This window comes from Cinclus cinclus, chromosome 1 (assembly GCF_963662255.1).
Source record: "Cinclus cinclus chromosome 1, bCinCin1.1, whole genome shotgun sequence".
In the NCBI taxonomy this organism is placed as follows: Eukaryota; Metazoa; Chordata; class Aves; order Passeriformes; family Cinclidae; genus Cinclus; species Cinclus cinclus.
This window is the reverse complement of record NC_085046.1, coordinates 150,243,669-150,305,775: the sequence shown is the minus strand read 5'-3', so window position 1 is coordinate 150,305,775 and position 62,107 is coordinate 150,243,669. Positions and strand designations below refer to the sequence as shown.

At 47.8% G+C, this 62,107-nt stretch overlaps 3 protein-coding genes across 3 annotated transcripts; 2 read left to right on the top strand and 1 right to left on the bottom strand.

The window, feature by feature from the left end:
• Positions 1-9,300: 9,300 nt before the first annotated feature.
• LOC134050907 (lymphocyte antigen 6E) lies at positions 9,301-15,348 on the top strand. Its single transcript, XM_062504325.1, has 3 exons — positions 9,301-9,352; positions 13,544-13,663; positions 14,731-15,348. Exons 1-3 carry the CDS (start codon positions 9,301-9,303, stop codon positions 14,937-14,939), a joined length of 381 nt encoding a protein of 126 aa, XP_062360309.1. The 3' UTR covers positions 14,940-15,348.
• A 13,872-nt stretch (positions 15,349-29,220) lies between these two features.
• Positions 29,221-33,926, top strand: LOC134050897 (ly6/PLAUR domain-containing protein 2-like). The gene is made up of 3 exons (XM_062504313.1): positions 29,221-29,272; positions 32,768-32,887; positions 33,497-33,926. Exons 1-3 carry the CDS (start codon positions 29,221-29,223, stop codon positions 33,706-33,708), a joined length of 384 nt encoding a protein of 127 aa, XP_062360297.1. The 3' UTR covers positions 33,709-33,926.
• Positions 33,927-54,396: 20,470 nt separating this feature from the next.
• Positions 54,397-58,703, bottom strand: LOC134050889 (secreted Ly-6/uPAR-related protein 1-like). The gene is made up of 3 exons (XM_062504301.1): positions 58,652-58,703; positions 55,595-55,714; positions 54,397-54,608 (listed from the first exon to the last, which is right to left on the bottom strand). The coding sequence occupies exons 1-3, from the start codon at positions 58,701-58,703 to the stop codon at positions 54,397-54,399; spliced, it is 384 nt and encodes a 127-aa protein (XP_062360285.1).
• Positions 58,704-62,107: the final 3,404 nt, after the last annotated feature.

Genomic DNA, 62,107 nt, shown 5'->3' with positions numbered 1-62,107 from the left:
GTTTGATAGTTAAATGAGATCTTTGCTTTTTCTGAAGCATTGCCCTGGAACTCTGCTGGGTTTTGGTTGCACATGTGGAAGGATGTGGATTTTTGAAGCATTGCACTGTGCCTGGATTTCAGAGCCACAGGTTTTCCAGGAGGATGAAAGATTCCACATCAACTTCATGTTCTGCACTGTGAGCTCTGGATCTGCTGACTGGTTTAAAATTTTTTTATTTAATGGATGGAGGGGAAATGAAGGAAATGGAAGAGGTGACACCACAGTGGTAGGCAGGGGACAAGAGGACACTGACACGCCACGGAGCAGATTGGTGAGCTGTGCCTGGAGATGACAGATGTCAAAAGACCAAATCAACAGCAGAACCTCCTGCTAATTTTCTCTTGCCAAAGACAACCTCAAAAGGGAAGGAAAATTAGGATGGAGAAGGGGACGAACAAGTTTTTAAATCAAAAAGAAGGAAGAGATGCCCAGCTGCTCAGGGCAGGCACTGCTAGGGCTGTGGTGGCTGTGCTGCATCCCAATTCCAGGAGCAAATCCTCCAGGAGAAGTCCTCCAGGAGCAAGTCCTCCATACCCTGCACACCTTTTCCCTGCAGGACCTCAGATGCCTTAAAAAAACTCCAAGAAAGTTGGGCTCCAGGCCAAACCTGTTACTGTTTTACCACCTGTCATATTGGCAGGAGAAAGAGGAAGTAGAATGAGCAATTTGTATCTCAACCAGTTTTGCTGAACATGAGAAAGCAAAAACTTGGTGGGAGACATCTGGAGAGGAAGGAACGAGTGGAGTGGAGGGTTGAGATAAGTCCAGTGAGGGTGTGGGGAACCAGGATGGACACAGTTCAGGAGGGAGAACAAATCTTGCCCAGATCTTTTGCAGACCCTTATTCCCAGCTCTTGCCCCACTTTTCACTCTAAGTGCTGCCAGAAGGTCAAATGAGAGTGGTTTCCTGGAATTGTCTACAAATTTAGAGGAACCTTTTATTTTCCTGAAATTTCTGGATGCCAAAGCAGCTGAATTGGCCAGGATTATCCCAACTGATTCTTTGGAGGTGAAAGGATTGTGTTTAACAAGATTTACTTGTCTTGTCCACCCACCTAGTTCCTGGACTGAAAGCTCCCGATTGTAGGAGCTGAAGGTCATGGAAAAGTAAATCTGGAGGTGGAAATTCTGGATGGACTTCATCAATGCTGATCCTCTGAGTGGAAAATCGTTGGAAGTCTTTCAAATAAAGAAGGAAGAGAGACAATTTAAAACTCTCCTTCTTGACTGGAGGTGAGGAATGGCCTGATTATGAGGTTACAGCTCCTTTTCCACACTTGTTCCTCCCTTCCCTGGGCTGGAGGAAGGTGCAGGTAGAAGATCAAGGCTTCTGTGGCTCAGCTCTAGGCAAAGCCTAAATCTCCATTTCCCCCATGGATTGAACCAGTCCCATTTCCCTTTTCCAGTGTGAGGTTTGGGTTCTGGTGCTCTCCAGGCTGAGCTGTCTGGGAGAAGAATTCCAGGTGACTCTTGGAGCTTCAGTGTAGGATTTGCTTTCCTATCCCACAACTTGGAGCTGCGCTTGCGGAGTTAGGAGTGGTGTTTGTGCTTCCACGTGTGGAGCAAGAGGGAAAACAGGTGTGGAGACACAACCACATCAAACACAAGAGCAAGAACCACGTTGCTGCCACAGATATTAATGAGATGAACTAATTAACACATCAAAAGTGAATAAAATTAATGTTTTTGACATAAATATGCAAATCAGTGAGGGTTGTCAGCCAAAGTGGTGTCCAGGAAAATCAGGAAAAGAAATCCATCACAGCTACCAAAGCCAGCCTGTTTCTCCTGCTCCTGTTTCTGTGCAACAGGGAAATCTGGGTGTTTGGGGAAGCTGGGTATCAAAAAATCACAGACTCATTTAGGTTGGAAAAGACCTCCAAGATCACTGAGTCCAACCTGTGACCAATCCCCACCTTGTCCAACCAGACCAGAACACTGAGTGCCACATCCAAAGCCTTTTTCCATGAAGAAGTGTGGAAATAATCCATTATTATAAAGGGCATTGGGTACTCTCTAGGGACACACAAAGCAGCTAACCCAGACTGGGAAAAAAGCTCTGAAATAGATCTATTAAGGAGGCAGGGATGATGGGCAAGAATTTTGTGACAGGTGGGTGATATCCCTCCCTGTGACATGATAACAAAATCTGTGAGGGTAAAGGTGGTACCTGTCACACAGCTCAGCCTCAATAAAGCTTTTGGCATGGTGTCACGTGATGGGCTCAGAAGCAAAACCAAGAAAACTTAGTTGGGCTGAAATCACAAGCCAACAATTTGCTGTCAGGCTGGAATGATCCATTAAAAGGCTCCTCTTGGCTCTGGGATGATGCAAACTTTTAATTGCTGGTTTGGATGATGCATTAGACAATAAATTCACTGAGCTCACGGGTGATGAGCTGAGAAAATCTGCAAAACAGGAGAATTCTGGGTGATTCCAGTTAATTTAAGTGGTAGGTTGAGAAAAGAGGGTGTAATTTAGGAAGGACAAGCACAAAGCTCTCCAGTTAATGTGGCACAAATATGGGATGAGGGAATCTCCCTTGCAGCAATCTGGCAGGAGAAGAAGATGTGCTGGATCACAAGTTTAACACGTGTCAAACTTTGGGAAAAAATGTGAAACAAAGCCTTGCTGTAATTCTGCACTCCATGGAAAAAATCTCGCATGCTGCACTGGGGTAAACTGGATGAGAACCTTCCAGATCCTCTAAATGGAAGGCTCAGGCTGCTTTGCTCTTCCCACTTTTTGTGGTGGGGTTCACACAGCAGCAAAGAGGATTTTAGACAGGATCAGAAGGATTCCTGGCATCTAACATAGGGTGAATAGCTGGAAAAGTGCCTCCAGAAGCAGCAGCTTCAGTACCATAATTAGGACTCACTAAAGCATGGGAAAAGTCTCGTCTCAGCATCTCCTTTGTGTCTCCACTGGGGCTGGGGAATGGACTCATTCCTGGTCACTCCCATTCCTGCTTCTCTCTGGCACCTTTCTGTCATTCCCATGTGGACCTGGTTCCCTGCACCACAGCAGAATTGGGGTGTCCAGGGCTGGCACTGCTTTATCACAGAATCATGGAGTGTTTTGGGTTGGAAAGGGACCTAAAATATCTCGTTCCAACCACTCTGGCCATGAGCAGGGACACCCTTCAGGAGATCAGGTTGCTCCAAGACAAAGATGGAACAGCAAAAGTGACCCAAAGCTCTTCCAGTGATGTGCAAAGAACTTCCAGGCAGGAGCTTTCACTCCAAAGGATGTTCAGCTCCAGGGGTCCCAGGATTTCAGTCAACATTAAAGCAGTGCTCAGGCAAAAGATGGAGAGAGCTCTGTCTAGGAATTATGGTTTTCCCATTTTCCAGCTGATTCCCTGCTCAGGCAAGTCCTTAAATTCCACACAAAGAATTGGGGGTGCCAGGGGTACAATTTTCCTTGGTCCAGGAGAGGCAGGAACAAGCCCTGGCTCTGCGCCCAGTGTTCACAACAGCTCATCTGGGACCTGCCTGCAGCTCCAGGATGCAGAATTAGATGTTAATCAGCAATTAGATAACGAGCAGGCCCCCGGCTCCTGGGAATGAGAAACTCCCTTCTGCAGTCAGGGGAAAATGGAGGAATAAAACTCCTGCGAGAGCTTTGGGGAAGAAGAGAGCGGTGTGATAAAATAAAAATCTTGGAGAAAGTGGATTTTGCCTTTCTCACTCTTCCTTATGGATTTCATTGGATCACAAGCACCAACCTGGGTGTACCCAGATAATCTGGCCCATGCCACTTCTGTGCCACCAGCAGGGAAGAGATGAAAGCCTTGCAATTCTCCTTGTGCCTTTAAGATTGAGCACAAGGTGAAGGTGAAAGGCAGAGCAAAATAGCCCTAATTCTGGACTTTTGTTTTTACAGCTGTTGAAGAAGGGATTCTGTCTCTGCTCACTTTCGTTTTCTCCCTTTTAGATGAAATTCCTGAATATTCCAGCACTTTTGTTTACTTTATCTGGTGTTTTATGGCTGTCACCCTGCTCTTAATCCTCTGGAGTTTTCTATCCAAGGTCAACTTGTTCTTTCTCTACTTTTGAATAAACACACGCACGGTGCTCCACGGCAATCAGCAAATGCTTTTCCTTTTACCCTTTGCTTTATTGGTTCTTGTGCTTCTTCCACACCCTGGCACATTCCCATTCCCACATTTTTTACACCAAGTTTAACATTTCCACTACAAACCTCCATAAATCTATCACCTTACCTACAGCTTCAGCATATTTTCGTGCTGCCTCCTTGGAGCCTGGTGAATTCCTTGTCCATAGAAAAGTGCATTTTTTGGTGGAAGAAATAAGGGAAAGGTCTGAAAAACCTCTTTCCTCCCCCCCAAAAAACAGAGATGAAGCCCCTCTTGTGGGAGAGGAGGTGCCCAGGAAATTTTGCAGGTGGTCCAGAACCTCTGCTGGCTCAAAAAAGGCCAGGACTGGGAAAAAAAAAAAGCTCTAAAACAAGTCCAGAGTTCACCCAGGAGATGGAATTAGGCCTGGAGACAGGGATAGACACTATATAGTGTTAGATTATATATAACTATGTACTTATGGTTTATATTTATTTATTTATATTTATATTTATATTTATATTTATATTTATATTTATATTTGAATTTATATTTATATTTATATTTATATTTATATTTATATTTATATTTATATTTATATTATAAATATATGTATAAATTTGTTTATATTTAACTACAGAGTTAAGGATTAGTGTTGGAGAAGAGAATCACAGATTATTCTGAGGCGGGAGAGCAAAAGGATCAGCAATTCTAACCCTAAAAATCACAACCTGAGGCCAGAAATAGATGGAGACACACCACAGCACAAGGCCAAGGTCCATCCAGGACACGGCTGGAGACACTTATGGGGCCTAAAGGGTTAGGCTTGAGCTTAAAGGGAGGTCCTGGAGCCATGGGCACAGTCTGAGGAGGGTCCTGCTGAGACTGCTCAGGGAAATTAAAGCTTTTGCCTGAGAAACATGCTCTTCTTATACAGTCACGGTTGTTTTCCTGTGAAAACCCTAAAACAGCATGGCTGAGGGTGAGTCATGCAGACTTTGGAAGGAGGAAGTATGAGAATTCCAACACCAGGCAGCAATCCACTTTCACCTTCGGCACGGGGAGAGAAGGGAGAAGGAAATGTGGGTGTCAGCCAGAAGTGAAAGTTGATTGATCTGACAGCCAGACACTGACTGCAGGTTGCAGTTAAAGGGGGCAGATTAAGGTTTTATTCCTTTATCTATGAAAAAATATAATAAATGGCATGGCCCAAAGACCTGGTTGGGCAACTTTATATCAGGGATTTTCAGGAATCTCAGTAGCTACCTCAGAGAAATCCCAGGTGTTTTCCCACGGGATGCAGCAGAAGTGGTAGAGGACAGTGACGTGCTTGTCACCCTAGACAGCAAAGAATAACCTGCAGCTTGGTTTGTCCACGGATAATCTATATCCAGAGCATCCTAGGATGCTCCAAATATGATCCTGAGGGTCTTATGGACAACTTTGATCTGGAGAGATCAGGAGGCACTTCAGAAGGAGGAACATCCAGGGTGGGATGATGAGGAAGGGCTGGGATATGGACTCGGGCCTCATTCAGCCAGGTGAGCAGGAATTCCAGGGATGGTGATTCCCAGCTCCAGCATTCCATGGAGTGTCAGGAGATGTGCCAGCATCTGGGCAAGGAGGATCTCCGTGCCCTGACTATGTTGCAGCAAAGTGCTCTGGGCAGAAGAGAATTTTGGGGATGAGAGGAAGCAGCAAGGATGGAGATCCTGGGTTCCTGCTCTCTCGTGTCCTCCCAGTCCTCTGCCAAACTGATTCCCCACATTTTGGCAGGTGAGACAGGACTGTCCCACAGAGCAGTTCCAACCAACTCTGGAAGAAATCTGAACAATTCCCAACTCCAGAGCATGATGTAAATTACTGGGAAAAAAAAAAAAAAGACTCTGTCCCCTTCCTGTGTCATCGGAGGAAAGCGGTTTGAGCAGTTCTGCTCCACTAACAGGGGAAACGTCTCATTTGCAAATTCCTCTGAGGTTTTGGTGGCTCACGTGCACGGCCAGGCCCAGGAAGTCTCACACAAACCCTGAAATAGAAGCGTGGTGGGGAAGGAACCTCTCTGTGACCCACCCGGCTCCATAGGAGCTGAGCAAGCTCTTTTACTGACCCCGAATTTCAAGCTTTAACTCGTCAAGTGCCTGTTCAACATCAAACCCTTGTAGGCCTAGTTAGTCTAGGTTTAATTTCTGCACTATCTCTGCTGCCCTGACCCATCAAAGACCCGTCACACTCATCATTTCCTGATTTTAACTGTACCCATTCCTCCCTGGTGTGCCACAACCATGAAATATTTACCTTAGTACCAGTTTGCCCTCTGATCCAGCCACTTCCTTATCTCCTTCTCCCTCGAGCGTGTTTTCGTAGCTGTCTCCACCTTTCCCCAGCACAGCCCACATTCCTGGTGCTGGACTCTATCCCTGCTGCCTCTCTTGCTTCACCTTCCTTTTTGTGAAGAAATATTTTTTGGCCTTGCACTCACGATATGAAGGCAGTGGTTCAATAAAGTCCTCCAGTGACCTCCAAACTTGCAAGAAGAGGCTGGAGCACTCAGAGCAGTGTTTTGTGGGCTGGACTAGAACAGAAATCTCTTCCAGCAGAGCTGTTGTGTTGAGCTCTACAGTCTGTCCCACACAACAACCTTGGGGTGGGAGGTGGGAGATGATCTTAGGCCATAGAATATAAAATATCCTGAGTTGGAAGGGACCCAAAAGGATCATCGGGTTCTCAGAATGGCTTCCTTCCTTACCTGGTATAATTCCCACCACAGAAAACTGTTCCCTGGTGGCTCTGGTCACCTCTTCCTTTTGCAGCATCCTGTCATTAGTGCTGTTCCCGCCCAGCCATTCCAGCAGTATCGGGATGACTCCGGATCCCGTGCTGGGTTGTGACCTCTGTGACTCTTAAGTCCTCTCTCTTCCTCCTTATCAGCGGACAGGCCATCTCCAGGTAAACAGTGGGGCTGATAATGTTAAATTTAAGTGTGGGAGAAATCCAGGAAGCTGTAGATACATGTACTCTTCTCTTGGGGAAGAGGAGGTATCATAAAATCCCAAATCTGGGTTGGAAAAGATCACCCAGTTCCAGCCCCCAGCCATGGTCAGGGACACCTTCCACTATCCCTGGTTGCTCCTGTTATAAATACATTTTATGGTATTGTTTTATTGCAAATGTTACGGTGGATACTATGTGTGTTTAAATGGTTTTTAAGATATAGTTTTCTTTAGGAGTAACATAGGGTGAAAAAGTGTCCTTGTAGTAAGTGAACTGCCTGTTTGGTTGGATAACACCCAGTGAAGACACCTGTTGCTGATACACCAGTCACCAGCACTGACCATCTGTAGAAACTGAAAACCATAGCCCAAATTAAGACTGATAAGAAAAATAAATTAAAACCACAGCCAAGAAACACACATGCTCTAAAAAGGTGGACTCAAGAAGTCCATGCAAAACAGATCCTGGAATATGGAAAATAGTTTATAGAAGAGTTTGAAAATGTGTGATAGGTCTATGAATATGCAACAGGCTGATGAATTTAAGGGGTGCCTACAAAACAGCAGCTGAGTGCCAAGCACCTGGCCATTATAACCTTTTGCTTTATTGTCTCTTACTGTCTTTTATTAAACTTCTTAAAATCTAGTAGGAAAGTGGACCCTGTTTTTGACACTCCAAACCTCATCCAACCTGGCCTTGGACACTTCCAGGGATGGGGTAAGCCAGAGCTTCTCTGGGCAACCTGGCCCAAGGTCTCCCCACAGCCACAGGGAAGAATTCCTTCTCCAATACGTAACCAAAATCTACTTCCTCGGCCTGTATGAAACAGGGGTTTTGTAAATGTGTCTGAATTATATTTTCTCAAGTTACCACAAAGCTGAAACTTCCCATTTTTTTAGTATTTGGTTTGTTCCAGCTGCCTGGGACAGTTCCAGTGGAAGATATGAGACCACAGAAACTGCTCAGAAGTCAGTTCCTGCTAGAATACCTGGCAGTGACAAACAAAACTTAACCACAGGAAAGAAAAGGGAAGCAGGGGTTTGCAGGCATAGGTTTGCTTCCCAAGCAGAGTGCTCTGAATGCCTCTGACAAGACAGGAGCTGGAATTCCTCCTGACAGAGGCATTCGCCAAGAAATGCTGACTCTGCAGAATTAAACCCATCTGTGGTACAGAGTTTGTCAAGCCTGCTTGTTTCCTGCTGGCTCACCAGCCTTATCCTCCATTCCCAGGCTTTCCTAAGAGCCAGTTTCACAGGGACCCTCCCTCACTGCCCCTCCTGCAGCTCTTTCCTAGAGGATTTAGTTATTTCCATGGGACCTACTGAATTTGGGACACTCTGATGTTGATCAGGGGACTTATTTACAGTCTGAAGACTCATCTTGCCAAGCAACCCAGGCTGTCCCATGCCACCCCAGCTGCTGGGCTCTTCAAGCTTCCCAATCCCGTATGTCTAATCCAATTTAGGCTCTGGTCAACAGATGGGGGAGTTAGTTCTTTATGAGTTTGGATCTTGAGTGGGGGCTGTGCATGCAGAGGGGGCAGACCTGGAGAGGGGGTGTTGCATGCAGAGACAGGTTCTCTATTGGGGGGAGTCTCGACTGCAGAAGATCCATGCAGGGAGCTCTGGATACAGGGAATATGTGTGTACAAGGGGGGCTGGAATGTGTGGAGGAGGATGTGTGTGCGCTCAAGGGATCTGAGAGGAGATGCACGGAGGAGGGAAGGGAGGCAGGAAATCAGCAGATCCTGTGGGTAGAGGGAGTCACAGAATCACAGAACCCCAGAATAACCTGAGTTGGAAGGACTGGACTTAGATGAGTGGGGTCCAGCATAGAGGCAGTCCCCTGCTCCCGTCTCTTCCTTCAGGAAAACAGAGGGGACCCGAAAAGGGGGCTGGAAAAAAACTCTTGGGGCACGGCTAGGGGAAAGCTGGCTCTGCTCCCCTTTGGCCAGCCGCTGCCACGCCGACACGCTCTTCTGAACGCCCCTTTCCCAGCCCTGGTTCTCCCTAGCGGGGAAACGAAACCAGGCGTGGCCGGGGAGGCGGAGGGGGGAGGCGGCGAGGGGGCCGGACTCGGCCCGCGGGGCGGAGCCGCCGCCCTTTCCCCACCCCCCGCGCCCGGCCCTGCCGCCAGCCCTGAGCTCTTCCAGCCGCCCTGCGCATCTCTCCGGCCACATCGCCCACACCATGAAGGCGCTCCTGTTCGCCGTGCTGGCCGCGGTGCTGTGCGTGGAGAGAGGTAAGGGAAGGGGATACCGCCGCCACCATCGTTTCTCTCGCCATCCCTGCGTTAGAGAGCAAATTGGGGGTTGGGGGAGTGATGCGTGTGGCAGGGTAGGCTGTGGAAGTTGGAGGTTTGTAGGGGTTGGAAGGGGCTTGGAGGCGCAGCGCTGAGCCGCGTTACGGTTCGAGCGGGATGCGGGGATGTCTTCCCAAGACCTGCCTCGCAGCAGTTCCTCCTGAACCAGGAACTTCGGGGCTTCCCCGCCTGTATGAATAGGTGAGCATCTCCAGCTGTGCGGGTGGATAGCCTGGAGCTTTTCCCAGTTTGCAGCTCGAACAAAGAGCAGGGCCGGCTCCGCTCCCCCTTTTTTATTTTATTTTATTTTTTTTTTTTGTTGGCGCAGCCAGCCGGGATAACGGCGCTGGGATGGGCTGAGATGCGGCCGAGAGGAAGGAAGGTGGAAGGGGGAGAGGCAGCCCAGCCCCGGCAATGGCTGATGGAGCAAAGTCAGGGCAGAGCCGCTCGTGGTTCTGCCCCTTCCGAGCATCTTTCGGTGGCCGGTGCGGAGCGCGATGACCCCTAAGGGACGATGCCCTATGGGGCGCATCCTGCGGCGAACGCTGTTGCTGTGTATTAAACTACCAAGTTGCCCAAGTCGCAGGGCCTGCCATCCCCCTCCTTCCCTATCGACTCCATTCCTCACTATCCAAAACTCCTCGGGGCCGTGCAAAACCACGCATTGTTCCCATATGTCGCTGCTTGGAGAAGCCAAACAAAGAGCAAACGGGAGAGTTCTGAGCTCTCCCAACCCTCGGGTCCCTGCTTGTTGTCGGAGACGAAACTATCTGTTTGCTGCCCTTTCCCATTTCCCCCTTCCCTGTGGGATTCGGGAAGCCACTGGCAATGGAAGCGTTGAGTCTCGGGCAGAGCCCAGCTGGGAGGATGGGCGGGCCAGGCCAAGGCAGTGAAGGGTTCCATTCCTCCCCCCACCCAAAAAAAAACCCAAAAAAACAAACCACCGAAAAACAACAAACCACAACCCTTGCAGCTTTAAAAGTAAGTTTTTATCCTGGCAAAAGGGTTTGTTGCAGATGGTTTTATCCCCAAACGCTTCCAGTATATCCTGGGGGGATTTCGCACGAGAGCTTTACCCCCTGCTGAAAGATCTTGCCTATGGATCTTGATAAGGATTTTGCCTAAGAGAATGGAAAAGCTGCAGAAGCAACAGCATTTTCCTGGTGCTGCCGAGCTCCAGAGTGGGCTTTTAAAGGCGTTTTTCTCCCTGTCTTTGCAAGAATGATTCAACCCCTTATCTGAAGGAATTCCCCTAAACGTCCTGCTCTGTTTTGTGAGGTCTTTGTTCCTCCGAGAAGCCAAGCAGCAAACAAATAAACATATAAATTCTTCCGTTGGTGAAAACAAGGCTTCTCTTTTGCATTGTTCAGTCTTGGGTGGTTTTTTTCTTTTTTTTTTTTTTTCTTTTCTTGTAACCTTGAGCTCCAACTCTTTGCTCCATCTACAGCTGCATGAAATTAATTCTTCCACCCCTCTTGTGCCTTTTGTCTAAGCCCCTTAGCCTGTTTGTGTTCTTACAACTCTGCAGTTGGTCTTTTTTGGGGGGGGGGCAGAAAGGGTCTGAATATTTCCTTTCTTAAACTCTGCCTCTCCTGGAAGGATTTTTTTCTGTTAAGACAAGGGGTAGGTGTGACAATGGAAAACATGGGGACAGGTAGGACATGCAGGAGCAGGGATTGAGTCACGTGGCAGAGAATTTCATGCCCAACAGCACTTTTATGTCATGCCCAAAGATTTCTGGTGTGTTTGTTCCTGGAGCCTTTAATGAACAGCATTGCACCACTCGTGCCTTCAGTGCAGTGACCAAACACATATGGGGACATCTGTCCTGCCAGAATGCCCACAGGAAGCCTGCAATCCACTTCATTCCTGATTGCTGAAGATTTCTGGGATGAGTCAATTTGCCCCCTCGGGGTGGTTGTGAGGTGAAGAGTTTGGGACAGGTCACCTGAGACTTGGGAGCAGAACTGGGCTTCACTTCGAGGTCCCGCATGGAGCTGTGGCCAACCCAGCCAGGGACAATGACTCAGTGGCTGGTCCCATCCTCCTCTCCCTCTCGTAAATGCAGAGATCCACTGAGGAATCTCTCCTGGAGGTTTTGACTCAGCTGGTCTCAGCCCTGTAATCCTGGTGCTGTGGGTTGTGGTGTGCTCAGGTAACCCGAGTTTGTTGTAGGGATCCTTGCCAGACTAAGGATCCTTGGAGGATGCATGAGCCAGTCCAGGAAATTCCTGCTTGGGGGGTTATGGTGTTGGCTTCTACTCCAAAACAGTGATTTGGCTGCTCTGCTGTGACATTCAGGATCTCCCACTAACCCACTTTAATCTGTTTCTCTGAGATTGTATTTTGTTTTTTTTCTCCTCCTCGGCTGTGGCTGCTCAAAAGTCATTCATCTGAGAGCAATTGTGTTTTTTTCTCATTTTTCTTGTAAGAACCTTTTATTTTCCTGAGAGAAACAGGAATGAGAAGAACCTTGAGATGTGCAGTGCTATGGCAGAGTGGGACAGATGCTGAGCAATATTTGTCAAAATAATAATTCTTCAAAATATCCACATCAGGGTCTGCTGAGTCTTAGGAAGCTCTCCCAGGGCTTCCCCTACTTCACTTCCTTAGGAAAGTATTCCAAGTGGGTCTACAGAAAGCTGGAGAGGGATTTTTTTTTACAGGGATAGGACAAGCAGGAATGGCTTCAAACTGAAAGAGAGTAGGTTTAGACTGGATATTGGGAAGAAATTCTTCCCTGTGAGGGTGGTGAGGCCCAGAGAAGCTGTGGCTGCCCGATCCCTGGAAATGTCCGAGGCCAGGTTGGATGGGGCTTGGAGCAACTTGGGATAGTGGAACTGACTGGTCCTGAAGCTCCCTTCCAACCCAAACCATTCCATGATTCTTTGATAATCCATTTGTGGTGGGGCTGAAGGAGGTAAGAGCAGGGAGGGGGCTGCCTTGCATTTCGCACCCCGAATCAGCTCCCACTCTGATATATCTAAAGTAAATACAGAAGGGGAAAGGCAGTGCCTCGTGGAAGGGCTGCCTGGGAGCTCCAGAATCCCGAGTCCATGGAACACTGGGAACAGACCTGATCTGTCTGCATATGTAGGTCAACAATTGCAGCGTGGATGTGATGCTCTTGTATGCAAAATATAGAGATCAAAGTGCCCATGGTCCTGCTGAGTCTCTGGCCCAGGCTGTCTCCACAAACATTTCACACCCCAAATGCTGTTTTCCAATCATTCCTCTTTGTGAGGGATGAGAGCCAGCTAGTCCATCCTGCTGCTGTAGGATAAGCTATAAATGGCCTCAAGTTGCTTCGGGGGAGGTTTAGTTTGGCAATGAGGAAAAGTTTCTTTACTGGTCAAATTTTGGAACAGTGGTAGAATCACTATCCCTGGAAGTGTTAAAAAAATTGCGCAGCTGTGTTACCTAAAGTCTTGGTTCAGTGGTGAATTTGGCAGTGCTGGGTTAATGGTTGGATTCAAATATCTTAGCGGTCTTTTCTTGAAATGATTCCAAGATTCTATAATTTTAGAATTATATCAAGACCAGTCTTGCATGTCTTGAGTGTTCTGCAGCTGAAAACTAATTTCCATTTACAAATGCCTGATCTTGGTGCCCAAAGCTGGGTCATAGAAGGTGTGAACTTGTGGTGACACCTGGAGCATTTCCCATCAGTGTCACAGAATCATAAAATCAGAATGGTTTCCCTTGGAAGGGACCTAAAGATCATCCAGTTCCAACCTCTGTGCCCCAGGCAGGGACACTGTGTTTGTGGTGGCTGAGCTGAACAAGCCCAAATCTCAAAAATTCATCTCTGGAGTTTGGTTTCAAGTTGGCAGCTGTATCTTGGACACATTGCTGGTGCAAACAGGGAGGTGACAGAAAGTGCCAGGCTGTGGTTGTATCAGCTTTAGCTGATAAGAGCTTGAAATGCCTCCCTGAGGCTTGAACCCTTCCCTTGGCCAATTTTTTTGGGGGGCAGAAAAAAAAAAATCCCCTGTTGCAGGTTGATAAAACTGAAACAGAAAGTATGGCTGTGGGGCAAATGCGAGACGTCCCGTGGGACAGAGGTGGGGACCTCCAAGGTGAGGACATCTTCCCACCAGCCCCTAAATGAGGTTTGCCTTTCTCTTGCAGCCCACACGCTCATCTGCTTTTCCTGCTCGGATGCCTCCTCCAACTGGGCCTGCCTGACGCCTGTCAAGTGTGGAGAGAATGAAAACCACTGCGTGACGACCTACGTCGGAGTGGGACTCGGTGAGTGGTGACAGAACCTCCTCCTGCCCCTCCTGGCTTCTCTCCTGGGTCACCTGCTGAGCTGCAGTGAGGCTTTGCCTTCTTCTGGCTGGGGTGGGGAGGGGGGGAAAAGGGAAAGTTCTGCTTAGCAACTGAGTGTCGGACCATCCCACGGGAATTCTTGGGAGGGACGCGCTGCCAGGAGGAGTCACGTTAAAGCCCACGTGCCTGCACCGATGCCCGCGAGTCTGGGGGGAATTTCGGGCTGGGGGCGGGGAGTTTGCTGATGAATAAGTGAAAGCGTGGAGGATGCTGCAGGCTCCCTGTGTGGGAAGCTGCAGGGTTGCTATTCTTGCTGATTTTTTGCCTCGTGTTTGGGTTCTTCATTCCTGAATCCTACCTTTGCCTCACTTTTTGTGGATGAGAAGGGAAGGGAGGGTTGCGGATTTCCTTCCTGAGTGCATGGAGAAATTTGGGGGATTCTGTCTTTCCCAGCTGCTGTTCCAAGGGAGGCAGGATGCTCTGGCAGATCTCCTGGTGCCTTTGCAGGAACCAGAGCCCATCCTGGCTCTCCCTGGCAGGAGGAGAGGGAATTTCATGCCCAACTCTGCAGTGTGGGTGGGTCAGATGTGCGCAAACAGAGACTAGGAGCTTTTTTAAACTTCCTTTGTAGCCCAGTGCTAATGGTTTCCTCTTTCCTGCCTCTTAACATGTGCTGTGCCTCTCTGGAAATGCAGACATGGCTCCCGAGTATCTCCCCAGTGCTCCCTGTCTCCCTAGAGGAGCCCCAGAGTGAACCTCAAGAGGGATTTTTGGGATTCCTCACCAGAGCTGTTGCGGCTGAACATTGGCCAATCCAAAGGGGTGTTGTGTGGTCTCTGGGGTGTTTGTGGGAGCTTATCACAGGTGATCCTTGATAAGATGGGCTGGCTGGGATTCCTGTCTCCAAGAACCACTTCATCCTCTCTGTGCCAGCCTGGCTATTGCAGTGCTGTAATTCCTTTGCGGAGCAGGTGGTCAGAAACCCCCAAGAAAACCCATTCTAAACCTGTCTCTTTTCCTTCCTCTCTACCCCTCCCCAAATCCAGGCGGCAAATCCGGCCAGTCCATCTCCAAGGGATGCTCTCCCATCTGCCCCAGCGCTGGGATCAACCTGGGAATAGCGGCCGCCTCCGTTTACTGCTGCGACTCCTTCCTCTGCAACATCAGCGGTTCCAGCAGCGTCCGAGCCAGTTCCACGATCCTGGCCTTGGGAATTCTCATCAGCCTCCTCTACGTCCTCCAGGCTCGCCAGTGATGGGGCTGCCTGAGGAAGAGCCACCTCCCACGGGTCTCGTTAGCCAATATCTTCTCTGTTGCTGTCTGCAAGGAGATCCTCTACTTCTCAGCAGGCTTCCAAGGTGATTGTTTCCCAGACTTTTTGCTCTTCCAAGTGTTGGAGACCTGGGCGATTTGGCCGAGCTGTTCTCCTCCTGTGGACCTCTCCCGCTGCACTCTCGCTCCTCCTTTGCCAAGGTGGATAATTTTGGAAGGGTTTCTGCTTTTTCTACCTATTAATAACACCTCCTCACCTCCCCCCTCATTTCTAAGGTTGGTTAAACCAGGCTGGGACTCGCTGAGAACAGAATCACCCCAAGCACCGCCAGGTCTGCTCCAGCACATGGGTGGCACAGGCAGTGGGAATGCAGGATCCAAAAGGAGACACATTCCAGGCCCCTCGCAGCTGCAGTCTCTTTTTATAAAATAATCTCGTTTCTTCTGCTCCTGGGATGACTTTTCTGGAAAACCAATGCCATGTACCTTGTCCTTCCAAGTTCTGTAAGTGCCAGACCTGAATAAACTTGCTCCTGTTGTTACCTGAGATGGGACGTGTGTGTGTTTCCTTGCTCCAGGGATTAGGAACTCTTTTATGGAAAATCCCAATATTGTACCCAGCATGAGGGTCCCCCACCCTCTCAAGCAGCTTTTGGGTGCTTCATCTCCACATCCTTTCCAGTTGTGAGCATCAAATCCATCTCCTCCCTGTTGCTGTCCTTCCTCATAGAAACCTCTGGGCCAGCTTGTTCCACCTCCTTTGGGAATGACTTTTTTTCCAGGTGCATTTTAGTGCTAAATGCCAGGTTTTGGGGTCTGAGTCAAGTCTAAATGGCAGAGTTACCCTGGCAGCAGGACTCTGAAGCGAATCTGCATTTTACTAAGACTTGGTGCCTCAGTTTCCCCACTTTGGACTTGTCATGGTGACCACCACAATGGTGATACCTGAATGACCATGGGCAACAGGTCTGAAAAATTTGGTGAAGTCCGAGGAGAAGATGTCAACACCCAGATCTTTAGGTCCAGCCTTCAATGCCTGATGGTGCCCATGGACTGCTAGAGGTGACTCTGCCACCCAACCTTCCACATCTGCTGTCTCTCAGCTCCCAGGATCTTCCCAGGTGTTTTGTCAAGGTTTTTGCCAGAAGTTCTCAGCTGTCCCATGGGAGATGTGTCCTCCTGCCCTCTCTGTGTCATCTGTCCTGCCTACTCTGCTTGCCTGTGGACCTGCTCGACACAAACCAAGCCAAAATTCAGCCTTAAACTGCCAAGTTCAAGCTTTTTTGTCACTTCCATTGATTGTTCAGAGGTGCACTGGGCTTTTTTTCTCTATTTATGACAGCAAAACCCAGGTGTTGGCACATTTTAGCCATGCCTTGTACCTGCTTCTCCTATTCTGTGTCAAAACCCAAACAAAAGCTCCACAAACCTTCAAGTTCCACCTTTGTCCCCTCTTCAAGGCGTGATAAATGAAAGGTGGATGCAGTTGTACAGAAATACTGGTAACAAAAGTGGTTTTATGGCTTTTCTCCCCCCCCTCCCTTTTCCCCCTCTTTTAATTAAACTGACACAGATGTTAATGACAGCTTTTCCAGCAGGAGGGATGGGTCAGTGGGATATGATCTGCAATTTATTGGTTAATTTGGGAAGAATGCATCACTTGTGTTGGTCCTTGGATGTGCCTTCCTTTGGATAATGCATCCTCCTGGGACCTTGGGCCTAAGGTGCCCCACAAACCTTTGCTATGCACGTGGAGCACAGGGAAAACTGGGGGAAAACTCCTTAAACTGAGATGAATATTCCCCAGCTTCCCTGTGCCTCAGCCTTCCTCCCAAAGTGGTTCAAAACCTCATTTTTTTGGGTTCATTTGTCCCTCAGCACTTGCTGTGACACCGAGGTGGCACCCAGAGCACTCCACATTGAATTTTGGGGGCTCTGTCTTTTCTGGCCATCTGGAAAAAGGTTTTGGGGTTGGTTTGGGACTCAATTACCTTTAGCAAAGAGCTGAACTTCAAAGCCATCAGCTGTGTCCTGATGTCCATCCATGCTTTTATGAGGATCCTGATGATGCCACACTGGACAGCCCCATGGGCTGAAGACCTGGTTGTCTCCTCCAAGGGCCCTGGTTGTCTCCTCCAGGCACCATCTCCTTCCTTTCTGGGGGTTCCTTGGCCATTGCCAAGGACTTGGTTGTGCCAAGGAGCAAGGCTCACAGGAAGAGCATCCAGAGGCTGCTTATCCCAATAAATAACAAATTATATTCATGGAATTGCCAGGGAACTGAGCTGAGGGTTGGTTGGATAAATTTACCATGGAGATTTGTTTTTCTTCCTCGCTCTCTTTTTGTCTCTTCCTTCCCATGTACTCTAATCTAGATTATGGAAAAAGGGATATTTTCAGTATTTCCTTTCCTGGCAAAGATCTCTTGGATAGATCCATGTGTGTTTGAGAGAGGGAGCGGTGACAGCTTGTCACAGTTGAATCCCAAACACTTTCTCATCAGTCATGCCAACTCTCACTATTCCTGGTCCTCTTCTAGGTTTATTTTTTGCCTCCAAATCCCCAGAATGACAAATCTGGTGAGAACCTCCCCTGTTGTGAAACACAGAATGAAAAATGGGCAGGTGAAGTAATTGAAGCCATTAATAATAAGACAGCAAGTAGGCAAAACACAAGATGTATGAAATGTTCAGACTGGTGGGTTGTTAAACCAAATGCTGGATTTGGAATTTGAGGGCCTGAAGAGCTTTGGATGTGTTTCTATGGACTGTGGAATTAAGAGATCAAAATCTGAGCATAAAACTCAGATATTCATTTGTTCTGACATGACAAGAGATTATGAGGGAAGGAGGTTTGGCTCCCTAGAAGCATAAAATATCCTGGAAGAGTTTTTTACTAAAAGTTACGAGCTGAAGTGAAATACTTGCCCACTTTGGAGCGTGTTCCTGAGAAAATGGTTTCAGTGCTTCCATCCTGGAAATGGCTTTAATTCACCAGCAGCTGCTGCCATCTCCCACTACCCCACCAAGGGCTCACATTTTTGTGGATTGTCTAAAACGCTCAAAATCCACTGTGGCATCAGCCCTTCCCACCCAGGATCTGAGGGTTTGCTGTTTGCCCAAGGGCAGGACTTCAAAATGAACAGAGTTCTTCCAGCTGGTTTTGAGAATGTTTTTTTTTTGTTGTTGTTGTTGTTTTTTTTTTTTTTTAAACGGCAAAATTTATTTTGGAAACCACAAACCTGAGTGACTTCCTTGCTCCAACAGAACAAATGATCAGTTGCTTAATTATTACTCCAAGGATCCATTTTGTTGCTCCAAGGATGCCCTGGATTGGTGTTGATTTGCTCAGGTTGGGGATTTTTTGAAGGGATTTGTCTCCCAGGGGCTTTATTTGCCATGAGAAAAGGAGGATGTGGTCCCACCACCCCTGTGGGAAGCTCTGGTGGGGGTGTCTGTGTGTCCATGGGATGAGCTATAGGATCCATGCCCTCTGGAAAAAGCAGATGTGGTGCACATCTGGATGCCTGGAGGTTTAGGGCCCTTTCCCCTGCTCTGGTTAGTCCAGGTGTTTGGGATGAAGGTGGCTGTGGATCCTTGATCCTGAAGGAGTTGTTTCACTCCTCTCTGAGGCTGTTAAACAGGAATGGGAAAAGAAACGCCCAGTTTTGCATTTTGGGAATGCCCATGGTGCCCAGGGAAGAGAAGCCCTGGGTTGGTCCTGCCACCTACTGGCTTTTGCCAGACTTGGTGGAGGAACTTGGAAGTCCAAATCTCCGAAATTAAGGTGGATGAGCTGCCTCAAACCAAATATTTGCACCCAAAGCAGAGAATCATTATCAGCAGAGACAGATTGAAGGTTTTAATTTGTCCAGCTTTACTCTGTGGAAATTGAGAAATAAAAGGCTTAAGAAGCTTCCCAAATCCAACATTTTCCATGGGAGCACTTTTTCCCAGCCCTAATCCTCCTGTTTCTTCAAATGAAAATATATTAAGTCAGTCAAACGTTGCAGAAAAAAAAAATGCTGGCACATTTTATTTCAGCTTTGTTGGATGATTTGAGGTGGTTTCCCTGAAATGTTGATTTTACTAATCCCTATCTGTGAGATTTGTAACTGTGTATTATCTTTATTGTAATGGGATAAGTGGGATAAAGAAATCCATCCCTTTAAATATATTAACCTAAGTATAAGTGAAGTGTATGTTCCATCTTGTTTCTTATACTCTAATAAAAAATATATGGAATTAATTAAAAAATATATACTTGGAAGGAGATTTTTGGGTAGTTCTGCAGATATTCCAGATATTAACTCTTGTTTTGTGTGGAAGGAAAATGCCTGGATTGTATTCCAAGCTCAGGACTGCAGGTTGTGGGCTGGATAAAAGGACAGACTGAATTTAGGGACTAAAGGAGGGTTAAATGGCTACATTTCATCTCAAGGCCATTGGAATCTCTTCCTGGGGATGAATAAAGAACAGGGATTGTCTTTGCCTTCAATAGCTCATAAATATCCTTGACTTGCCCATGACCCTGCTGGGAATGGAGATGGGATTTGGCCTTGGAGCCTGCACTCTTCCTTGTGGGAGAGGGCAGCTATTTTGGGCACAGAAAGGGCCCTGTGAGGGTGTCCGTGGGCAGCTGCTCCTCTTCCTGCACTCCCAGGGATCCAGCCCTGCTCCTGCCTCCGGACAGATGGACACACGGACACACAGGGCTGGGTGCTCTGGAGATTTCCCTCTGCTCTCCCAACATTCAGCTCTGCAAAGTTACGTCATTCTAATTTTTGTTTAAAGATTTTAGGGGGATACCAGCTGGATCCCGTGGGAGATGGGATTATATTCCCTGGGGAATTTAAGACAAATGTGGGATAACAGCGATGGGCTTGGGAGTTTAATTCATTTTATTTGGATAATTCTGGGCTGAAGTACCATTTCCACTGCAATCCATATTTTGCAGCCTGGTTTGCAAGTGCTTTTTGGGATGGGAGGGCTCCAGTGGTGATGGGGATGTTTTGGGGATGTTGCATAGCCAGGGATCACAGAAAAAGCCTGCACGTTCCTCCCGCCTGGCGTTCCCATTTCTCCTCATGTTGTCACCCATGTCCCAGCTCCTCTGTTCCCTAAGGATCTGCCTGTCTCTGCACAGGTCCTGGATGGGCTTTTCCATATTTCAGCTGTTTGAAAAGTCAAGGGAAATGGTGCCACATCTCCTGTTTGCTCTTCAGATGTTCCTCACTGGCATCCCAAGGTTGTCCTGATCATCCCAGAATGGGAGACACCAAACGGGCTGAGTGGGAGAATTCCAGCCTTCCCATCACAGGATTCTGCAATGGTTTGGGTTGGAGGGGACTTTCAAGATAAACTCATTCCAACCCTGTTCCACTTTCCCAGGTTGCTCCAACCTGGCCTTGGACACTTCCAGGGATGAGGCAGCCACAGCTTCTCTGGGAAGTCTGTGCTTCACCACCCTCACAGGGAAGAATTTCTTCCCAATATCCCATCTATCCCTACCCTCTGGCAGTGGGAAGCCATTCCCCCGGGAATGGGGAATGGGAATGGGAAGCCATTCCTGTCCCTCCATCCCTTGCCTGAAATTCCTCTCCAGCTCTCCTGGAGCCCCTTTAAGCACTGGAAGGAGCTCTGAGGTCTCCCTGAATCCTTCTCCAGGCTGGACATTCCCAGCTCTCCCAGCCTGGCTCCAGAGCAGAGGGGCTCCAGCCTTTGGTGCATCTCTGTGACCTCCTCTGGATTTGCTCCAGCAGGTTCCTGCCATCCATGTGCTTATGATTCCAGACCTGGATACAGTATTCCTGATGGGATTTCATGAGGGCAGAGCAGAGGGGTTATATCCTACCCTTTGCCATCTCCCTGGACAGGTCTCCTCTCTATCAAATACAGCTTTTGGAGGAGGAAAAAGATCTGGAACTGAAGAGGAGTCTCTAAAAAGCTGATTCATTTGGGAGTTTTGACATGGAGGTGTCAAGAAAGGCGTATAGAAGGGAGTTTGTGGTGCTAAAGGAAGAAAAGAAAAAAAAAGACAGGGTGAAGAGCTCCACCTTCCTGCCAGTGCTGACTCCACCTGCTTTCCTCCCACTTCCTTTTCTCCCCATTCCATGGATTTTGAGACATCCTGGGGGAAATGGCATCTTGAGGCTGGGAAGGTGGGAGGAGGCTGTAAAAGTGGAGAGGTGCTTCATGTGGCTGTGGGAACATGTTCCAACCTTCTTGTTGGAACCCAAAAACCTGGGATTTTTGAGCTTTCTGACACTGACCCCCAGGAGAACACTGCTTTTGACTTGAGGCCTTGGAGAAGGCTCCCAAATTTGAGTGATGGAGTTGGAAACAATGGTGTGTAGTTAGAATAGAAGTGTGTGATTTCACCTGGTGAAGGGTTTTGAATTTGGAGTTTTTAGAATATAATAATAGGTATGGGACAAGATGGAGGATTTTGGGTGTTGTTTCTTTCTGTCTTCTTCTTCCTTCTTTATGATTTCAGGCAGGAGTTTCTGGTTGGATAGTTAGTGCTGCACTGCGGGTCACAGGAGTTTGGTTATTGGGTCAAAAGTATAAATAATACAGGTGTTAATTCTCTACTGGACTGTTTAGCTTTAAAATACCTTGTAACTAGGTAGATTTGGCTTCATTTTGCTTGCTTTTTGGTAGCTAGAAGTGTTGCAGAAGTCTCCGTACTTTAGATAAAATTTAATAAACAACCAAGTCCGAATAAGAGAAATTACTCTCTTTCATGTTTTTAATCCTGACTCTGAGTGAAGACAGAAGAAAATGAAGGCAAGCCACTGATTAAGTGGTGCAGCTAACCCCTTACGCCTTCCCACTTATCACCTCCCAAGGAAAAGAGATTTCAGAAGTTGCACAACGTGGCTGGGTCTCTGTGATCTGACCTTTCCCGGGATACAGGGAGCACTCGGCCACCTGAGCTGACATTAATAACTTCTCCTGTGCGTGGGAGTGATTTAAAGCTGCACGGAAATGTAACACAAACAGCACCAAACTCATGGGGGCAGAGGTGTGAGTAGCTCCGTGCTCTGCTCCACTCCAATTAACACCAGCAACTGGGTGGGTTGAATTTCACACGGATTCTTGTCACATTTTGCCACCCAGAGCTAAACCAGGTGCTTTCCACAGGTGCCAAGTGCCCCTGGCTCAGATTCCATCTCTCGTTGCTCGGATTGTGGCGATTCACTCACCCGTTTTTGCTCCAGAGGCTGAGTTTTGCACCTGAGCTCAGACCAGTAAAACCTGCTGGTGCCAGGAGCAGCAGCACCCATTTAGTGCCAAACTATGACAGGAAAAGATGAAAAAAAAAAAAAAAATCAAGTTCAATTCACTTAGCAGATAAAAGATGGTGGTACCTTGTACTTACAATGTGACTACTCAGGTTCTTTATAAGGACAAGGTGGAGCTACTCCTGCTGGAGTTCAACTCCTGGGTTGTTCAAGCCAATTTAGATAAACTCAATTTTTCTCTTTATTTTTACCTGGAGGTTTCTCGTCCTCAAGTTGGTTGGAACCAAGTGATTACAAACCACGAATTTTGGGAACAGTGAAAATTTAAAAATACCGAAATTATCCTGAAAAGTCCTTCCTTCCTTAGGAAATGATCTGGGAGGAGGGATTTGCATTTTCTTCTGTTGTCAGGAGGTGGCAGCGGCAGGTCCCAGTTCTGCCAGTGTGTTCCCTTGGGATGGACTGGGATGGGAGTGCTGCCATTCCAGGACCACAAGCCCCTTCTCCTAAGGGACATGATGGAGACAGAACTTCATCTGGAACCTGTGGACGAGGACTAAATCCATCCCAGACCTCTCTTTGACCCTTTTCCATGGCAGATGCTGTGGGGCCCCCGGAGCCCTCCCTTCCCAGCCTGTTTTTCAGGCTGAAAAAACCCATCTGTCTCACAACTCCTCGTGTGGCTTGGGGTTAAATCCGTGCTCCGAGCCACGTGAAATGTTGGGATCACAGGGATGTGGTGGGATAGCTCAGAGGGTTGAGTTCTGCTGTGGCTGGACTCTGGGCAGGGAGAGGGGGTAGATCAGGACAGGTGGTGGTGTTGTGGGTATCTGATAACAGCCTGGTCAGGTGGGGGTAGATAAGGCCTTTTCCAGACTTCTGGAACAAACCTCACATTCCCAACTGACTTCTTTTATTGTGAAGCCATTCCCTCTTGTCCTTCCACTCCAGGCCCTTATCCAAAATCTCTCTCCAGCTCTCCTGGAACCCCTTTAGGCACTGGAAGGAGCTCTAAAGGTCTCCTCAGAACCTTCTCTTCTCCAGGCAGAAAAATCCCAATTCAGCCTTTCCTCACAGGAGAGGTGTTGTTTTCCTCACCTTTCCCAGGGAGAAATGCTCTGGGAGCCACAAGTTTTGGGATCAGAAAACATCTTCCTGAAATCTTCAAGCATCTGGAGGCCATACCTGGGCAGTTTTTGGTGCAGGACACATTGAGCCTCTCACCTGGGCAGTTGAATCTTCATTCAAGTTTTATACTGGTTTGGGCAGCTCCCAGCAACCAAAAGCATGGATATATCCAGCTCCAATGCCAAGCTCTGCAGGACTAGAGGGAGATGAAAAGGCCCTGGAGGCAAAGCTGGTACTTTTCAGTCAGGTTATTTAGTGTTTTACACTTGTTGTCCTTGTTCTTCCCTTCTGGGTCAGCGAAGTGACTCAGGTAGGACAGTATCTCCTATTCCTTGGATTAAGTCTGGAACAAAGGCAGGGGATAATTAAGGCAGGTGACAGCTACACTGAGTGAGTGATTTACATTCCTGCATCATTAACAATACCTTGTAAAGGCTGGATGGAGCAAAGCATCTGCAAATAAGTGATTGCTGCCTCAGTCAGAGTTGACTGGGAAGGGAGAATTTCTCTGCTTAGAAGCAAAAAGAACAAAAAGGAGCAAGAAAAGAATTGATAGGGAAGGAATTAAAATTCCCACTAGTTATAAATATATGATCAATCCTTTCTATGCACATCATAAACACACTTTAGGAATTATTAACTCCTCTAAGACTCCCTCATGGGATTGCTGTATCCATGTGCTGGCCACTGGCCAGGGAAATGATGGATGTGAAGGTCTCACCCGGAAAGAGTTAAGAGCTACACAGAGGTTAATCTAAATTATAACCTTAATAAGATAAGAGGTACCTGCATGGAATTCTGAGAGGGAGAAAAACAGGTTAGGAAAAAAAAAATAGACAGGTGAATGATTACCTGGAGGGAGCAGGAGTCCTTATAAAAATAAATCATCTTGTTCCTGCCTTCTTGTCCTGGGGAACATCCAAGGCATCTCTGAGCCCCTGGTGAAGCTCACAGCACATGGCTGGGGCAGAGAGGAGGACACAGTGAGGTCTGGTGGGAATCTGGGATGAGCAGCAGAATTAAGGAACTCTTTGTGGGGTGGTCTGACAGGTCTGCCCTGGGTCTGGCTTTAATCACATTCTCTCAGGTCTCTATTGGAGCCAGGAGACAACAGAACCCTGGGGTGCATCAAAAGGAATGTGACCAGCAGGTCCAGGGATGGGGTCTGTCCCTCTGCTCCACTCCCTCTAGATATCACCTGGAGTTCTGTATCCAGCTCTGGGGTCTAACAGCAGAGGGATGTAGAGCTGCTGGAGCAATTCCGGAGGAGGCCGCGGAGATGCTCCAAGGGCTGGAAACCCTCTGCTCTGGAGCCAGGCTGGGAGAGCTGGAAATGTCCACCTGGAGTAGAGAAGGCTCCAGGGAGACCTCAGAGTCCCTTCCCGTGCCTAAAGGGGCTCCAGGAGAGCTGGAGAGGGACTTGGGACAAGGGATGGAGGGACACGACACAGGGAATGGCTTCCCACTGCCAGAGGGCAGGGTTAGATTGGATATTGGGAAGAAAATCTTCCCTGTGAGGGAAGAATCACTCTGTAAGGGTGAGGCCCTGGAATTCCCAGAGCAGCCATGGCTGCCTCCACCCCTTCGTGGCCAGGTTGGACAGGACTTGGACCAACCTGGGATAATGGAAGATGTCCCTGCCCATGGCAGGGGTTTGGAATGAGATAATCTTTGGAGTCCCTTCCAACACAAACCATTCCATGATTCTTGTCCCAGTTCAGTGCCAAGGTGAAAACCAGTGTGGACAGAGCTGCCAAACTTCCTGCATCCATCTGCAGCTCCAGTCTGTGTCAATCTCACCTGCTCTCAGGTGTGAAAGCTACAACTCTCCGCTTAGCTGGGTCCTTTGAGCCTATGGCTTGTCCCACCAAGGTGACACATGTCCTTTCCCTGAGGACACTTTCCAGAAACTCTGTTATATGGGAATCACCTGACCTTTTCACACTCCAGAGGCTTGGGAGAAGGATGAAGTTTCTCCAAAGCTATGCCAATGCAATGATTTTTAAGCCAGGCAGAGACACGTTGGATCCTGGCCATACATTGTAGGGGATTGTAGTAAAATCAATTAGGAGGAATAAGGCTGCTGTGACTAATGAGCTAATGAGTGGTGCCTTAGTGAAAATGGCTCTAAAAGAGCTGCAGGGTTGGATTCCTGAGTCATTATTCATAGGGATAGGCCAGAGTCAGGCTTGGCATTCTTTATTTTTTACTTTGCTTTTGCAGCATTCTCTTTAGCTTTCAAAGACATTCCTTATCAATGGAGGAGATGGAGAAGGGCATGGATACCTGTTTATTTCCTCTCTTTCTGGTGCAAGAATCTCAGCTCTGGAGAATTTTGGTTTCTGTGAGGGACAGGTGGGGACTCTGATGTCCCAGAGGTGAAATTCATGATGATTTAACCTCTGGCATCTTCCCAGCAGCAGTTAAGTACTCAGAGTAACCCATCCTTGCTGCTTCCCTGAGTGCCTTTCATCACTGACACGTGGAGCTGCTGGAGCAATTCCAGAGGAGGCCACAGAAATGTTCCAAGGGCTGGAAACCCTCTGCTCTGGAGCCAGGCTGGGAGAGCTGGGAATATCCAGCCTGGAGAAGAGAAGGTTCCAAGGAAAACTCAGAGCCCTTTCCACTGCCTGAAGGGGCTCCAGGAGAGCTGGAGAGGGACTTGGGACAAGGGATGGAGGGACAGGACACGGAATGGCTTTAAACAGGAATAGGATAAGGTTAAATGGGGTATTGGGAAGAATACTTCCTTGTGAGGGTGATAAGGTCCTGGAATGGAATTCCTAGAGCAGTTGTAGCTGCCCCATCCCTGAAGGTATCCGAGGCCAGGTTGGATGGTGTCTGGAGCAGCCTGGGTAAGTGGAAGATGTCCCTGCCCATGGCAAGGGTTGGAATGGGGCGATCTTTAAATCCTCTTCCAACAAAAGCTTAGCACCAGCGCATGACAGTGTCATGTCAGCACCACTCCACCCTTAAATCCAATCCCATCTTTCACTCCAACACCTGCTAGCTCTGGAAATCTGGCACTCATAGGAGATACATCAAGAGCTGATTAATGAATATGGAGAGCTCAAAATAATTAAGAAAGCTCTCAGTGCCTGTGGCCCTTGGTCCCTGAAACTCTGCCCTGGACGCTGATGGGGAATTTTCCGATTTGCAGTGGAACTGGGCAGCCTGGGAGGTTGTGGGATTTGGAGATTTCCAGGTTGGACACAAATGAGGCAGGTCTGAGGAAAATGCCTCCACCCTGAGACTGCCTCAGCTGGTGAGTTAGGACAGGAAAAGAGTTTGGCACAGGATTCCCAGGCTGGAAGTAAACATTTGGCTGAACTTTTCCTTTTATTTATGACAACAAACTCATCTGAAGAGAGTTGTTGTATTAATTTCCCTTTGAACAGATACAATAAAAAATGTCTATTTTTTAAAAACCCATCTTGTGACAAGGCATATTTATGCAGATTGTGTGTCTTTTTATTTTTATTTTTTTTTCTTTCTGTAATTAGTGGGAACTCCCCCAATAGAACATGTTGTGGTTTCCTACAGAATAATAAAAGGAATTCATCAAAACAATATTTTAATGTTCTCATTAGTTGTTGGTTTTGTTTTTTTTGTTTTTTTTTTTTTTCTGAGTTGCCAACCCTGCAAAGCAGTGGCACGGGGTGTGCATAAAAGAAGAAACATTTCAGGACTCAGATAAGATCAACTGAAACCATAAACAAGGTGTGTTGACATCCCCCCCAAACCACCCTCCGGAGCAAAGGAGGGAACAGGATTTAGAGCAGGGTGGTGGCGGAGATTCTTCCATCCAAGATTTTCTAAGGCGAGGGAGATCACATTTCAGTTGTGCAGGTGAAACCAGTCATTTAACACACATTGTTTAAGGCCACTTAATACCAGAAACCAGAAGCCACACCCCATCAATGTTTTTTTATTTTCTTTTTTTTTCCCCCTACGCACAAGGCAAACACCATCAGAGGATTTCGCCTTTTTAATAGGATTATAACATTTTCTGCTGAACATGAGGAATGCCAGACATGGAATATACCTAAATGTCTTTCCCTAGGTAATTTTTGGGGCTGGAAATAACTGCTTACCTCTCATAATCCACATAATTACTGTATTAGCGAGGCAACTGTGAAAACAATCCATCGGAATTCCTGAGGATGGAAGTCACCCAGAAGTGGTGTTTTGAAAAGCAACAGGGATTGCTGAAATGCTGAGACCACCTTTAGATTGGATATTAGGGAAAAATTCTTCCCTGTGAGGGTGGGGAGGCCCTGGAATGAAATTTGAGAGAAGCTGTGGCTGCCCCATGCCTGGAAGTGTCCAAGGCCAGGCTGGATGGAGTTTGGAGCAGCCTGGGATAATGGAAGGTGTCCCTGCCCATGGCAGGAGGTTGGGAATGGATGGTCTTTAAATTCCCATCCAACCCAAGCCATTCCACGATTTGGGAGCTTTAGATTTGGAGAGATGATGATTGGATTTTTTTATCCAGCATTCCTAGAAAAACTTTTAACATTCCAAGGCACGACAAGACAAATTGGCCTCAAGTCACACCAAGGAAAGTTTTGATTGGACATTAGGAACAATTTCTTTGCAGAAAGGGTTGTCAGGCATTGGAACAGGCTCCAGGGTAACGATGTAGTCACAATCCTGGAAGTGCTCAAAAGATCTGTGGATGTAGCACTTGAGGACAGGGTTTAGTGGAGAAAATGGTGGTGTTGCTGTTTTGACTCTGAATGTGATGATCCTGATGTCTTTCCCAACCTTAATGATTCTATGATTCCAAGAGTTCAAGTGAATAACCTTGAATAAAGTTCCTTTGATGGTGGAATAACGAAGGTGGTGGGGATATCTTCAACACCATCTTGGATTCAGCTTCTCCCCATTCCTTAGTCAAAGGCTGTGTTGGGAGGGTGCCTGGCATAGCCACCAAAATGTTCTTCCTTCCCGGTTTTTGCAATTCCACACCTAGACTTGCTCTTCCCATGTTGGAGGAGGATTTTGTAGCATTGAGCTGGCTTGAGGTGCAGGAAAATCCAGCTGATGCCTGGGGCAGCAGGGCCAGGAACGGAAAAAGTGTTTGGGAAGCAAAAAAGTCGTGAGCTTGCAACCACACTTGGAGAAGGTCGGCTCAGAGCAGAGGGGCTTCTTCATTTCATCCTTCCTTGGAATAATGAGCCTGAGAGATTCCTTAGGCCCAAACTTTTGGGTCCTGGTCCTGTTTTTTTCCCAGTGTTTCATGCTTTTTTTCCAGTGAATGAGGGATTGAAAATCAGATTCCCACTTCTAGACCAGTCTGGACAAAGCATGGAGCAACCTGGTCTAGTGGAAAGTATCCCTGGCCATGGAGAGGGTTTGGAATGAGAAGAGTCTTTCCAATCCAAACCATGATTCCATGATTCTCCTCCTGCTCCTGATAAGCTCTGGACCCCACTGAAGGTGAAGACGCAGAGGAGAAAAATCCACGAGGTTCAAATCCTTGATGTTCACACCCACCAAGGCTTTTTTACCCAGGATTTCTTGAAACCGCTCCAAAAAAGGAGAGGGAGTATCCCCAAGCTTCAAGACAAGACCTGGAAGTCAGGATTATTTAACACCCTGAGGCTTCCACATCCTGCTCGGACACAAAATGCCAGGCTTAACCAATCCCAGCCATTGTTCACCCTGCAAAAGCGAATTTTCTTCTCCAAGGCACATGAAAAGAGATGACGGAGTAGCAAGAGGTGGGGCCTGCTTTGGAGCTCCTTCAATTCATTTATAGCTCAATGAGAGTCATTTACCCAGTAGATTTGGCTCTGGGGAATCAGTGCATGGCAAACCACCAGGACGTGTGACATTGGTGAAGAGTGGTGACAGCCCAGTGACCAGACAACGAGAGCTGAGCAAGATGAAGGTGTTTCTGTCTCTTCTGTTGGCTGCTGTCACTTGCATGGATTTGGGTGAGTTCCTACTCAGATTTATCCAGACTCCTTCAGGAGGTGCAGTATGATGGGGTAGGATGTGCCCTGTTCCCTCTGAAAGCCACGTCTCCGACTTCAGGCAGTTTTCAGGGAAAAAAAATAAATCTCTCTTTTCTTTGGAATATTTCCATATGTTCAGAGTGGTGATGGTGTCATTGGGATTGTCAGTTCAGGCTCTTTAGGAAGTTTCACAAGGCAGAGTGTGATTAAACCATGTAATTCCTTTAATGCAAATTCCCACTCTCACTTTTTCCATGTTTGTACTCAATCTCACTTTTTTTTAATCATTATTTTTAACTTTCTCTACTATTTTTGATACTTAGCCCTGGATGTCAGTTCCATGCACAGTGTGTGGGAGCTCTCCAAAAATGTTGCATGTAGGATTTATCCAATTTTAGCTCTTAGAAATGGGAAAGATAGTCTGGGACACTACTGGTGGCCCAGGTACTCCAGGCTTGATGTTTATCATAGAATCATGGAATGGTTGGGGTTAGGAGGGACCTTAAAGATCAAAGTGAGGTGCTGGAACAGGTTACCCCAAAAAGTTGTGGATGCTCAGCCCTGGAGGTCAGGTTGGGCAGGGCTTGGAGCAACCTGGTCCAGCGGAAGGTGTCCCTGGCCGTGGCAGGGGGTGGAATTCCATGATCATAAAGGTCCCTTCTAACCCAAACCATTCTGTGATTCCATTCCATGATTCCATGATCCTCCCTCCATCCTTTCTGTCCCTTGTTTCTACCACCACATCAATTTCTTGCACAACAGTTGATGATCCCAAGCTTCATTGGTGTTCTCGTGGTAATGTTCTCCTGTCCAAGATAATTCATGAGCAGGATCAGTCCAGGGATCACTGGGATATTCTCAGACCTAGACAGCACTGGGTCTGATTTTATCTGTGCCTGTCTATGGAGCTAGGTTAGGTTTTTTTAACTCCTATTTATTTCCTTCTTATGCAAGGAAAGAAATATTTTCAGTCCTCCCTCCTCGCTGAGCAGACTCTGCAGGGGAGAAACAGGTGGTGGCTTGTTAGGTTTTCTTTTCAGAGAGGAACAAAAATCCTGTGGGTTGGATTTGTCCAACATCGTGAAATGTGAGACTAAGAACGATGCTTCCTCCTGAAGATGAATTTCACAACTGTCAGATGTGGAATTAGTGCAAACAAAGCATCAGGTCATAACAGGCAAAGCATGAGAATAAAGTTTGCTTAAGCAGGAAAATTGCTGTGTTTGTTTAGAAAAGGGCTTTTTTTGGCTCATTAATTAGGATGGTGTCTATTTTCACAGAGTGATTTGTCTGCCTGAGCCTGCTGATATCCCATTGGAGCTGTGCTGGGAGGAGCTGGATCATTTCTTCTTTTTAGGGAGGTTTAATGAATTTCAGCAGGAATGTCACACAGACAGGGTGACAAGGGCTTCCTAGACCAAAGATGGGCTGCTGGGGTGTGATGGCACCAAAATACATCAGTGTGGTTGTAACACACACTTTGAGGTGTCTGTTTGGGGGGTGGAAGAGAGCATCTAGAGGAAAGGAACAAGATCAAATGTTGGGTTCCTCAGAAAACCCCACAGAAAACAAAATGCCCTGAAAACCTTGTTGATTTTTTATTTATTTATTTTTTTTTTTTTTTTTGTGATAGGAAGCACCAGACACTGTTTTGATTTGTTATCTTTAGCTTGGAGTGCTCTGTGTCACAACAATCTGGGTTCTTCAGTGGTTTTCTCTGAAGTTTGTGCACCTCAGAAGACTTTAGGCTCTGAAAGATTTGGGCTGTGATTATTTTGTGGTTGTAGGAGCTGAGAAGCATCTGCAGCTCTCAAGGACTTTGCAGTTTTACAGGGTTGAGGAACATCTCTGAAGTGGTGAGGGACAAGGCAGGAGGAGCTGGCTCAGGACGGATTTGGAATCTTGAATAACAAATCTTGTGTCTGTGGTCTCTGCCTCTGTCACATGCAATCCATTCATGGTGCTGCTGTCTGGTTTAATTCTTCTCTGTGAGGGTGGTGAGGTCCTGGAACAGGTTTTCCCAGAGAAGCTGTGTCTGCCCCATCCCTGGAAGTGTCTGAGGCCAAGCTGGACAGCGCTTGAAGCAGCTGGGATAGTGGAAGGTGTCCCTGATCATGGCAAGGGTCTGGAACTGGAAGATTTTAAGGTCCCTTCCAACCCAAACTGTTCCATGATTTAAAATAACCCCTCACACATTCTTCTCACAAACCCTCACAAGGGGAAGGGGAAGGGGAAGGATTGTGCTTAGTTTGTTCTTGTGATGGAGACCAATTCTTTCTGTCTGGGACACCCTCCCAGCCTTTGGGAAGAGCTGGCAGAGTGGGTAGCACCAGAGGAAATTCTCACTGCTGCACCTCACGTCCAAGTCTGACTTTCCTGTTTGTGTATCCAGATCCTTCACCAAGGGGACAAACCTGACCAAGCTGACAAATTTCTGTGATAAAGTGACTGACCTGGTAGACAAGGGATGAGCTGTGGATGTTTTCCACCTGGACTTCAGGAAGGACTTTGATGCTCTCTCCTATAAGATCATGGAATCAGGGAATGGTTTGGGTTGGAAGGGAATTACAGACCATCCAGTTCCACCCCCTGCCATGGGCAGGGGACACCTTCCCAGGTTGCTCCAAGCCCTGTCCAACTTGGCCTGGAACCCCTGGGATGGAGGGTCCACAACCTCTTTAGGAAACCTGTTCCAAGATCCTCATGGACAAGCAGTTGAGGCCTGGGCTGGGTGGGCATCTCTCTTCTGAGGAAAAGCTGGGACTTCTCAGGCTGGAGAAGTGAAGGTTCAAACTGACATCTCTTAAAAATGTCTGTAAACTCCTGAAGGGAGAGAGCAAAGAGGACAGGACCAGGCTCCTTTCAGTGATTCCCAGTGCCAGGACCAGGCAAAGGACACAAACTGAAACACAGGAAACATCAGGAAACACTTTATGACTGTGAGGTTGACTGAGCACTGTCAGAGGTTTACCAGGGAAGCTGCAGAATCTCCATCCTTGGATATATTAAAACCCCACCTGGGGACAGTCCTGGACAAGAGGCTTTAGGTGGTCCTGCCTGAGGGCAGGGATTGGGCTGGTGGAGCTCCAGAGACCCCTTCCAACCTCCCCCATTCTGTGATTGTGGGAATCTGGGATCTCTTTCTGATGCTCTACTAAAGTCAAGGAGAGATGTAGATCCAGAAAACAGAAAAGTGAACCAGCCCAAGCTCTTTCCTGTGTCACAGGGTCTCCTGTGTTTGTGCTTTTGTCTTGTTTGACTCATCGCAAGGGGGCTGAATCTGACCTGAGGCTGTGCTTTGATCACCTTTTTGTTTTGACCTTTGTGTTTCTTGCTCACATCAGTCCAAACACATTCTATGATTCCATTCCCATTCTCAGCATGATTATTTTCGAAAATCTCTCCCAAGAGATACCTGGAGGGGCACAGGCAGAATCCACATTGAGGCCATCCTCCTCTTCTCCCTCCTCACAGGATACTCCTTGCAGTGTTACACGTGCAGGGATTTGACCTCAGTTGAGAAGTGCCAGACAATTGAGAACTGCACAGAGGAGGAGATCATGTGCAAGACTACAATGTATTCCCTGGAGGATGGTAAGGACAATTCCTTCCTTATCCATACTTTAGACAGTGATCAGTGTTTTGACAGTGCTGGTGTGGTTCCTCTTTCCACTCATCTGTAGAAAAGAACTCTGGTGGGATCTCCAGCTCTCCTGCTGTTGTGGGAAGCAGTGTTTGTGTGAGGGAATATTTGGTGAATGCAAGCTTCTGGTTAATACTCAGAAATAAGATTTTAACTTTTTGCAAAGTCATGTGGTGGTAGGAAAACAGGGAGTGGCTTTAAACCTGAAGAGGGTGAGTTTAGATTGGATATCAGGAAGAAATTCCTCCCTGAGTGTGGAGAGGGTGGGGAGGCCCTAGCAGAGGCTTCCCAGAGAAGCTGTGGCTGCCCCAGCCTTGGAAGTGTCCAAGGCCAGGTTGGATAGGGCTTGGAGCAACCTGGGAAAGTGGAAGGTCCCATGGCAGAGAGATTGGAATTTGATAATCTTTAAGTTCCTTTCCAACACAAACCATTCTCTAATCCTATGACACCAGCTCCTGGTCATTAGAAGACAAAAGAGAATGGTGATGCTCTCTGTTTTTCGAAGTCCTAACTGTACTGCTTTTTTTTTTTTTTTTTTTTTTTTTTCTTCTTTGCCATAGTTTATCCGCCCACGGGAATCTCGACTGTCACCAAGATGTGTGCCTCCAGCTGCATCCCCTCCGACGTGGATAACATTGGGATGACACATCCTGTCACCTGCTGTTACTCTGACCTGTGCAACTTTGATGGAGCAGCAAGTTTGAGCACCAGCGTCGTGCCAGTTGGGATCCTGGCCTGTTCCCTCTGTGCCTTTTTCTGGACTAGACTCTGAGGGGATAATTGGAGTAATTTATTCTGAAAATTCCATGATGAAAATACCACCCTCCCCAACAGCCCAGCTTTCCATGTGGGTGCCTTATGAACAACACTCAACAGCTCCCAATTTTTTTTTTTTTTAATATCCACACTTTTCCCACAGCTAAGAGAGAAGCAAAACTCAGGAAGGCCCAACTCATGTGTTTAATTGGTTTTTCAACAGCTACCACGAAATTTACTGTGGAGTTTCTGTGCTGTGCTGGTCTGGTTGGGTTTGAAGTAAAAAATTCAAATGTGTGAAGTATATTTAAGGCAAAAAACCTTGAGAAGAGCCTTCCCTACCTCCTTAAAGCAGGTCCTCTCCACCCCATCATTTTCTGCTATCCTTCCTAGATCTCCTTCTTTGTACCCAAAAAATTAAGGAGACATTTCTGTGTCCAAAACATGAGGCAGGAGACTGAACGTCCCATGTCAATGATGTGTTCCAGAAAGGTTAAAATCTCATGTTCTCTGTACCCTTTTGAGCAGAATAAAAAGAATCTTGTGTTAAAACTGTTGTAATCACATTTAATTTTCCTTCTTTTATTTCCAAACTCCATCTTTCAGTATTGTTTAACAGTTAACAGAGTTGGCTTTTGGGGTCAGTCTCACAGCAGATGGATGAGATTTCCCATTATTCCCCACTGGAAGTGACTTTCCATCAGCATTTCTTCCATCAACTCCCCTTGTACAAATCTTTCTTTACTGGGAATACTGAATTTTCCCCGAATTTGGAGATCAATGTGTTGGGGGTTGGTTCTCTCCCTTTTCACTCTGTGGAATTTTCCCCATTGTCATGCTAAGATACCTGTTGACTGGGCCCTGGTGACAAGGGGGAGGGGACGGGAGGGAAGAGGTAAGCCCTGCGAGATTCAAACAGCCAGAAGAGGAAGCGGAAGGCTGGGCCTCGGCCCATTTTCCCCTGCAGAGTTCGGACGAGAAGGACGATCGCCGCCTGAGTCCCATCCCTGCCATCCCAGCGTCGGGAAACCACCATCGGACCCTGCCCGGCTGTCTCCTCACTGTGAACTACCACCATCCAGCACTCTACTGATCACCGGGACCCACACCGTGAGCGGAGAGCTCTCTCTCCATCTCTCTCTCCCCCTGGGACAGCGCTGCCATCACCCCCAGCCCTCCTGCGGCTCTGCGGGACCCGCCCGCCCCCAGCACCGGGAACTGCAGCTCAGGGAAAAGGTGCCTGCAGCCAAAAAACACTGGGACTGAGTTACTGTTCTGTTTGTGGGTAATTTCATAGCTGCTGTTGTTCTTGTTTGTCTTGTTAGATATACTAGTAAAGAACTGTTATTCCTACCCCCATATCTTTGCCTGAGAGCTCTCTTAATTCCAAAATTATAATAATCAAAAGAATCACATTTTTTTTTCAGTCCAAAGGGAAGCTTCTGCTTTCCTTAGCAAACACCTGTCTTTCAAACCAGGACAGATTTTGGCCACCCAACGTGGGGCCCGAGGGCATTGAGAGAAAAGGGTGAAAAAGGAATAACAGTTCTTGAGTTTCCTCAGTTTTGTGTTAGGTGGCATCATGTTGTCCAGCTTACCGTGGTTTGGGCTCCATGTGGCCACAGCTTTATCTCTCCCATTTGCAATCCCTTACTTGAACATGGGTCCTATAACTCAGGCTGCTGTAACCATTATCCAGTTCCTTTTGTGGGCTGATAACGTGAGAAATTCATGGATTTTTAACTTCCTCTGGAAGGTGGGCACATGGATTCAGAGCTATCACACTCTAACTGTATGTTTTTGGGGTTACTTTAATAATGGCACATACTGTGAGGATATGACACCAAGAAAAATTTTGTCCCAACCCCTTACACAGTTTTTTGGTTCTGCTCCACCAGCTTTTGAGGGGTTCAAATCTCTTCTAAGCAGTAATGATGTCATACAGTGGCTGACATTGCTAATAGGCCTTGTAAACCTGTTCTATTTAACATTCCGAGATGAGGGGAGATTGACTTGGATGACAACCCTGATACGTCCCCCAAGAAATAGGGATCCTGCCCCAGAGCCTGGCCCTGCCCCAGAGCCTGGCTCTGCCCCAGAGCCTGGCTCTGCCCCAGAGACTAAGGACTCTGCCCCAGAGCCTGACCCTGCCCCTGCCCCAGAGACTAAGGATTCTCCCCCAGAGACTAAGGATTCTGCCCCAGAGGTTAAGGATGTTGCCCCTGAGCCTCATTCTGCCCCAGAGCTCACCTCAGAAAGGAACCATCCAGAGTGGGTGGGGTTTCTAGTGAAGGAGATGGGCCAAATGCTGAAGGAGTACCTTTCCCCAGCTCTTGAGAAACTCTCCCCCTGTCTTAAAGAGGGAGAACCTGATGGTGCAGCAGTGGAACCCACAAATGTTACATCTCTCCAGGCTCCAGCTGAACTGCAAGGGCACTCACAGCCAGCAGCAGTTGCCCCCGTGGAAACTAGAAAGTCTAAGGTGAAAACAAAGCACCTAGATAATAATGTTCAGAAAGCAGGGCGCTCACAACCAGCAGGGGAGCCAGAGGTTGAGATCGTCACAGAGTCCCTGTCATACGAGAGTCTCCGTAATCTGCATAAAGATGTTGTACGAAGGGGCCGTGAGGCTTTTACAGTGTGGTTACTGTGGGTCTGGGACCTTATGGGTACAGGTGTGCAGCTGGATGGTACTGAGGCAAGGAATTTGGGACCCCTGACCCAGGACTCAGGTGTGGATCACATATTCGTAAGGGAACCAGGCCCCCTTTCCCTCTGGGAGTGGCTTTTAATGAGTGTAAGAGAGAGGTTTGTCCATAGAGAGAGAATGCAGGAGCACCACCATAGAATGCGCTGGAAAACCGCTGAGGAGGGGATCCAACAGCTGAGAGAAGTGGCAATACTGGAAGTACTCTTTGGGAGGGGTGGACAACATGACAATGACCCTGACAAGATCAGGTGCACAGGGCAGATGTTGTGGAATCTCGCACACCTGGGGCCATCTCAATACACCACATTCATTGCAGCCATTAATGCTGACACCAACCACGAGACAGTGGGTTCTGTTGCCGATAAGCTCAGAAATTTTGAGAGTATAATGAACGGCCCAATGCAGGCTCAGGTCTCTACCATGATTAGGGAACTCAGAGAGGAGTTCAAGGAGGAGATAAGAGGGGTGAGGGAGGAGATGAGGAAGGTCAATGCAGCACCAGTGCGAGTCACAGATGCCAGAGTTAGAGCCTAACGTCCCCCATCTAGGGAGAGAGGATACACCCCACGAGCTGACCTGTGGTTCTTTCTGTGTGACCATGGGGAAGACATGAGGAGGTGGGATGGGAAACCCACTTCTGCCCTGGCAGCGCGGGTGTGTCAACTCAGGGAGGGAAACACTAACCAAGGGAGCTCCACTAAAGTGAAGGTAGCCTCAACTTCCCATAACCAAGATGCAGGGTATTACAAAAGGGAGGATGATTTGTCAGATCCCCTTGAGGGAACCTCCAACATGTATGCCCAGGAAGGAAATAATAACCAGTGCTAGAGGGGCCCTGCCTCTAGCCAGGGAGAGGCACGGGAAAACCGGGTCTTTTGGACGGTGTGGATCCGATGGCCTGGCACATCAGAGCCACAAAAACATAGGGCATTAGTTGACACTGGTTCACAGGTCACCCTAATACCATCAGAACATGTTGGGGAAGAGCCTGTTTCTATTGCTGGGGTGACAGGGGGATCACAGGAATTGACTTTGCTGGAGGCTGAGGTGAGCCTGACTGGGAAGGAGTGGCAGAAGCATCCAATTGTGACTGGCCCAGAGGCACCGTGTATTCTAGGCATAGACTTCCTCAGGAATGGCTATTACAAAGACCCAAAGGGACTCAGGTGGGCTTTTGGAATAGCTGCTGTAGAGGCAGAAAACATTAAGCAATTGAACACCTTGCTTGGACTGTCAGAGAACCCATCTGTAGTGGGACTCCTGAAGGTGAAGGAGCAGCAAGTGCCAATTGCCACCTCCACAGTGCACCACCAGCAGTACAGGACAAATCGAGATGCCGTGATCCCCATCCACAAGATGATCCGTGAGCTGGAAGGCCAAGGGGTGGTCAGCAAAACCCACTCACCCTTCAACAGCCCCATCTGACCTGTGCGCAAGTCTGAAGGAGAATGGAGATTGACTGTGGACTATCGTGCATTGAATGAAGTGACTCCACCGCTGAGCGCTGCCGTGCCGGACATGCTGGAACTCCAGTACGAGCTGGAGTCCAAGGCAGCAAAGTGGTACGCCACCATTGACATTGCCAATGCATTTTTCTCCATTCCTCTGGCAGCAGAGTGCAGGCCTCAGTTTGCTTTCACCTGGAGGGGCGTGCAGTACACCTGGAACCGACTGCCCCAGGGGTGGAAACACAGCCCCACCATCTGCCATGGATTGATCCAGGCTGCACTGGAAAAGGGTGAAGCTCCAGAACATCTGCAATACATCGATGACATCATTGTGTGGGGGAACACGGCAATGGAAGTATTTGAGAAAGGAGAAAAGATCATCCAGATTCTGCTGGGAGCCGGTTTTGCCATCAAGAGGAGCAAAGTCAAAGGTCCCGCCCGAGAGATCCAGTTCCTGGGAGTAAAGTGGCAAGACGGGCGGCGCCAAATCCCCACTGAGGTCATCAATAAGATCACCGCGATGTCTCCACCAACCAACAAGAAGGAAACACAAGCTTTCCTAGGTGCCATAGGCTTTTGGAGAATGCACATTCTTGAGTACAGCCATCTCATGAGCCCTCTCTACCTGGTCACCCGGAAGAAGAACGAATTCCACTGGGGCCCTGAGCAGCAGCAAGCCTTTGCCCAGATCAAGCAGGAGATCGCTCATGCTGTAGCCCTCGGCCCAGTCAGGACGGGACCAGAGGTGAAGAATGTGCTCTACTCTGCAGCCAAGAACAAGGGCTTGTCCTGGAGCTTTTGGCAGAAGGTACCTGGTGAGACCCGAGGCCGACCTCTGGGATTCTGGAGCCGAAGTTACAGAGGGTCTGAAGCCAACTACACCCCAACAGAGAAGGAGATCTTGGCTGCTTATGAAGGAGTTCAAGCTGCCTCAGAGGTGATTGGCACAGAAGCACAGCTCCTCCTGGCACCCCGACTACCAGTGCTGGGGTGGATGTTTAAAGGGAAGGTCCCCTCTACCCACCACGCCACTGATGCCACATGGAGCAAGTGGATTGCCTTCATCACACAGCGCGCCTGCATCGGAAACCCAAATCGCCCTGGGATTTTGGAAATAATTACAAACTGGCCAGAAGGTGAAAATTTTGGACTCACTGATGAAAAGAAGCAAGAACAAGTGACCCGGGCTGATGAAGCCCCGCCATACAACCAACTGCCAGCAGATGAAACTCGCTACGCTCTTTTCACTGACGGTTCCTGTCGCATCGTGGGGATGAACCGGAAGTGGAAAGCAGCCGTATGGAGCCCCACACGACAGGTTGCACAAGCTACTGAAGGAGAAGGTGGATCAAGTCAACTTGCTGAACTCAAAGCCGTTCAGCTGGCCCTGGACATTGCTGAAAGAGAGAAGTGGCCAAAGCTTTACCTTTACACTGATTCGTGGATGGTAGCCAGTGTTCTGTGGGGCTGGCTGGAAAGATGGAAAAAAGCTAACTGGCAGCGTAGAGGAAAACCAATGTGGGCTGCTGATGAGTGGAAAGACATTGCCAGTCGGGTAGAGAAGCTACCCATAAAGGTCCGTCATGTAGATGCCCATGTCCCCAAGAGTCGGGCTAATGAGGAGCACCAACACAATGAGCAAGTAGATCAGGCTGCAAGGATAGAGGTGTCACAGATAGGCTTAGACTGGCAACATAAGGGAGAGCTGTTCCTGGCTCGATGGGCCCACGATGTCTCAGGTCACCAAGGCAGAGATGCTACCTATAAGTGGGCACGAGACCGAGGGGTGGATCTCACCCTGGACAGTATTTCCCAGGTTATCCATGACTGTGAGACGTGTGCTGCCATCAAGCAAGCCAAGCGAGTGAAGCCCCTCTGGTATGGGGGGTGGTGGTCTAAATATAAGTATGGGGAGGCCTGGCAGATTGACTACATCACACTGCCTCAGACACGCCAAGGCAAGTGCTACGTGCTGACCATGGTGGAAGCCACCACTGGATGGTTGGAGACCTACCCTGTGCCTCATGCCACTGCCCGCAACACCATCCTGGGCCTGGAAAAACAAGTCCTTTGGAGACATGGTACCCCTGAGAGAATTGAGTCAGACAATGAGACTCATTTCAAGAACAGCCTCATAAACACCTGGGCCAGAGAACACGGCATCGAGTGGGTGTACCACATTCCTTATCACGCACCAGCGGCTGGGAAAGTGGAACGGTGCAATGGGCTGCTTAAAAACACCTTGAAGGCACTGGGTGGGGGAACTTTCAAGAACTGGGAGATTAATCTACCAAAGGCCACATGGTTAGTGAACACCCGAGGTTCCACTAATCGAGAAGGCCCTGCCCAGTCTGAGCCCTTGAGAACACCAGATGGGGACAAGGTTCCAGTGGTGCATATGAGAGGTATGCTAGGAAAAACTGTTTGGGTGAACTCCCCCAGCAAAGACAATCCAATTCGTGGGGTGGTTTTTCCTCAAGGGCCAGGGTGTACCTGGTGTGTGATGCAAATAGATGGAGAGACCTGATGCATACCCCAAGGAGACCTTGTTTTAAGGTGAACTACCTACACTACTGTGCCTGTATCTGTAACTGTATGGATGTCTATAATTTAAAGATTTTAATTCGATTTAGCATGATGGTAGGGGAAAATTCGGGGTGGACAATGTTGGGGGTTGGTTCTCTCCCTTTTCCCTCTGTGGAATTTTCCCCATTGTCATGCTAAGATACCTGTTGACTGGGCCCTGGTGACAAGGTGGAGGGTGGGGGGGGGGAGGAGAGAGACAGAGGAGGTAAGCCCCGCGAGATTCAAACAGCCAGAAGAGGAAGCGGAAGGCTGGGCCTCGGCCCATTTTTCCCCCGCGGAGTTCGGACGAGAAGGACGATCGCCGCCTCCTGCCTCTCTGTCCCATCCCAGTGTCGGGAAACCACTATCGGACCCTGCCCTGCTGTCTTCTCGCTGTGAACTACCACCATCCAGCACTCTGCTGAGCACTGGGACCCACACCGTGAGCGGAGAGCTCTCTCTCCATCTCTCTCTCCCCCTGGGACAGCTCTGCCATCACCCCCAGCCCTCCTGCGGCTCTGCGGGACCCGCCCGCCCCCAGCACCGGGAACTGCAGCTCAGGGAAAAGGTGCCTGCAGCCAAAAAACACTGGGACTGAGTTACTGTTCTCTTTGTGGGTAATTTCATAGCTGTTGTTGTTCTTGTTTGTCTTGTCAGATATACTAATAAAGAACTGTTATTCCTACCCCCATATCTTTGCCTGAGAGCTCTCTTAATTCCAAAATTATAATAATCGGAAGAATCACATTTTTTTTTCAGTCCAAAGGGAAGCTTCTGCTTTCCTTAGCAAACACCTGTCTTTCAAACCAGGACACAGTGGAATGACTTTCCCCCTTGCTTTAATCCTCCAGCACATCATCTGCAATTCCTTGTGTGTTGCTCCAAGCTCCTATATTTCGATCCCTCCCACTCTAGTTCTGCATTTTCCTATAATGCCCTTTCCAAGGTCCAGCAAAAATACCCTCTTCCAATTTTCACCCAGCTCCTGATATTTGGGATAATCAATTCAAATATGATATAAACTCTTCCATGTGGCACGTTTGGTTTCCAAGAGAGGTGGTGCAATTCCCATCTTTGGGAAGTTTTCATGGCCTAGATGGGTGAAGTCCTGAGAAAACTAGGCTGATCTCAAAACTGGGAGCTTGGATCAGGAGCTTGGATTCGGAACATTCTGAGGTTGCCTTTCCAACCTGAGCTCCCTGTGAATCATGATCACAGTGAGATCACTGGAACACAAACACCATCATTTCCAGGCATTCTACACAGAACATACACTGGGAAGAAATTATTCCCAGGGAGGATGATGAAGCCCTGGCATAGGTTTCCCAGAGGAGCTGTGGCTGCCTCATCCCTGGAAGTGTCCAAGGCCAGGTTGGACAGGGCTTGGAGCAACCTGGGATAGTGGAAGGAGTCCCTGCCCATGGCAGGGGGATTGGAATGAGATAATCTTGAAGGTCTCTTCCAACCCAAACCGTTCCATGATTTCATGAAACTCTGAAAGCTCCTTGGTGGTGTTCTCTCCAGCTCTGCCAAACTTGCAGATCCTGGAGCCAAGTGAGTTGACCCAAGAGGTGCCCCTGGGAGTAAATCGGGAAGTCCCAATTCTTGTCCCACAATTTCATTTGGGGTAAGCGGTGAAATTTCTCACTGTGGCCTTCAGCCCTCCCATTTATGACTCTCTTGAACCACTGAGATTTTTTTGAGGTCCACACCCTCCAAAAATCGTCAGGCTTGGGTGATTGCAGCCACCTCTCAGCAGCTCCGTAGCCGTCATCGCTTTGAGGAGCCGCATGCGGAGGAGCTGATCCTCCCCTCCCTCCATTGGCCACGGATGCTTCACCCCTTTGATTTCTGGCCAGTTTGGCAGCATGTTTGCCACATTCCGGCTGTTCCCTGCAGAGATCATGGCTGTGGGGGGAGATCTGGTCGGAAAGGCAGAAAATCTGTGTGGGTGAGGCTTTGGAGTCACCCCCTCCTGGGGTGAAGCAGAGCTCTCCGTACACAGGGTGATACTTTGTGGTTAAACATCAACCTGAACCTCTCTGTGGTTTGTATCTTTTCTGATATAAAAATTTATTAATTAATATATTAGCTCTGTTCCACCTGGGGTGAAGCTGTCCTCACCTTCCTGCTTCTGGAAATGTCTCTGATTATTTATTTCCCTCTATTAGCCACAGAAGGTTTTTTTTTTTTTTTTGGTTCATTTTTGCAGAAATTTAATTCCCTCTTCATCCAGTTGACCTCTGTTTTTTCTAATCCTCCTCATTCTCGTGAGCTGTTCAAAGCTCTCCCTGAATTTCCCTGCATTTTTTAGGAATGAGTCTTTTGCTCCTTTTTTTTATCTCCCCACACTCTTCCAACTCTTTGGGTTTGCCTCTTGTCTTGTCACAGTGAATCTTTGGAAGAGTTTGGCTCAGTCTTTTCTAGACCTTTTTTGAAACACAAGGGTTCATCTTTCAGACAAAAGGCAAGGAGAACTTCAAGGAGAGATGGATAACTTGTCCAAAAGCTGTCTGAGGAATTCAGGCAGGGCTTTGTTTGGTCAATGGATACTGGCTTTGGAGCAGACACCCACCCCACACCTTCCTGACCCTTGTATGGGTCTGGAATGAGTTGCCACCTAATTTTTTGTTAATGGAAATTAATAAAGTGATCTGTGTTTTCCTCCTAGCTTAGCTCAGGCATGAATTTTTGTACAACAACCTGGCTCTGGTTTGTTGCTTCAGCTCCCAGCCTGAGAGACCTTCCCAAGGGCCTGGATCTGTCTAAACAGATTCCATTGGGAGCAGTAGGGTTCAGGCAGGACTCTGGATAAACACAACCTTGTTGTACACAATATATATATTATATATATATGTACACACACATATATATATATGTAGATATATATACACACATATATGTATCACTATATTTTGAATATATTGTTATATTTGAATATATTTTGTTTTTTCCCTGTTCCCAGAGGCAAAACCAGGTGAATTCCCTCTTGGAAGCCCTCTAGGTAAAATCCAGCTTGGTGATTGCAGGATATAGCTCCGGAGTCTGGGAATCAGCAAACAGCTGTGCCAGAATGTTTCACTGCTGCCTCTGAAAAACAGGGATCTGTGTCGTGCTTCCAATCCTCACAGGATAGATTCAGTCCAGTGTGCTTGCTAGTTCTTCCTTGGAGGAAGTGTACCAAGAGGCCAAGGCAGTTGTGATTTCCTGTTGGGATTGGAGAACCCTGCAGTGACATCCTGAGGAGAAGGTACTGAGGTTTACTTTTATGTCCCTGCATAAAAAAGCCCTTTGCTGCTGCTCCAGTTGAGTTGTTCCATTTGGAAGTTAATCCCTCTAATTCCCAGGGACAGGGACATGTTCCACAATCCCAGGTTGCTCCAAGCCCTGTCCAGCCTGGCCTTGAACACTTCCAGGGATGAGGCAGCCACAGCTTCTCTGGGAAACCTGTGCCACCCTCACAGGGAAGAATTCCTTCCCAATATCCCATCTGTCCCAGCCTTCTGGCAGTGGGAAGCCATTCCCTGTGTCCTGTCCCTCCATTCCTTATCCAAAGTCTCTGTCCAGCTCTCTTGAATCCCATTTAGGCACCTGAAGGATCTCCAAGGTCTCCCTGGAGTCTTCTCTTGTTGAGGTGAACAACCCCAGCTCTTCCAGCCTGTCCATGCAGTGCCACCTAACTTTCCTGGAAAAAAGAAAAAAAGCCCCAAACGTGGATTGTTGTGCCCAGAGTGAGCCTCCCAGTTTGCAAGCAGAGCCATGCCTAGACCACAAAGCAGAAACGTGCGCTCATAAAATCCAGGAAGTTATTTTCAAAATGTTACGAACAAATCTGGATGTCTTCCTTCACCCCGAGGAGGATCCCCACAGTTATATAAGGAGATTATCTTTGCCTTCAAGGCTGTGTCAGTGTGACTCAGGCCCTCAAGGGCAGGGCTGTGTCACAAGGCTGTGGTTATGGATTTGCAAATCCCTGCTCCCTGTGGCAACCCCGCCATGCCCTTCACAAACAAACTGGGAAGGACTTGGACCCAGCACAGGGATCCAAGGAAGAACAGAAACTCTTGCTGCTGTTTGGAAAGATATCCAGCTGGATGTGACAGCAGCTGAGGTATTTTGGGGGTAAAGCAGAAATTAAAGGAGTTGCCTCCCAGTATGGATCCAGATCTGGAATTATACATGATGTTGGAAGGCAGGTCTGGAGTCTATGGTCCAAACCCCTGGGCTGGTCTGGGGGATGATTCAGCTGCTTTTCCCAACATGTGGATGGAAGCGCTGTTCCAAAGCCCATTTTTTGTGAATTATGAAGTTTTATGGACTTTTCTTAGGCTACAGTAAGATGAAGGTGGGGTGGGAATGATCCATCCTTCATAGTTCTCCCTTATTCATGGATGAACAATATTTCATGAGATAATAGGATGGTTTGAGTTTGAAAGTACGTCAAGATCATCTAGTTCCAACCCCCTGCCGAGGGCAGGGACACTTCCCACTATCCCAGACTGCTCCAAGTGCCACCTAGCCTAGCCATGGACATTTCCAGGGACAGGGCAGCCACAGCTTCTCTGGACAACCAGTGCCAGGGCCTCACCACCCCCACAAGGAAGAATTCCTTCCTAAATTCCAGTCTAAATTCACCCTTTCTTTCAAACAGAATTGTTTCTATTTGCCAGGACATGTTTACCACCTGAATTTTTGGAGTAAATAATAATTTAAATCTCTTCACAAACCACAGAGATTTATTTTTTTTTTACGAATTTCTGCAAAGGGCTTTGGTTCAGTGTCACACACAACAGTTTATGGCATGGTTTCCTTGACTCTAAAATGAGAGGAATATTTATCAGCCAGTTTTAATACTAAAGTTTTTCTGTCTAAATTCAGCCTCTGAGCTCTTCAGAGGAAAAGTTGTTGTAGGACTTCAAAGCCCTGTTCCAGTGATTTGTTATCTTGGCAATGAATCCTTCCCAGTGCTCCCATTTGGTTGTATCCAAGGAATTCAGGACACTTTCCAGGTGCAAAGCTTTTCTGTGAGAGAAGGATCTCACAGAAAGCTTGGCTGGAACTGTTGCATTCTCCACCCTCCAAAACCAAGGTCTGGATGCCCAGTGCATCCTTGTCCCAGTTATGAGTCAGAATTAGAATAAGCAGCTATTTATAAGGAAAACCTACATCTGGATCCCAAAAATAGAGCAGGATAAAACCTTGTGAGGAGTTAAAAATAAAAAAAATTGGAAATAACAGTGTTGCATTTAAACAGCTCAGGTTTGTCATGGGCCTTCTTTCCTTAAAAAGCTGTTTACTCCAGTGGTGACTAATTCCATGCATCTTTCCAGACCTGTAGGATGGCAGGATACAGCCCAGGGACAGAACTTTGAGTTTCCAGGAGAGAAGCAATGCTATAAAATGAGGAACAGGAATAATTCAGCCTTATTTCTCCTCCTGTGATCAGGAAAAAAAAAGATCCCGCTCTGGACTGGATCTACCTGGGCTGCAGTGAAGAACCTGCTGCTACCCATTCCCATGGGATACTCATTCCCTTGGGATGGGGTGAACCCAGGACATGGCAGGGACATTTCCTGTGGTTATTTCTACCACCGTGCTTGGAGGAGGTGACTTTGTCACTCCTTGTCCCCAAAAACAAAGTGTGAGGATCTTGGAGCAAATCCAGCTGCAAACATCTGGGGGCTTGTAGACTGCTCCTACAAACTCCAAACAGCCTCACTAAGCTCAGGCGCACTTAATCCTTAATGAACCAATAATGTTATCATATGTTGTTCTGGAGTTTGGATGATTACAGGATTCCATAAAACCCATTAACTCTTCCTTGGCCTCCAGGGATGGCAAGAGGCTGCCAAAATAAGCGAGGTTATCGAGCAGTGAGGGAGAAACAAGAACACAGCTCCATCCAGCCATTCATCCATCCATGCTCCTGCTGTCCTGGCCTTCCCAAAAAAACCCAGCCACTCCTCAGGGCTCCTAATCCAAACACTGCTAGCACCATGGTTCCAAGGTTGGGACACGGATCAGGATGGATTCCATCACTCTGGCTCAGGAATTCTCAGCTTGAACAACTTTCCTGAGCAGTTCAGGGTGGGGGGCCCAGCTGTCTGCTTGTGGGGTGGAAGATGGTTGAGCTCTAAAGCTTGGAAAAAATCAATGGAATCACGGCAAGTGGAGAAATGACACTGAATAAAAGACATGGATGAGAGAAAAAAAGAGGTGCTGAACACTTCATCTTAGACTAGAAATTAGGATGGGCTTCTTCACAGAGAGAGGGGTCAGACTTTGGGACAGGCTTCCCAGAGGGGTGATAGGTGTTCCAAACCTGTCAGTGCTTAAGAAATATTTGGATAATGCCATTTATAACAAGGTTTAACTTTTGATCAGTCCATAGGTGGTTAGGCAGTTGGATTAGATGGTCACTGTAGGTCACTTATAACAGAAATCTCTCCTCTCCTCTCCTCTCCTCTCCTCTCCTCTCCTCTCCTCTCCTCTCCTCTCCTCTCCTCTCCTCTCCTCTCCTCTCCTCTCCTCTCCTCTCCTCTCCTCTCCTCTCCTCTCCTCTCCTCTCCTCTCCTCTCCTCTCCTCTCCTCTCCTCTCCTCTCCTCTCCTCTCCTCTCCTCTCCTCTCCTCTCCTCTCCTCTCCTCTCCTCTCCTCTCCTCTCCCTCAAGAGACATTCCCAGATAAAAAGGGAATTCCATGCAGGAAGATCCATTTCTGCTTTGTGACCATTTCTCACATGACATAGAATTTCTATAGGTTTTAGATGCACTTGTGTGACCAAATTATTGTCCCCTGAGCACAAAGTGAGTGCTTGACTCCACACACCTGATATTTCTTTCCCAGGTGGCCTCATGGCTTTTCAAAGCAGCCTCCTGCCAGGAATTGCATTTTATTCCAAAACAAGGGGAACACCAGTGGGACTCTCAGCTGTGTTTGTCTATGGAGTAAGGATTCATGAATTACCTTTATAAAGGGGTAATATTGTAGCTCAGAGATTATCTGAATAAAGCATGTCAGATCCTTTATCCGACCCAGGAGACAGAAAACAACAAATCCTCCAAGGACCCTTTTTGTGACATTCTCCTAACTGGTGACATCTTGCACAGAGCTTGGATTTCTCAAGGTGACAGTCACAAATGATGATAATTAATGTGCTTGGAGTCCTGATCTTCCAAGAGCAGATCAGAACAGGCTGAAGCCCATAGAAATACCACCCAAGAGCAGGGAGAAGAAGAGCAGTAATTTACTCTCTGTGTGGTTTTTGACCATCACAGCTGTGAAAGTCTGGAATATAAGCCACAAAGATCCACAGATGTCATATGAGTTCTTTTTCTTAAAAGAAGAAATAAGAAATAGAATAGAGTAGAAATAAGGGTGGGAGTTGACTTTTAGAAGCTCAGGAGACCCCAGCCATGTGCTCCTTGGGTAGTAAAATCCCCTTGAGATTGCCACGACTGGCTCTCTGTGCTTGAAGAATCCCACCAGGCTGTGACATCTTTGCACGCAGCTGGAACAGCAGAAATAAGATTTCAGAAACCCCTTTTGTGATCCAAAGGCACCAGCAGGCAATAAAACCCCTTCCTAGTTGCATTCCCTAAAGTTCTTAATCTGCTCATGCATGGTGGATGATGACATTTTGCTTAAAACCCCTCATTTTGTGGGGAAAAGTCAGATATTTTGCTATTCACCCTCCCTCCTCTCCAGGATGACTTTCCTTCTCTGCTGTGAGTGTGTCAAAGTCTGTCACCATCTCCCACGTGTTTGTTTCTCTTTCAGTTTTGGGTGGCATCCCCCAACATGGTGACAGCTGTCTTGATGCTAGAAACACCTCTTCCCCCTGTGGCTTCTCTCCCTGGAGATTGGCAGCAGCCAGGAAAGATTAGGAGCAACGTCTGGCTCGTTTTCAGCCCGGCTCTGTAAGGACACGGCTCATCTGATCCTGGCTTTGTGTATTAGCAGGTAACAACACAGAGCTGCTGCTTTGGATTTGCTGCACAGAAGGAGTTTCCAGAGGCCCTGTGGATTTCAGGAAACAGGTTTTTGGGTGGAAAAGGTTCTGTTAAAGCTGCCACTGGGACTAAAGACACTTTTTTAAGGATTCAGAAGGTCCTTGAGGAGGAACGACATCAAAGCACATTGATATTCAGCTCATGGTGAGCCTGTTCCCAGGAATCCCACTTTGGATCAATGTTCCTCACTGGGAGCAGTTGCACTTCACTCTGCAAGCATCTCCCATCCTACTGGCTCCCAGCCACCCTCTGGAATCCTGCCACTGCCCAGGGCACAGTTTCGACTGGCAGATTTCCACCCGCCCCTGGGATTTCACGGAGGCAAAGCCTTCAGCCCCAGCCCGTGTTTGTGCCTCATACAGGGAACCCAGGGAGCAGCCAAGGAATGTGCGGAGCAGCAAGGCTCAAAGAAGGACCAGAGCTTCTCCCCAAGAGTCTTCCCAAGCTCCTCATTCTCCTCCTCTGCTGAGAGTTTTGGGGGTGACCCATGCAAGGCCAGGAGCTGGACTTGATGATCCATGTGGGTCCCTTCCAGCTCGGGATAATTTGTGATTTCATGATTCTAAATCCAAAGGTACTGCAGGAGCAAATGGACTGACACTGGAGTGCCTTGACTTCACTCAACTTGCTTTTCCAAGAAATCTTTTATATCTCCTCCCCTGATTATTGAGTGAAAGCCATTTCTTTTGCCAGGGTGTGAAGGAATAGTTGTCCCAGTCTCAACAAGACATGAATAACTCTACTGCCACTGGATAATGAATCCAGGGCAAGGCTGTGCATTAAAACAAGATTTGTACTGTGTCACAGTACAGGGGTCCCACTTCTGGCATGACTGGGGACACATCAAATTGTCCTTGGGGTAGGCAGGAAAGGCCTGAAGACATGGAAAACATGTTCACCTCTTGTATTACATGGGCCTGAAGTGCCAGGACAAGGGGAAATGTCTTCCCACTGACAGAGGGCAGGGATAAATGGGGAGAAACTCTTGGGGAGAAACTGGGGAGAAATTCTTGGCTGTGAAGGTGGGGAGGCCCCAGCACAGGTTTCCCAAAGAAGCTGTGGTTGCCCCATCCCTGGAAGTGTTCCAGGCAAGGTTGGATAGGATTTGGGAGCAGCCTGGGATAGTGGAAGGTGTCCCATGTCAAGGGGTTGGAATTAGATTATTTTTACATGCCCATCCAACCCAAACCATTCCATGATTCCATAGCTTGTAGGATTTTTGTTCAGATTCTGGAGTAGGTTTTTTTGGGACTCTGATCCATGTATTTCATATGTTTTGGCTTTCAGTTCCCTGTAACATATTGGATCTCATGGATTTCAGCAATTTGCCCAACCATGAGCTGGTGCAAAATTGCTTCCCCCTCAGGGCACAACATCCTCACTCATATTTACTGAGGCTGTTCAGATACTTTAAGCTCAGTCCTAAAAAATGTGTGGCTGGACCAAGCCTGGAGCCACCAATGTGTGACAATTCCCATCTCTCCAGTGGGGACTGAAGGATAAAAGGGATCAGGATGCAGACCAGGGCACAGAAGGATTAAAACACATCCTGTATGTTTTCCAACCTGATAGGAATGTGTATAGTGCAGCCCCAGGTCTGTGCTGGAGGTGGAGCCCACCCAGACCATCTGCCCCAGCCCTTTTACAACACTCTGAGCATCTCTCTCGTATCCAAGTGACCCAAAATGACTTTTCTAAATTAAGATCCCAACCACCACGCTGTACTTGACTTCCTTCCCCCTCAACACATCTGCTGCTGACACTGAAAGGTTCTTTTCACCTCATTTTTAGGCTTTGTTTTCAGGCCTGGGGCTGTACAGAATAAAGAGGGAAAGAGGCTTCTGTGTTCCTCTGGAATTAGGGATGTGAGAGTCAAGCAGGAGAAAAATGAAGATATCCAAGAGAGGATGTGCTGCTGTGTCAGAGGCAGATGCTCCAAGCCCTCCAAACCCTAATATGGAAAAATAACTCTATTTTAAGACCGGAAAAAAGTGCACATGATAGGTTCAAGATGAGAAATAATTTGGGAGTGATATTGAAAATGATATCACTGCTGCTGTACTTCAGTGCTGCCAGGCTCATTCCATAATTAATAACTCCTTCAGATGGAGTGACTTTCCTTTGAGGGTGCAGAATTAAACATTTAAATCCCTCTCTGTAAATACAAGGCTGTGGCAGAGCTCTCCAGAAGCCTTGCAGCTACATTCTAATGTATATTTATATTCTGGATAAGTATTTTTAGCCAGAACTACAAGTCCTCTCTGTATTTGATGACATCAGAGCTCTGTTTTACATGCAATGTCCCAACTGCAAAAAATATCCCCTTCTTTTCCTGCTCTTGGAATGTTGCAATAATTTCTGTCCTTGTCTAATCTCTCTTTCACGTTTAATGTGTGTTCCAAGAGGGCTGTGTAGCACTTTCTCTCACTACCAAAGATGATAAAATACATAAAATTTTTAAAAAATGAAGCAGCCAAACAGCTCCTGGTGTTTCCCACCTCTGCAATTGGGGCATGCTGGGATAACAACCACAACTCATGGCCTGACCAGTGTCCGGCTGTGGAAAGCAACTGGAAATGATCTCTGCTGGAAAGCCCAGTTCTTTAAATATTAATCCTCCTGTTCCCATGGTGCTTCTCTGGGAATCCTGCTCAGGGCAAACCAGGATTGAACCTGGGTCCTTCTTCAGTTTAAATCCAAACTGAGTTCTGTGTCTTTCCAGAGGAGGAATCTTTTGGAATGCCCACTCAACCTTCCAGAATCGTGGAGCTCACAAGTAAAGGCTACTCAAGGCTTGAGTTTGGCTGGAGGTGGGACTCAACAGGGTATCCCAGATGGAATATCCACACACATGAGCATCTTTTTTATGAGCCTCTCTAATTTCTGAGTGGAAAAAAAAAAACACTTCAGATTTGGAACTGGAAGCAGGAAATTAAAAGGAAGATCAGGAAAAAAAAGATCAGGAAAAATTTCCTCCCTGGGAGGGTGGTGAGACCCAGGCACAGGTTGCCCAGAGAAGCTGTGGCTGTCCCATCCCTGGAAGTGTCCAAGGCCAGGTTGGACAGGGCTTGGATCAACCTGGGATAGTGGAAGGTGTCCCTGCCTGCAGCAGGGGTCAGAATTTGATGATCTTGAAGCTCCCTCCCCACCCAAACCATTCCATGATTACATGTATCTCTAGTGCTGCCCCACATTTGCAGGAGGGCTGGAACGCCATGGAAAAGGCAATTAATTTTTTTTTTTGGCCAGATAAAGCATAAGGCACTGAGGAATGCCCTCAAATCTGGAGATAAAAATCTCTGAATGGGCTGGGAAGAACAAGCCCTCAGACAGAAAAGAAAAATCCTTCAGCAGAGCAACATCAGCATTGGAATCTGCTGGCTGTGAAGCCTCACCCAGCAGGGCCAAGAGGTTGCAGGTCTTTTTCTGGCCCTTTGGAGACACATTTTCCTCTGTTCTATTTTCTCCAGCCTATATTTAAACTTCTCCCTCCCTGTGTCCACTCGACCCAGTGACGCAAAAATCAGACCAGTCCTTCGAATCTCCTGCATTTCCTGGGGCAGTGGCACTCACTGGGTTTAACTCCTAAGGAGCAAAGGGAGGGATAAATAACAGCAATAACCAAAGAAAGAGCAAATTCGAATTTTTTAAGTGCTCCCAGAGATGCCTGTTCAGCCTTGTGTCTGCCACAGTGCAAACAGATGACTTGTAATGCAAAAAAAGCCATTTTGTACCCCTGTGTGAAGGGTTTGTCACCTCTCCCAATCAAGGAATGTATTAGAGGTGCTTTGAAGATAAAAATCTACTTTTGAGCCTGTTTTGGCTCCAGTAGCTACACGTGGGTCATGTTGGCAGGTAAGTCCTGGGTGACAGGAGGCTGGGAGGGGCAGGATGCGCGCTCAGGCACTTTCTCTTTTGCTCCCTGAACCCTCCTTCCCCACCCATTTCTCCCAGTGCATATCCCTAAAAAGCCTCCTGTCCCACTTTACCCTTCTCCCCGTCCTTTTCCAGCAGAGATAGCCTTAAATCTGACTCTTCCAAGGAGGATATTTGCGCTCCCTTGCTCATCCCTGTGTGTGGTTTCCCCCCTGTCTGGCACAGGGCAGTTTGGGAGCTGAAAAACAAGTCAGAAATCCCCTCCCTGCACCCTGTGCTGCCCCACTCTCCTTTCCCATGGGAATATCGAGCACAAATGAAAGGTGCTGCAGGCTGAAAACCAGAGAATCCAACTTTATTTATTAAATTCTCACCCAGAAGGGAACACTCATCCTCCCAGTCTCTCTGTATCCAGACCCTGCCCCATCCACACGTAGAAAGCAGAGTCCAGGATCCTGCAGAAAATGTGGAAAGGCTGCTGGAGACAGAACTGGAAGCCAGGATAAAAAAAAAAAAAAAAGACATAAGGAATGTGATCTGAAGATGGCAGAGATGGAGCTTTGCTTCTGGCCTGACACATCCAACTGGTTTTGAAGCAGGGAAAAACAGAACAGATGAGTGGGAAGCAGGGAAGGTGCTCAGTGTCTGCGAGGGTGGGTGGAATACTGGGATTTGATAAAACTCCAATTATTATCCTCTCCATAGTATTTGCTCCCTGCAGATCTCAGCATTGCCAGGTGTTTTTCAGGGAAGTTAACTGTGTTTTAGTGGAGCTCTGAGGGTTTCACCTCCAGGACAAAGGGATCATCATCCTCCTAAGCTCACAGGGACTTCTGCCCAGAAATGCAGAATTGTCCAAGTTTTATTCTAAATGGTACAGAGGCAGACCTTGAGAAACTATTCCCTCTGTGCAAGGAGGAAAAAGAGCCCCCTACTTAGGTTTCTCATGGAAAGAGAGTGGAAAAAGGGAAAAAATGGAGGAAAACCAGAATTTGCCACAGAGGAGGTTGCAGGGATGCTGTGAACACACAAGGATGGTTCATGGGGTGCATGCTCCACTCTACCCTTGCTTCCCCATCATCTGGATGATCCCTGGCAATAGGAACAGCGGGAATGGCAAATTTCCTGGATCTCTGTGAGCTAGGCACACCTGGCTCATTCATATCTGCTTCCACTCCAGCTGCTTTTACAGCAGACAGTGCATCAGAATGAATCCCACATCTGCTCTACACAAATGCCAGCTGGGATCCCAGAACTTCTAACTGATTTTTCCCAGAGCTGAGGGTCTGGGATAACCATTATTTTTCCTATCCTGTAGTTTCTACTCCGAAGGGAGGACAGAATAAGAGAAGAAATTGCTTGGAATAGTCTTTAAAACATCTGGAAAAGGAAATCTGGGAGCTCCAACTCAACCTGAACTCAGGCTGAGGGGAGGGCATGTTTTTCTGGCCAAAGTTGGAAATCTGGGATGCAGGTCTGACCTCCCTTGGTCAGTCAGTCCAAGGGGTGTTCTGAGCTTTCCAGAAATCGATCCCATTCCCACATGGAAGTTGAGGCCTTCTGAACTCATTCCTTAGCTTATCCTTGGAATAAAGTGCCAGCTCTCTGCAGTTGCCACCCAGACCCTGATGGGCAGGAAGAAATTGGGCCCAGATCCATCTGCTCCTCTCAATCAGACCCTGGCACAGGTTGCCCAAAGAAGCTGAAGCTGTGGCTGCCCCAATCCCTGGAATTGTTCCAGGCCAGGTTGGATGAGGCTTGGAGCAACCTGGGATAGTGGAAGGTGTCCCTGCCCATGTCAGGGGGTTGGAACTGGATGATCTTGAAGGTTCCTTCCAATCCAACTCATTCCCTGTGGGTCCTGAGGACCAGAAGCAGCTGAAGGTGAGGAACATCTGCTTAAACAGCTGGAAACTTGAGAGATTTGAGGGGTTTAAGTCCAGGTGACCAAACTCTTGGCATGAATCCAGTGTTGAAGATTGAGAGAAGCCACACCTCAGCGAAGAAGGACATTCCCAAAGCATCTAAGTGTTCACGAGGCAGCTTGGCAGGGAGAGTAGTAGGCTTTCAGCTGGAGCTGGGACACTTGTGACCTCACAGGGAGCACTGGAGAACTGTGCCAGCCACCAGAGCCACCAGGCCCAGCGCTGCGGAGCTGCTCCTCACCCCATTGCTGCTCTTGGTGTCATCGGTGCACAGGTCGGTGTAACAGCAGGATTTGGGCTTGGATGCCCCTATCCCATCATAAGAGAGACATTCCTCCTCACAGTCCCTGGTCACCGTGATGTTGCCAAAAAAGGGATAACCTGGGAGAGGTGGAAGAGGTGAGAGGGGGGGAAAAAAGTAGTGAAGGAAAATGGGATTGAGAAACACTGACAGAGGATGTGTTGGATATCCCTAATCCATGGGTGCCCCTAATCCAGCCTATCTTTTTGTGGGAACAGGTCTCCCAGTTCTCATTGCTGACTCTCTCTCACCCTCCTGCTCCTTCCAAAGACATTCCAGCATGGACAAGGGTCAAAGTTCCCTGTAGATGTTTGCACTGTGTATAAATTCAGGATCCTTAGAGGTATCGGGGTAGGAAAGGCAACACAGAGGGAACAAGTGCAGAGAGTCCTGATACTTCACTGTGAGGCTCCAAATCTGGTTCATTCCTTTCCTTCCCTCCTTAGAGTGGGATAATTTCACCTGGATTTTTATGGAGATGTTAATGGATAATCCAAGATGGGAGTGGGATGGGGAGAGGGAATTGTGGTCAGCAGATTGAGGGAGGTGATTCTCCCCCTCTGTTCTAGTGAGACCCCACCTGAAGAGCTGCTTCCAGCTCTGGGATGTGACAAAGACAGGGAATTGTCAGAACAGGTCCAGAGGAGGCCATGGAGATGCTGGGAATGTTCACCTGGAGAAGGGAGGGCTCCAGGAAGACCTCAGAGCCCCTTCCAGTGCCTGAAGGCACTCCAGGAGAGCTGGAGAGGGACTTGGGACAAGGGATGGAGGGACACGACACAGGGAATGGATTCCCACTGCCAGAGGGTGGGGTGAGATGGGATTTTGGGAAGAAAATTCTTCCCTCCCTGTGAGGGTGGTGAGGCCCTGGCACAGGTTTTCCCAGAGAAGTTGTGGCTGCCCCTGGATCCCTAGAAGTGTCCAAGGTCACACTGGATGGGGTTTGGAGCACCCTGGTCTACTGGAATGTGGGGGTTTGGAGTTCAATGATTTTTATGCTCCCTCCCAACTCTCAGAATTCTCAGATTTCTCCCCAGGACCCCTCAGGGGGAGTGGTGGGACTCACCTGTGTCCACAGAGTGCAGTGTCGTGGTGCACACGGTGGCTTTCGGGGGACACACGATGGCTGTCCTGCACCTGGAAATCTCTGTGGGCTCCTTGCACGTGTAACATCGTAGGGACTGGGCTGCAGAGGGGACAGAAGGGCTCTGAGGTGACACAGCAGGGAAGACACACCCAAATCTGCAGCTTTCTCACCAAAATGCACACCAAAAGAATCCAAAATTAAGCATGTCTGGAGGCAATGGCCAAGCTCGGATATGCCAGGGTGGAAAAGTCCAAAGCACTGGAGGACAAGGATGGTGTTGCAGGAGCTGAGCCTGAGCATGACTTTGGAGATTTAGCAGCCCAAAAAAGAGGGATTTAGTGGGACCTGTTCCTTGAGGAACTTCGGTGGGTCTGAGCATCCTCTGTAAGAATTCAGCCTGGAGAAGAGGAGGCTGAGGGGAGGAGACTTTTTGGGATGTACAGCTTCCTCAAGAAGGGAAGTGGAAGGGCAGCACTGATCTCTTCTCTCTGGAACAGTGACAGAATCCAAAGGAATGGTCTGGAACTGTGTCAGGGCAGGATATCAGGAAAAGGTTCTTCTCCCACAGAGTGGTCGGGCACTGGAACAGGCTCCCCAAGGAATGGTCATGGCATCAAGAGTTCAGGAAGTGTTTGGACAACCCTCTCAGGCACAGGGTAGGATTGTTGGGTTGTCCTGTGCAGGGCCAGGAGTTGGACTTGGATAATCCTTGTGCGTCCCTTCCAAATCAGGATATTCCGTGACTGTAGAAACCAGCTCCTTCTGCTGGGAGCAGCATTCCCCAGCTGGGACAGTGGCATCCCTCCCCTCACAGCTCCTTCCTGCTTATTTAAGGGAAATCTGCAGGAATCAGTAACTGGGAGCAGGATTTAAATTTCAGAGCTGTATCAGAGATCCTGAGAGCCGAGTGCGGCCTCAAAACCACTCTCATAAGGGAGAGATGATTTTTAAAGAGGTGATGTACAAACCCTTGCTGACTGCCACCTGGGGGAGAGACACATCTCTAAATATGAAAATCTTGGTCACAGCACTCTCAAAAACCTCAGTGTGAGTGCTGTCCATCCACAGCCAGCAGACACTGAGAGTGAGGATTTTCCAAAAGTCCTGCTGGTGTGGTTTGATGACAAAAACCAGCCTGGACTGAGATTTTCTATCCTTACCCTCCTTCCACCAGCTGAAAAACAACCTGAAAGCGTCCAGTGCCATCTATTGGTGAAAATTCACACCGACGTTGTTGTTTTTTTATTATTATTTTTGTTGGTGTTTTTTTTTTTTTTTTTTTTTTTTTTTGTTCCCGTTCTTCTGTCAGAGAAACCTCTGGGGCTTTGTGATAAGGATAAATATTTTCGAAGGCATTTGTTTGAACACTTGAATTCAGAAAGAATTTTTAAGGCATCTACTCCTCGCAGCAGCTCCTTTGGAAAATTCTGCTGCGGGGTAGAGCCTACACAGTGCAAAACCTTTCTTTGGCTCTTTGCTGGAGTAAAAAGGATTTTTTCATGTAAATATTTCAATATTTTGGTGGCCATAATCCCTGTAAACAGGGGTAGTGGAGCCATCCCTGTTTATCCTAGCTCAGCCTATCAGTAGATCCCTTCCTAATGATCCACAAGAGGTTGTTTTATATTTTAATAGAGGTAATTCATTATCAACAATCATTTGGATGTCTGTGGATGTGTAGGATGGATGGATGGACGGAGCACTTCTGGCTTCAAACACTTGAGAAACTGCCCTGCAACCCTTGGGATGAGGTGGTTTTAATTTACAAACCTCAGCATTTTCATGGATGAGCTGGGAAGTGCCTTAGGGGAATTAATCCCAGTTAAAAGTAGGTTTAAGGAAGGAAACTTCAACCCTCTCATCTTTCACTGGCTCTGGGTGGGGCATTTAGAAGATATGGGTTTTGTGGGAAGGTTGCACGGAAGAGGAAAGCCCAAATCCATAAGGACTGGGACAGGAGGACTGAACAGGGACAGCATCCTGATCTGAGCCAGTAATTCCCTGCTCCTCACTGTCCAACAGATTCCTTGATATCAAGACTCGGGAATATGAACAGTCACAACAGGGGTGCCTAGATCACCTACTTCCCTCTGGATCATCCTGAAAAAAATATTTCTGCCTGATTTCAACTATAAAGAAAATGGGGTTGATAACTCTGTTTCCATAACATTCTTTGAGACCTTGGGTTGTTTCTCAGAAATTCCGTTAAATCCAAGACAGGACTGCAGATGGAGATGATTGATCCCTGCCCAGGCTGCCTTTCCTTTGAGATCTTCCAGGGTCCCACGGAAACAGCCTGAGGATCTCTGGGTCCTGTGGGCCGTAGGTTAAACCCCTCTGGGGTGGTGTCATCCCTGGAATGTCTGTTCCAGGCAGGGATGTAGCTGCAGTTGGTCACATCTTCATGGAGGAGGGACAGAGCGATGGCCAAACCCTGCTGCCAGCTTGCCCAAGAGCCAAACCCATCACAGACACAGGGGAATTTCCCATTTCAACCTATCTCCTGAAATAAGGGAAAATCCTGCAGCTGGGGGTTTAATAAAACTTTCCAATGTCCTTGGAGTAATTTCTCATACCCTCAAGCCTTATCTGTATTGAAGTTTGTCCTGGCTTTCAGCACCTCCAGCAGCCAGCTGGGAGGTTTTAGGGATGTCAGGAGCTCGGGATGAACATATCCCAGCCCATTCCTGAAGGGACAGGCATCTCGGGTAGAGGCTGGCACTTCAAGGTCTTCCCCAGGGTGGTCCGGCCCTGTGCCTTGTGGATGTCCCCTCCATCCCTGGATATGGGTGACAAGTATCCAAAGGACGTGCATCGCTCCCAGTCAGGCATCACAGCTCTTCCCACCAGGAATGCACCTCCCCTTTCCCATTTCAGCCTCTCCTTTGACTTTCTTCAATACAAAAGGCATTATTTCTCCTACCTGGGGGCTTACCAGGTCTTTTGCCTCCCTCCACTCCCAGGAATTTCCCAGGGGAGGGGGGGCCCTGGAGTGTTGGGAATGAGGAGGAATGAGGAGGAATGAGGAGCTCTTACCCAACTCCACGAATGCCAGGCCCAGCAGGAATCTCACCAGGAGTTTCTTCATGCTGAGAGCAGATCCAGGCAGCCAGGACAGGTCCAGAGAGCTGCTCCCAGGGAGCTTTATATGTTTTCCCACCCTCCACCACCTGTTGTTGATCCTGTGGGCGGATTCCCTCGGGGTGATCAGGGGAAAGCCCAGCTCCAGTCTGGATTGGGATTTGCAGAGGAACGAGTTCCTCGACGAGGTGACATCACCCCAACGAGCAGACTCCTGCCATACCTCGGCTCTTCCCCAGGTTTATGTCCTGGGGCTGGTCCCATGGAAAAGGAAAAACACGGCTGGCACTGCAAGGTGTGGCCCCGTGCCAGGGCTTGGATGGGGAATGTGACAAGGTTTGTTTGCTCCTTCCAGTCTGGCTCCATGAGCCCAGAGCTGGCTTGTGTCACACGTGTTGCACTGGCCAACAACTGTCAAGAGGCAAGTGGCAGCAGCCTGGGCTTCCACGTGCTTTGAAGAAATGATTCCAAGGGCTGGCACGACTGGGGTTGCCCAAAGATGTCTGTTTTCCCAAATCCAGTTCAAAATCAAGCCTGGTTTCTGGATCCCTTGATTATTAACTGAACTGCTGGGCATGGGAATAACTTGGAGGCCAGTGGGATATGGTGCTTCCAAGTTTGGAATTGAGATAAGTCATGTGGTCTCAGGTCCTGGGTCATGCTGGCAAAGCAGGATGCTCAGCCTTCCTTTGGAAAGCTGTCAATTATTTACCAGATTTTATCCTGAAGCTGGGAAATAAACCCAACATGGAGCAATGAATCTATTTTCCCACTCCAGCACCTTCCTGATAGCAAATTTCACTTTATCCACATCAAGGCAACCCTTTCAAACCTTATAATTTATTTTGCATCTTATCCAATATTTGGGGAGACAGCTTCAAATGTTTGGAGCTGGGGAGAAATTATTTACTTCTCCTTTTGGATTGAGCTGCCTGTATTTTATATTTCACAGGAAAAGCTGATAGACTTTTCATTGGGTTTGTTGTGATCCAAATTGGAAAACCCAGCCTTGTGCAATTTCCCATAAAACAGCTGAATAAGCCAAAGAGACAAAGTTTGTGAATCACTGGAGCACTTGGATATTTTAGGGACGGAGATGAGGTGAATGAAGGTGCTTTAATGAGGTGCTTTGCCTGTCACAGATTTGTTACAACAACACATGTAGGAATATTGCTGCCATTCCCGGCAGCCTCTCCTTCCCAGATGGAGGATGGCTCCCAGTAACCTGAGAAGTGTTGCTAATGAAAATTTCCACAGCCATGGATGACACAAATCTGACAGAACTGTAGGAAAAGCCCTAAGCCCTAATGCTTCTCTATGAGAGTGAATATTATCCTATATTTTATCTTCCTGTGCTCTCCGAGTTCGGATACTGAAAAAAGCCAGATAAAACGTAACTTTCTGAGCATGCAGGAAAAAATCCACCCGATGAAGGCCACCAGACCTGGTTACATCCAAATCCTTGCTTGGAACTGGGCAGCTCAATGCACCATTTGAGCAATATCCTAATTAACAGCTGTGAAACTGGAAAAGATCCAGTGCTTTCAGCATTCCAGGTAGTTGTGCCTCAGTGGGAAAGCACGGTGGGGTTGGCACAGAAAAGCTGCTTGGTGGATTGTGGAGTGGAAATGTCCTTGGAGACATCCTCTCATAGCTGAAAGTCATTCCATAGAGAGACATTTTTGGGATAAATCTGTGTGGTTGAAAGAATAGGGACTTAAATACTTTACCACTGTTTTAATTCTGTCTTAAAGACTTGGAAAGGTTGGAGATCTTTCCATAAGGCAGAACATTGGTAAAACACCAGGAGCTCCTGCAGAGGGGCTGAATGTGTAGCAGTGCCAGGCTTCAGGGAATGAGAATTTGGGAGCGTTCCAATAAAGTTGTGGAGTCAAGGAAAAACTTTAAGGCCTGCTACCTTTAAGGTATTCCTTGATCTAAAGATAATCAGGAACCTACAGAGAGATGGAGCCCTGGAAACAAACCCAAAATCCAAAAAAACCAACCACAGGTGCTGTCCAGGTGTGTGTGGGATGAAGGCTGATTTTGGAAGTGACAACACCCTCCTGGCTTCCCAGGTGGAATTCCACTGCTGCTGTGAAGAACAAAATGGGATCCTAATGGAAAAAAAAAAAAACAAAACAACAAAACAAACAAACAAACAAACATGAACAATAATTAGGAGAGTGGGACAACAGGATTCACACCAAAAGATGACACTGGAAAACACTGGCTCCTTTCAGCTTGGTAGAGTTAAGACAAACCTAAGTTAAATAAGACTGGAAATTGAGTTTGGGTCTTAAACACTAAAAAATGGGGATTATTTCTGTAAGTGAAGGCAGACAAGAAACCTGACCTGCTTTAAACCTGATAAATATGTGGAAACTGTGGTTTGACAGAATAGTTAGGTAAGGCTTAGGCAGCTTGTAAGACTCAGGAGCCCTAAAAATTCCCTTCTGTCTCTATCAGAGGTGGAATAAGCCCTGGGAAAGGTTTTGAGCATTGACAAGCCAGAAGGGACTTGGGTTGAAATGTCACTTCAGGTCTAGAGAGCTGAGAATTCCAACCAGGCGTGGTGTGTTAGGGAGAAAGGTTTGTGTGCCAAAAGCCTTCAGGAATTCTCAGCAGGATCAATCCAAACCTTCTCCCAGCCTGTCCCTGGGAGACTGTCCCTAATTTATTAGGTGATAAAGGGAGGTAGAATCTCTCTCTGCTTATCACAAATACCAGGAAAGGCAGATGACAGAAATTCGGTGTTTACAGGTAAGAAGGTGAAGTGCTTCACCTGGTCTAACTTCCCTTACAGTCAATTCTTGTTTGAATTAAAAACCCCCACATTTTTATGAGATGTTCTGTGGCAGGGAGTGAACACCAAGCTTTGCTCAGCTGTTCCAGTAGTTGATTATCAGCCACATGTGAAATTAGTCCTGTGTAAAATATTTCTACTCTGATTTATGAAGTCCCTACAGCCAGTGGCTCTTGTTGCACCTCTTGACTAAATTTAATTTCTCGCTGTTGCAATTTTCCTCTTCTCCATTGAAATGTATTTTGTCTGGGATATCCTTTGGATAGACTTTGGTGGAACTCTGACTCCTTCTCTGGAAAGTCTGTTCTCCAAGGCTTTATTCCTTCTGATGGTCCTTCTCTGAATTCCCTCTGTTTCATCACCTTCTCTCCTATCTTGTCCAGCCCAGATCTGGACACTTTCTTGAGCCACTCCATAGAATCCCAGAATGTTTTGGGTTGGAAGTGACCTTCAAGATCATCCAGTTCTATCACTCCTGCCATGGGCAGGGACACCTTCCACTTTTCCAGGTTGCTCCAGTCACCATCCAACCTGGCCTTGCACACTTCCAGGGATGGGGAAGCCGCAGCTTCTCTGGGCAACCTGTGCCAGGGCCTGACCACCCT

Bases quoted from the DNA above. Each gene is read 5' to 3' on its own strand.
- LOC134050907 (XM_062504325.1), top strand. From the start codon at position 9,301: ATGAAGGCGCTCCTGTTCGCCGTGCTGGCCGCGGTGCTGTGCGTGGAG. The intron at 9,353-13,543 runs GTAAGGGAAGGG...TTTCTCTTGCAG, and splicing joins GGTGCTGTGCGTGGAGAGAG to CCCACACGCTCATCTGCTTT. The intron at 13,664-14,730 runs GTGAGTGGTGAC...CCCCAAATCCAG, and splicing joins CTACGTCGGAGTGGGACTCG to GCGGCAAATCCGGCCAGTCC.
- LOC134050897 (XM_062504313.1), top strand. From the start codon at position 29,221: ATGAAGGTGTTTCTGTCTCTTCTGTTGGCTGCTGTCACTTGCATGGAT. The intron at 29,273-32,767 runs GTGAGTTCCTAC...CCCTCCTCACAG, and splicing joins TGTCACTTGCATGGATTTGG to GATACTCCTTGCAGTGTTAC. The intron at 32,888-33,496 runs GTAAGGACAATT...TCTTTGCCATAG, and splicing joins AATGTATTCCCTGGAGGATG to TTTATCCGCCCACGGGAATC.
- LOC134050889 (XM_062504301.1), bottom strand. From the start codon at position 58,703: ATGAAGAAACTCCTGGTGAGATTCCTGCTGGGCCTGGCATTCGTGGAG. The intron at 55,715-58,651 runs GTAAGAGCTCCT...TCCCCTCTGCAG, and splicing joins CCTGGCATTCGTGGAGTTGG to CCCAGTCCCTACGATGTTAC. The intron at 54,609-55,594 runs GTGAGTCCCACC...CACCTCTCCCAG, and splicing joins ACTGCACTCTGTGGACACAG to GTTATCCCTTTTTTGGCAAC.